This window comes from Sciurus vulgaris (genome assembly GCF_902686455.1).
Source record: "Sciurus vulgaris genome assembly, chromosome: 13".
Lineage (NCBI taxonomy): Eukaryota > Metazoa > Chordata > Mammalia > Rodentia > Sciuridae > Sciurus > Sciurus vulgaris.
Genome location: NC_136474.1, coordinates 79,012,106 through 79,084,194, shown reverse-complemented (window position 1 = coordinate 79,084,194; position 72,089 = coordinate 79,012,106). Strand labels below are relative to the sequence as shown.

The 72,089-nt window shown below is 40.0% G+C and overlaps 1 long non-coding RNA gene across 1 annotated transcript; it reads left to right on the top strand.

The window, feature by feature from the left end:
• The first annotated feature begins 54,010 nt into the window (after positions 1-54,010).
• On the top strand, positions 54,011-65,422 carry LOC306642954. Its single transcript, XR_013758735.1, has 3 exons — positions 54,011-54,176; positions 62,964-63,115; positions 64,122-65,422. It is a non-coding gene; the product is annotated as an uncharacterized lncRNA (long non-coding RNA).
• The last annotated feature ends 6,667 nt before the right edge of the window (positions 65,423-72,089 follow it).

Below are 72,089 nucleotides of genomic sequence, written 5' to 3'. Positions count from 1 at the left end.
TCCTGACCCTGGTCAAATTAAAAAAATAATTTGGGATTCCCAGAGTTTCCCAGTGAAAATGCCAAACCTAACCAGATTAACTACCTTTCAATAAGGTCACAGAGGAGTTAAGAAGATTTCCCGTGCAAGTGAGTCACTTAAATTAAATTAACAAAATTAAGAGGTGGGACAGCGAGGAGCTGTGTTTACCCTGCTCACTCTGCAGACTTGAAATGTGCTCGGTGTTCACTGGAGGCCCTGCTTACACCTGCCCCGAGCTGGGCTTGTGGATTTCATTACCTTTCCAAATATGAAAAACTACAGACTTGGTTTTCAGACTCTTGACTTCCTCTGGGAGAGGGTTCAACATCAAAGCAACTATTTCTCCAAACATTTAAAACATCTTTACTCTTCCTTCCCCCTACTGCTTTGCTTTTGGTAACACTCAACACACCCAGTTTTCCAGGCTCCGATGACCCAACAATACTCCATTCCCTAGCAGGGACCACATTACTGCCTGATTTATGGTTCGTGAATAATTAGGAGCCTGTGTGCTGGTCTGGGGTTGAGATCAAAAGAACCATGTGTCAACATGAAGGGAGGGTGGCTGGAGCCGCAGAAGGGCGGTGGTGTTTGTTTGTAATCCTAACCAGAGAGAGGCCGGGCCTTGGCTTAATTGGGAAAAGACTCGGAGTCTGAAGAAAAGCTATGAAAGCAGGGCCTGTTCTAGGAAAAGAATCCGTGTGTTTTGCAAATCGACAATGTTTAGTGATAGGTGAACCCTTAGGGGGTCTGGAGGCTGGCCGGTTTGAATTAGTACTCAAAGGTTTGGAGAAAAATATGAACTATATGAATACTGAGTATAAAAAATTTGCTCCAATGGGTTCACTTATGAGATTTCTGGTATTTCCTTCTCTGGTCCAGAGGAAATGCCAAGGGTAGGACTGCAATATTTCAGTACTTCTGTATCTGTCATCCAACTTCCCAATGAATATCGATTCTCCCGTCTCTCCTTGTTCCTCCCCATTCCTGCCCATGGAGAAACAGGACGTTGGCACAGAGATGCGGAGTAGTGGGGGTGTCTGTGCAGAACTGAGGCGTCAGCTGCTGGGGGGCAGGTGGACAGCACTGTGGAGGGAGGGCAGCCCATTCAACTCAGGGTGCCTGGGCTTTCGTCTGCTGTGCATTTATGACTTTCTATAAATCACACATGGGGCAATGGAAAAGACCCTGACAGCATATAAGGAAACCAGTTTCCAGTCCTGGCTTGGTTACCAACACTCTGTGTGGCCTTAGGCAAGTCAAGATTTCTGTCTCAGTTTCCTTATCAGTCAAACCAGACAGACGGACTTTGATGAGCTCCAAGCTCCTACTTGGCACTAGAAAGCTTGCAGACCTATTCCTCCTCCTCAGTCCTTGAATTGTAGTTTTCACCCCCAACCCGAGTTCAGGTCCTATGTGCATTTGACTTTTCCTCTTGAGATAGGACTGTGGAACCCAGTGCGACAGGGAGACATTTTTAAGGAAACCCTCAGTTGTGCAAGAAAACTTGGATTCAAACACACACAGTGTGCAGATTGTGCCGACTGAGCCCCAAGGACCTTTTTGGTGCTCACAGAGTAAACATAAAGCAACTGCAGTCCTCATCCACCTTGTAAAACCACCGCTCTCCAGACGGTGAGATGAGGAACAGAGCCACATGGAGTAAAAGTCCTTTCCCAGTGTTTGAAGAAACCCAGAGTCAGTGCAGAGGACGGCGGCAATACTGGGTGGGGGCAATTTTCCACTGAGACCCAAGTTGCCAGATAAAGTCAAGTTGCACATGACACTTGAGAAGCTGGGACCCTTTGGAAGGTGTGTGTGTGTGTGTGTGTGTGCGCGCGCGTGTGTGTGTGTGTGTGTGTGTGGGCTCTGGCGGCTGGGTCTGGGCTCTTCCCACATGACCAGTATACCATGCTGCCATCTAGTGTGCGCTCAGGATCTTCCTGGTGTGCTGAAGAGATGCGGAGGAGCAGAGACCAGGAGGCTGGAGGAAGAAGCCCATCAGGGTTGAGTGATGGGGCGCTGTGTCCTCCTCTCTCCTCCTGATAACCCCACTTCTAGTGAAGCACATTTACCTCTCTAAGTAGCCTTCCCTCTATGTACGAAGGAACCCTGGATTCTGCACCAGAGCTCTTGCCACTGCTACTTAGGTATTCTCCCTTTGAAAAGTGAAAAGTTGAAATAGAAGATTAAAAAAACCCACAAAAACCTGTTTGTTGGAAAGCCAGGGACAAGTGTACAGATTATCACTTACCGTGTTCATCAACAGGGAAAGCGTCAACCTTGAGAAGTTCACTTTGTAAATTACACAGGAGATTTCATTTCAAAGTCAGTGCAAGGTGGTATCTCAGGATTGACAAGGTACCATGAAAACGTAGTTCTGAATGTTTCTTCAGAACACGTGCCCAACAATGAAAACCTACTCTTGATAAGACATGTAATGGGTGGAATTATGCTAATCAAGAAAAACCTTACAGGGTGAGTAATTTAGTAACCTCTTTCTGAGCATAAGAGCCTATTTTAAAGTTCTAAATGGCACCATAAATGTAGTCAGGCATATATTTCCATACTGATACTGGATAATAAACACAGTCGGAGTCAAAAGTACCTTGAGGGACACCCTGCTGTGCTTATTATCCTGTACTTCCCTACTAATCACTAGAGCCTAAAGTTTAATACTCATGGCTTTGTTTACCTAACACTTTGTCAAGTCCAATACATTTTGGTTCTTTTACCTTTCCTGGAAAGGCAGCTGTGAGCACGAAACTGTTGTCATTTTTCTCCTCGGCATGGACTTGAGATCTTTTTGTTATAGTCTAAGTCCATATTTTAAAAACAGAGGCCTTGCCTCAAACTTAAAAAAAAAAATACATTATTGGAATCATATGGAGGCTGAGACCGAAATAAGTCTTAAGTTGCCATTCATGAACTTCATTATATCACTGAAAATATTTATGGTTCTAGAAATCCTCCCTGCCCCTCTGACTGACTTCATAAGGAAGAAATGTTATAGCTGTAAAGCTTTGAAGTAGTACATTTATATTACTAAAATATTGTCTTATTGTTTTATGCATTTCGGTTTTGCCAAGGATTCATTTCCTCAAAAGCATTCAGTGATAGGAAAGTTTAAAATCCATGTGTCCATCTTTATTCCTTTATATCTGTCGTGATTTGTTTTCAAAAAGATTCTGATAGACTCCTTGTTAGCAGACTGCATTTCACAAAGCTTTTTGCTGATCTCTCTTGCCTTAGCCCTTTGAGGAAACAGAAGAATTGGGGAAGAGAAGCCACCAGAGCCCTCTGTGAATAGCAAGTGAACATTCCACCTGATATGCAGCAAATGGACTACATCTACACTTCAACCTTTCTGGAAGAGAACTAAAAGTTTGGGGACACTTACCATGTGAGTAGAGGAGAGGGAGAAGAGACAGATATACGGATTATGAGATGGGGATCTTGCCTGTTTCCCACACCAGCACGATGCTCTCAGTGTTTCCTATGGGAGGTGAACCTGCTCACTGATCCATGACATTTAAATGGGTTATGGATCCTAAACCCACACACGGTACGCCATTGAGGCTTCACGTGGAGAAGGATGTCTTCTGTTTTAACATTGCAGCAGCTTTCTGCAGAGCAAGTTTCAAGTGGTAGACAGTGAGAGATAGATGTGGACAAAGGGTACGACAATCTCCAAGACCGGAGAATGGAGAAGACTGAATAGTTTGGTTACATGCACAGCCTCTGGTATCAGGTGTCTGAGTACGAACCTGGGCTTCACCTCTCAGGGATCTGTAGCCTTGTGTAAGTTGTTTAAGTTACTTTGCTTCCATTGGCTCATCCTTGAATGAGAGGTGTTATTATACAAGGATAATATCACTATTTTCATGCCTGATGATCATGCCTACCAGGGGATTAACCATGAATGGAATTGGTCAGGCTAAAGTATACAGAATAATATCTTGCACAGAGTAATTAGTTCAAGATATGTTATTCATTATTATGTCATTATTAAAACTAATGAAAAATGGGTTTAGATACTCTTACAACAACAACAAAAAAGAAGGCAATAAACTCAATTTTTAATGCATTTATATCCATGAGTTAGCAGATCTGTTATATACAAGGTAGTTTTACCGTGGTCCGGCTGGGAGATACAAAGGCCCAGGTTGGCTACGTGTATTGTGGGGTCCAGTGCCAAATAAAAATATGGATGCTTTGTTAAGAATATTGACATTTTCAAGATAGCAGTTGACAGAAGAACAATAACCAAGCATGAGACCCTGCCTGACTGCACTGGTCACACACCCATGAGGGTGGTCTGGTAACAGTCACATGATATCGGGCCTCTGGGCCCACAGGACTTGCTCTCCAGCCCTTAGACGCAGTGTGATCTTTTCCTTTTCACTTGATGCCTATTGCTTAGCCTTTGGTGCTGGTGTTCTTGGTTCAATACACATGCTCCCTGGAGGTCGTGGAAGGACGCTCGGACCCGGTCTCTATTTCCCACTTTTCCCACACTCTTCCACTCATTGCAATCAGGCTTCACTCTGCCTTCCCCAGTCTCCCACTCCACTCCTCTGCCGTTACCATCTGCTCTGAATTTGGGGAGGTAGGGAACCAGTGGCTTCCCAGTTTGTCGTAACTGTCCCACTTAAACTGTAGGTATCATTTATAGTGAGACAATGAGAACATCTTCCTAAAACTCTCCCCACTCACTTTGTACCTGCCACTTCGGAATGTCCCAGCGTTCTCTTCGTCTTTGTGTTTTTCTAGTTCCTGGGTGCCTTCAGCCTGTTCCTCAAAGTTGGGTAATCCTTGGGGATTTGTGTGTGATTTTTTTGCTTCTTGTTCTCAACCTTTTTCCAGGCGTATTCCTGGAGGATCTCAATAACTCTGATGGTGTCAATCACCACCAAAGTCAACTGTCAACCACACTCCCTCTCTCCTCTGCGGGCTGATTATAGACTTGTATTTCCAATGCACTCTAACCGGGCATTCCTAAGTGGCCACTCACTCAAAACACCTCAAGACCAACCCTCTTCCCCCTCATCATCTTCCTTTCACTGTTCACTTTTACAACGACTGGGTGAATCCAGCTAAGACCAAGTCATCCTCCACTTCCCTGCCTGCCTCACCCCTTAGCCTCCACTGCCTGCCCAGCTCCCGCTGATCCTATGATCTAAATACCTCTTGACTCCCCACCCCCCCCACCTCCTGCTTTCATCACTGGTTTGGTGCCCATCAATCTGCATCTGTCCTAGGCTGTTTTCTCATTGGATTGGGTTTCCAGGTTGTTCACCTTCCAGTTATATTCCATGCTTGTTCTAAAAATGTTTTCTAAAATGTCACTTTGTTCAAGATACATCCCTGATTAGAGTCCTCTATGGTCTTGTTGATTAAGTTGAAACTTCTTTGAAAAGCCAAGAGATTTTCAATTTTTGAACTGATCTCAACTTACCTGAGGTTGGCCTTAGCTTCTGGTCTTCCTAATCACATACATCAGCTCAGGCAACCTTGACCTGCTGGCCTTTCCTTGATTGTGTGGCTATCTCTTATGCTCCTGGGCTCTGGTACATACTGTTCCTTACAGCCAGAAACACTTTTCCCTGCATTGCCTACCCAGTAAATTTTAATTGTCTTCCAATATGCAGCTTCTGAGACACCTTCTGGGACATTGTTTCTACTCTCTGTGCCCCCATAGCACTTTACGACACTTCTATTGATTATGATTATTGAATCACCTTCTCTACAATTAGCTGTAAACCCCAGAAAGTTGGTGTTATGCTGTATTATTCTTCAGAGCCTCAGTACCTAATATGATCCCTGGCTCAGATTAGAAATTGAAAAAAGTACATCATGAACGACTATTTTCTTCATAAATTTAAGGGTTTATCAGAACCTTTTTTTTTTTTTTGAGTCATGAAGAGGGATTTCATAAACAGAGAGAGAAAGAGAGAGAGAGAGAGAGAGAGAGAGAGAGAGAGAGAGAGAGAGAGAGAGAGAGAGAGAGAGAGAGAGAGAGAGAGAGAGAGAGAGAGAGAGAGAATGTGTTGGGGGGTGAAAAATGTGGAACTTGGACCAAAGAGAAAAAAAAAAAAAAAAAAAAAAAAAAGAACTTTCTAAAATTTAAATATCCTCTGCTGTCTCAGGATGCTCAGAGATTATTTACTCCCACCCTCCAGAGGAGAGAACTGCATTGGGACTGAATGCTCTCTAATATTTTACAACATAAACCCTACAGTAATTCCTCTGTTGGACAGGCTACAGCAAGAACATCTCATAAATACTAGGGCCTGAAGACACACAGGAAGTGGAAAAACACAAGAAGAAGAGAACACTGAGATACTGGGTGGCACTTACAACTCAGCAACCCCCATTTCTTTTTAACTCCGCTTCCTCTTTGAGTCCCACTCATTCAGAGCTCTGGAGCGGATATTACCCTTCTTCTTTGGTGAAAGAAAGAAACCAGGTTATGTCTTAGCTTTGAGCATTAAACCTCTGGTCACAGCTTCTGTTTAGCTTTTCTGGTCACAGTGGCCAATGTTATAGAATCATTTTTCAGAGAGATAAATTATAGTCCCAAGGAGAATTATCACCTCCTATAGGCAAAGATAGCATGACTTTCTATTGCTAGGTGAGAACAAGCAGGTACCTTTGAAGAACATCTCCATGATTGACACACACTCCAGCTGTAATAGTGAAACGGTAGTATTTGTGTGTCTGTCTATTGCCTAATATTTGTGAAATTTTAAGTGTGTCGCCAGCTCCAAATCTAGTTTTTAAGGATCAAATTCAACAACAAGGGAGGAAAAAGGAGTTGTCTCATACACATATTATAGGCATTGACAGTCAGACCAGGTTAATAATGATGAATGATACAATGGAAGCAGACTTTTCCAACTACATTTGTATTCTTCTGCAATGTTTTAAACAAATATTGGTTGTCTTCTTTTATCAAGTTTAAAGCTGTTATGAGTCATGTCTTATTACCAAATTGCATATCATAGCAGAGGTTACCAATTTTCCTAATAAAGACCACAGACCAACTTCTAACCTCTTTCTTCTTCTCTCAACTGGAATCAAGATTCATAATCTTGTGTTCAACCCTTGTTTTGTAAAGTTCTGTAAAAGAAGCATAGCAAATTTTGGAGGCCACAAATTCAAACATGTGTGAAGGCTCTGTTTGCTTAGAAATGGAAATGCTTTGGGATAGACCAAGTTTGAGGGATAGTAAGAGAAGTCATGGAGAATCATTCACAACAGAAAGCAAAACCATTTGCATAAGCATGGTAAACACTGGCGGCTCCAGGCTCTTCTGTACATATAATGTAACAAAGGACCTAGTCTCTGACCCTGAACAATTTTCAATGCCCTAAGAATTCAGAACAATGCAGTACAGACTAAGGGTGTATTAACTACCAGTCCTTGTCATTGAAATCATTTATCAGGGCTAAGTTCCTCAGAGGGTTTTAAAGGTTTTATAAAGGGAAGAATGTTGGCTGATATTAAATTGGCAAATGAGTTCAGGTTGAACAAAGGATCGTATGAACAAATAAAGCCTGACCCTAGAATGCACAGGAAGATAAGAGAACTAGGATAAACATGCCAGGAGGAGTTTGGGACATTGGTGAGGTCAAAGATTTGTGGTTAGATAAGAAGCTTTAAGTCCAAGGAAAATTAAGAGAAGCTAGCATGGATTGCAATAGAAAGATTGTGAGCATAGATTTAAAAGTGTAGAACAGGGCCAGCAAACTTTTCTGCAAAGGACCAGATGGTAAATATTTTTGGCTTTGCAGGCCATACAGTCTCTGTCGCCACCACTCCACTCTGCTGTTGTTGTGGGACTGTAGCCATAGACAATCCATAAAGAATGAGCATGGCTGTGTTCCAATAAAACTTTATTGACTAAAACAGGAAGTGGACTGGTTTGGCCAATGGACTAAAGTATAGGAGAACAGAAAAAAAAAAAAAAAAAAAATCAAACCAAATTGATTCACTGCACCAGCAGCCAGGGCATCATAGGCTAGGACATGTTTGATTCTGCATTTTTGACTCCCATAGAAATTAATTTGAATAAAATTGGGAATGGCTCTCTAAATATGTTAGTAATAGAAATCTAGTAGTGACATTGGACACAAAAAAGTTACTTTAAACCCTACAACTTTCATTATGAGGACTTTAGGAAATTTTTATTTCATAACTGGGGACTGAGGTATAAGAGGGCTTAATCATAGAAATTATGTATAATTAGGGACACAGTTGTACAAGAAGTCAGGTCAATAGATTTTTAGATTTGTGCTTTTTTTTCCCAGGTAATGCTATTTTATTTATCATGCTACTTTTCAAAGTCATGACAGTATCTTTAAATAAGAGCACATAATAATTATCCCATAAGATCTGAGATACAGTCTCCAATTTTCCTGCATTGTGAATGAGAAATAGGATAGAGTCAGGCTTTCTTAAGGTTGGGGACATGGACCAAGCAATCTCCGCTTCTGTTCAATATTATGCTATCTTTATGAAAAGTGGACTGCACACTGTCCCAGGAGTTTAATACTTGTGAAGATAGACATGCACCGATTCATCTTCATCCTCCGTCCCTGGTCCCTTTATCATCAGTGATACATTTATGAGGTGACTGGTCAGGCAGAGGATGCAGAACATCACAGAGAAAGACAACCCTCCCAGGTGGCTTGAACCTCTTTATCACCAACTGTGCTCACTAGCCAGAAACATGAAAAGGTAGAACAACATGTGTATTTTTAAGATGAAAATCACTCTGTTCACAAGTGGCCGACACTACAGGGATTGTTTTCACTAGACTATCATTTTGTCAAACCCAAATGCTGCTGGTTGAGTTGATGAAATTCAAAGCATTTGATTCAAATACATTGGATTACCACCCTTGGATTAAGATAAATAATTTCCCAAATTTTTGGTCTGTTTGCTTTGGCTGAACTTGAATCCTGTGAACTCTGCTTTTGATAACCACACAACAGCTACAGGGAGTGAGTTAGAAGCAGGAGATATGAGAGAGACCGAACTAGAAAATACATAATCCACAAATGACTCTTCGGATTTTTTTTTTTTTTTTCCTCCTCGATGCTTCAGAACTTGGAATCCTTCCTCTGTTGATTCATTACCCTTGACCTAGAAACTCCATCCCAGAGAAAACAGAATTGGAGACTGATGATGGATTTGTGAGGGAAGGAAGTTATCACCAGTAATTCCTCTATCTGTCTTTCCAAATTCAGTAAAATTTTTCCATGAGGTGGATGGGATCAAAAGGTCAAGCATGGGTGGGCTTTGTTCCCATTCAGCCTCCCTGCTTAGGGGAGAAAGTCCAGCCCAGCACTGCATGGGACATTGATTTGATTTGGGGGCCTTTGAGATTTACTTTTAGAATGTGTGCAGTGCATTTGTGTACTGATCACTTTCAAACTCTGCAGTTATCAGCATTAAAATTGTAATCTTATGCAGATTTCCTGGGAGTTAAGGAGATAATACCAATGGTTTTGATCAAGAGTGACCTAAATTTGGGCAGCAGGTAAACTGCCTACTTTTTCTTTATTGGTACTTCTCTGTTGTGGGTACCTCTCACCATCCCGCCCTCAACAGTACTTCCAACCGTACTTCCTCAACACGTACTTTCCAATAGACCTACAACCTTCTTCCCGCCATTGCTGGACAATGCTTTATGGATGTCTCTAGCCCCCCCCCCCCCTTTTTTTCCCTTTCTATTCCCAGTTTTCTCCATTGCCCCCAATGAATTCACATTGTTATTAATGACTAAAAATTATTTAATCCCTCCTGGGATTAAATTCTTTTTCTATAAAGAAATAAACCTTCATTCATACAGTTTGGCACTGGCTTGTAAAAGAAATAATCTGGGATAAGGAGGAAATTTCCATTATCCCTCCGATCATGTCACTTTATACTCTACTCAGTATTTAATTGCCTCCTGGAACACATAGCCAGCCAATCCGAAGGTCACTGAGGTCAGTAAACCATTTGGAGAGCATATTGCCATATTGGCTTTTATGGGGTTCTTGTTTAAATAGGGTAAAATAAGATGCTCTTTAACTCTGGGAATGTGGGCAAGCCTATCCTTGGGAAGTTTAATGGAGCTGGTTCCAAAAGGAAATCAAAACCAATAAGGTACTCGATGCCATCATAGGTAGCAGACTGATCTGGGCCCTTTCAACTCCCCTTCATGGTCTAACCTAGAAAACACGGGCAGAGAACCAGTGCAGGACCATTATCAGGAGTGACAATTCTTTTTTTCTAAAGTAAAACTCTTGAAAATCCACCTCCCAGAAAAAAAAAAAAAATTAAAAAAATGGCCAAAGGCGAAGGAATTTAATAAGATGGAGCCTTTATTTAGAAACAACACACCCCTCCTGCGAACACAGAACTCACTTGGAAAGAAGCTAAGAATGGACCCGCACGATTATTTTCTGGCAAAGAACCAATCACATTTGGAGACCTCAGCAGCTGAACACAGAGTGACAGCTGAAAACTAAAACATGTTACAAAGATCAGAGACATTGCTGAATGCTCCATTTTGAAGTTTGATCCAAAGACCCAATTTATGTCATGCCGATTTTATTGCAGTGTGGAGGTTTATTCCAAAGACTCTTTTAAGTCCTACCCTCGTCTTTTGCTCTCTTGGCCCTTCAGCCCCACAGGATTTTCAATATCCCTGGAAGGCATTTGCTGCTCAGAAAAGAGTCCAACAGTGCTTAGGAAAAGCATTAGGTGCTCTTCAGCAGCCTGCTTCCTCTCCCAGCGCTGTGCTTACGAGCGGGCATTCCCCCACATTCTAATAAGAGAATGTATTTCTCTCCACCTGAGGCCTACTTGTCCACACTGGGTCCTTTTGAAATATCCATGACTTGTCCAACATGAAAGAAGACAAGGAAAAAGTAGATTAAAATTTTTACTATGGATCTGAATTTTTAAAAAAGACCTTAAAGACATGACATAAGAAAATAAAATAAGGAGAAATTTGGGGTGAATGTCCTTTGCTCTGGAAGGTGACTGTTGGGGATCTGTTTTGTGACCATGGACAATCCTTGTCTTGAAGCCCCTGTTCCTCACTCACTGGAGAATAAGTATCCTTACCTCATCGTTCTATTATAAGGTTAAGTAAGTTTTCAATGAAACTTTAAATTTTAAGTGTTTTATAATAAAAGCACTTAATATGATATAATAGTCTTGAATGTAAAGGGGCATGGCTCAAAGTATAAATAATAAGACAGGAGGTCAGAGACCTTCAAAGAACCCAGAACTAGAGAGATGTGGCTAAAGAAGCATTAAGCTGAGGTTTAGAATTGCATCTCTTTCATAGTCTGTCCAGAAAAAAAATGTAAAAATGTGTCAATTTGCTGCCATCTCTAAAACACTAATGGCCTTCTGTTCCCGGTCTGCATTCTAGGGTTGCTTATTTTACCTATGTCTACCCTCAGACCCTTATGAAACCACTAATGGATATTTTGGTGTAAACAGACCTTGCCTTTCTTCTTCTGCTTCCCCAACTCCTCCCAGTTAATCGGCTGCATTCCCTGATACGTGGGCTACCGCCGGCCAACTTTCTGCTTCTGCGGCTGGCCTACATCCCACCCAATTCAATCCAATTCTTCAAATCACATTTTAGGAAAAACACTTCATTTTTGAGCATTTTATTAAATTCAGATGCGCTGTTTACTGGATTTACTATTCTAACTCTACGATGCGGTTTAGAAGATCAAACTGATATGTCATGACACATTTCTCACGTTTTCAAAAGAGCCCAGAAAATTGAGTGGAAAACCCTGATTAACGTGCCTGCACCATACTCGACACTTTTCTTCCCTGGTCTTAACAATTCCTCCTTAGTTTTGGGCCCCACAATTTATAGCCTCTGGAATTTCTATCTAATTTAAAGATGTGTCTGATGAGTATTTCTTTCCTTTGCTTTGACCCTGAACCTGAAGATTATAACATTTTTCATTCCCTGTAGAGAATACAGGTTCCGTTTCCACCCAGTGTCCCACTGGACTTCAAATTTCCATCCTAACTAATTGACCTCCTAGATGGGGATTTTATTTGATAACTTGGCTCCAGAAAGTCTGAAATATTTTATTATAAATTGCTTCATTATACATAAGCGATGAAACATCTGAAAGGGAAATGAGGAAAAAAACTCTGTTTGCAATAGCCTCAAAAAAAATAAAATACTTGGGAATCAATCTAACCAAAGAGGTGAAAGATCTTTACAATGAAAACTACAGAACATTAAAGAAAGAAATTGCAGAAGACCTTAGAAGATGGAAAGATCTCCCATGTTCTTGGATAGGCAGAATTAATATTATCAAAATGGCCATACTTCCAAAGGCCCTTTACAGATTTAGCACAATTCCAATTAAAATCCCTATGACATTTCTCATAGAAACAGAAAAAGCAATCATGAAATTCATCTGGAAGAACAAAAGACCCTTAGAATAGCCAAAGCAATCCTGGGCAGGAAGAGTGATGCAGGAGGTATCACAATACCAGACCTTAAACTCTACTAGAGAGCAATAGTAACAAAAATGGCATGGTATTGGCACCAAAATAGACAGGTAGCTCAATGGTAACAGATAGAAGACACGGAGACATACCCACATAAGTACAGTAACCTCATATAGACAAAGGTGCTTACAATGGAGGAAAGACAGCCTCTTCAACAAATGGTACTGGCAAAACTGGAAATCCATATTCAGTAAAATGAAATTAAACCCCTATCTCTTACCCTGTACAACATTCAACTCAAAATGGATCAAGGATCTAGGAACTAGACCTGAGACCATTCACCAAATAGAAGAAAAAGTAGGCCTGAATCTCCATTACGTTGGCTTAGGACAAGACTTCCTTAACAAGACCCCCATAGTGCAAGAAATAAAAGCAAGAATCAATAAATGGGATAGGTTCAAACTAAAAAGTTTTTTCTCAGCACAGGAAACAATCAATAATGTGAAAAGAGAGCCTACAGAGTGGGAGAAAATCTTTTCCACACACACTTCAGACAGAGCACTCATCTCTAGAGTTTATAAAGAATTTAAAAAACTTTACACCCAAAATACAAAGAACCCAGTCAATAAATGGGGTAAGGAACTGGGCAGACACTTCACAGAAGAAGATATACAGGCGATCAAGAAATAAATGAAAAAGTGCTCATCAGCCCTACTAATTAGAGAAATGCAAATTAAAACCACCCTAAGATTTCATCTAACTCCAATTAGAATGGCTATTACCAAGAACACAAGCAATAATAAGTGTTGGCATGGATGCAGGGAAAAAGGCACACTCATACAATGCTGGTGGAGTTGCAAATTGGTGCAGCCACTCTGGAAAGCAGTATGGAGATTCCTCAGAAAGCTTGGAATGGACCCACCATTTGACCCAGCTATCCCACTCCTCAGTTTACACCCAAAGGATTTAAAATCAGCATACTACAGCGATGCAGCCACATCAATGTTCATAGCAACTCAATTCACAATAGCTAGACTGTGGAACCAACCTAGATGCCCTTCAATTGATGAATGGATAAAGAAACTGTGGTATATATATGCAATGGAATATTACTCGGCCATAAAGAAGAATAAAATTATGGCATTTGCTGGTAAATGGATGAAGTTGGAAAATATCATGCTAAGTGAAATAAGCCAAGCCCAAAAAATCAAAGGCCAAATGTTTTCCCTGATAAGTGCATGACAATATATACGAGGGAGGGTGGTGGGGGGAAGAGAAGAATGAAGGAAATTTGGATGGTGAAAATGAGGTGGGAGGGGGTGGGGGATGGAAAGATAGAATGGAAACAGAATGAAACAGTATTACACTATGTACATGTATGATCACATGAATGGTGTGAATCTACATAGTGCACAACCATAGAAATGGAAAGTTGTACCCCATTTGTGTACAATGAATCAAAAATGCAGTCTGTAAAAATAAAAAAAGATTTTAATGAAAATAAATAAATGAGATTAAATAAAAAATAAATTGCTTCATTTTAATTGGTATGGATTTGTCCCCCAAACTCCCATTCACTCATTGATGTTCCCAAATCTCTAATTTTTTGGTATGTGCAAACTCTCCCTTTCTGCTCTATTTTCACTCAATCTCCCAATGATTTGTTAGAAAAGATCGTCTGCTTATGGAGAAATCACTGACTCTTTGGGACTCCTGTCCCACAGCTGAAATCCACATCTCTTCATTTTTCTGGCAAGTTTTCAAGTTGTTATGTGTTTGTTTGAATAAACAGATTTGTTCCCAATCTCACGGGAAGAGCTGCTGAGAGTCAGAATGTATTTACCCCAAGTGAGATCCCAGTTTGCAGATACTATAGTAAACCCAATTTGCAAAATAGTCGTGGCCATATACATGTTTTTTTTTCACATGCTTGCTTTTGTTAATATTAAGCAGTTATTTGCAAAACAAGTGGGTACGATTTCTTTACATGATAGTTTTACAGGATTCTATCAGCTGTTGCAAGAAAAGAACCAAGCAGCAAAAAGGGATTTAAGTTGTATCTTATTACCCTTTGTTTGGGAGGGTATTGAATTTGGTTGAAAATCAGTCAACTCCTTTAGAAATTATGTTGCAGACAGACAAATGCAAAATGCCAGATGGTGGAGTTAAAACAGAGAACTCATTTGAGTCAATGAAGTCTACTTTTAGTATTCTTGTCCCATTAAACATCATTTATTTTTTCTCCCACTTAACTGAATCTTTCTTATGAAATATAAAAATTCATAATGCACTTTACCCCTAATCTTATTTAAACAGTTATTTTATATAGATCTGCTCTAGATTCTCACAGTCTCAGTAATAACAAAATGTTCTTGGTTGACTGATTTCCATGGTACCACTAGTCTTTGGACATAATGAAGATACACAACCGGGGTCACTTGTCATTTAAATTAATTCCACTTTTCATTTATATAATGTCATGTATAAGAAACTGATTATACCTTTAAAAGGTTTCTAGCTTGTGTTTCTTCTTTCTGAGACCACAAAGACACTCCAGTGATTATGTTAAGCTAAATAACACTTCATTATTCTGCCATTACAGAGATAGCAACATATCATCTATCAGTCTTTCTCGGTAACTGGCCTATTCCTTATGAGTGGGTTTGTCAAGAAATGAAGTGTATCCTCTTATGAATAAAAAATATTAATATTATTCATTTAGCATAGACATTGGTAAAAAAGAAAAAAATCACTGTGCACTTGCTGGGTGGTCTGGCAGGAGATGGTTGGTTAAGAATCCCAATCTCAGGCTGGCCAGGGAAAGTGAGGAGGTGCTCCAGGGCTGGTCCTGGCTGGGGCAGATAGTCGTAATTGTCCCCAGGTGCTCCAGCCTGGGGAATCCCCGTTCCTTGCAGTCACCTTGGCACTTTGGGTTGCCTGGGTCTCTTGCCACTCTTCTAGAGCTTTCTCTGTTCTGTGACCTCCCTCCTCTCTCCTTCTTCCTCTCTCTCTCTCTCTATGAGATTAGTGATATTGATCACACTGAATTGGTTCATTGACATCTGATTGACATCTCAGTCTAAGACTCTTTTGGGAATTCTGGTTCTAGAGCCTCAAAACTGAATCAATGCCATCCCGAAACACACACACACACACACACACCACACAGGCAGGCAGGCACACATTTTTTTTTCTAGAAATTTCTGTGCTGAAAACAGTGTAGCTTCCATTACTATTGAGCTAGCATGCTCATGAGCAATGTGTCTTTGCCTTCCCTGCTAGACCAAGGGTGACCGAGGCTGTTTACTGCTTCATTTGGTTGCAGATTGCCAGTCTCCCTTTCTTATTCAGCCTATCAGCTATCAACAACTGCTAGAAAAGTCATATCTGTAGCCCCTCAGTGCCTTTTTCTAAAGTTTGTTTATTAAAATAGCACACATTAAATGGACTATTTTGGTGCACAATGCATTTTAGCATGTGTGTAGAGTTGGCTATCTAATCATTTCCATTACTGCAAAAAAAGTGTCCTCTGTGGTCCCTTTGTAAGCACACCCTCCCTCTACCCCGGGCCCTGGTGCCCTCGGATTTTTTTTTTTTTTCTCTATAATTATGGTTTTGTATTTTTAAGAATGTCATGTCAGGGGCTGGGATTGTGGCTCAGTGGTAGAGCACCTGCCTACCACATGAGAGGCACTGGGTTTGATCCTCAGCACCACATGAAAAACATAAACAAATGAAGTAATTAAAAAAAGAAAAGAAAGACATGTTTAAAAATATGTGATGCCAGTGTGCTCACACATTGTACAGCCTTTTGAAACCGACTCCTCTCCCATAGCCTGATGCCTTCAAGATCCAAACACATACAGATCAGAATCAAGACATTGTCTTTGTTTATTGCTGAATACTATTCCATTCCAGGGATACACAAAAGTTACTGAAGAACATCTCAGTAATTTCCAGTTTAGGGTGATTATTATTGGGTTACTATAAACATGGAGGTATACGTGTTATGTGAAGTTTGTATTTCTCCAAGATAAAATTAAGCTTGGGGCTGTTTTGTAATATGGTAGGTATAAACATATTTTAAATTTTTGAGCAACTGTTTGTTTCCCAGAGAGCTCACCCATTTTACATTCCCACCAGCAATATAAGTGAGATTTACTTCCTTTGCATGTTTATCATCCCTTGGTGTTTTGGGTACGGTTTTATTTGAGCCATTCTATCGGGTGTGAAGGAGTATCTCACTGTAGTTTTGATTTGTATTTCCCCAATGATGAATGATGTTGAGCATCTTCTCAAGTGTGTATTTGCCACCTATGTTTCTTCTTTGGTGAAGTACCTGCTCAAGTTATTTACCCACTTTTTAAATAGAATTATTGTTGCTGAGTTGTAAGTTTCTCCCTGTATTCTGATTTGAGTCCTCTGTTGGGTATGTGATTTGCAAGGAACTTCTCTTGGTCTGAAGCTTGTCTTCTCATTCTTTTCCCTTTGCTGAGGAAAGGGTTATAATTATGTAGAAGTTGGATTTCATCCATTTCAACTTTATAGACTAGGGTTTTGGTTTTGTATCTAACAAATCTTTGCCCAATGTCATGAAATCTTTCCTTTATGTTATAAAATGTTGTTTTATCCTGAGATCTATTATGCATTTTGAGTTAATTTCTGCATAAGATATGAAGTTGGAGTTTGGGGTTCATTTTATTTTTTTGGCTTATGGATGTCCATTTGTTCCAACATTGCTGTGACCTTTTAAATTTGATTTTAAACTTTATTAAGAGGTAGAAAATCAAACGGCCAAGTTTTTTAGAAGAGTCCTTAAGGACTATTGTGATACCAATTATGGTAATTTAATGGTCTGTCTTGCTTTCTGCTTCCATTAGTGATTTTGTTAAGATATAAAGTATAGCTTATTATGAGTTAATCTATTAAAACTTATCCTTCAGCATAGAAATTGGTCATGCCAAGTTAGTTTTATGTTACTTTTGATACACTCTAGATGTTGAGAGTGATATCTGGATAAGAGGTGTCCCCATAAATCAAATCACTTAAGCAAAAATACAATTTGAAGACAACTTGAAATATCTGATTGCTAGAATTAGGTGGGTGATTTCCACAGACTGGTACCAAGCCACTGAGCCTTTCCAACTCTCTTCCTTTCTTAAGGTAGTCCATGCATTTTGCATGTTATTGAGTCACCCATTAACTCATATTGCAAATGGTGTGGAACCCCTACTGTGAACCTGGGTCCTACTCTAGATACGAGGGATTCATCAATGAGTAAAGGCAGGCACCCCCTCCCATGGAGCTTATGTCATGTGGATAGTGGATATGTACTCACACATGGGGCACAGGTGAGCACAGGTCATCAGTTGATATTAATATGATAAAGATACATAAGATGATGTTTACATAAACACAAGTTTACACAATAAGATAAAAAATAGTAAAGGTGAATTCATACATTTAAAAATAAGATAATTTTGTTTTCAAAGGTTTAAAAATATAAGACATGAGTTCTAAGCAGTACCTACTTATTAATCTCTTATATATTTATTTAATAAAGGTTTATTCTCAGGGTAACAGATGCAAATTACCCTTTGGTAAAAGGGGACTTTGTATGATAAATAAATCACTTCCTCTTTCTACATTTGTCTGTGTATGTGTGTGGATGTCTGTTGCGGAGTTGATGTTGCCTGGAAATCCAGTGTACGTATATATGTGATCTCTACATGAGTGATCCGAATGAGATGAATGAGAATCCAGAGGCTCAAAAAACAACTCTTGACCACATATTAAGTCCTACTTGTTTGGTCCTTGCCTACCAGGAAGTGGTTAACAACAAAGATGCCATTATTCATTTTTAATCTTTTTAGTAGGGAAAAATTCAAGCATCTAAAGTATTAGATGAATATTTTTTAAAAACCTCCAAGTAATCATCATTTGGCTTAAATAATTTTCAACAACAACTGCAAGAATTTTGAGGTCAGGAACATATGAGAGCTGTTTCCTAGCACTTCCCTTGCTAGTTACATGATCTAGATCAAATTACTGTCTCTGAGCTTTGGTTTCTCACCTGCAAAATGGGCTAATGGTACCACACAAACTGTTTTTGTGAGGAAGAGGCAAAATGTTGAATAAGATGTGCCTGTCACAATGTCTCCTATGTAGTACAGGGACTCAGTATACAGAGTAGACTCTTTTTCTTCATGGGCTAGCAGCTTGTTTTCAGCTCTGGGATTGGTGTGTCTGCTCTCCATTAACCAGGGGACCTGGAAGGAAGAGTTTGCCCTTTTCACCGTTTCCATCCTGCCTGACACATAGCATATATTCCCTAAATATTTGTAAGCTAATAAAGAAAGTGAGCAAACAGAAGTTTCACAGGAGAGGTATTATTTAAATAAAATATTGAAAGATGTTGGGGTGTGGGAAAATTATTCGGAGAAGTGATCTCAGAGGTAGAAAAGTCTAATACATATTCATAAAAATAATCAGGTCTCACACTGGTTGGGGTCTAGCGGATGAGTGTGGGAAGGTGGGTTGGTCCCATACCATAGATCCTGGTATGTCAACATTATGTAGGTGACAGGGAGCCTCTGAGGTCTTCTGAGCCAAGTTGTTTTTAGTGTACTGTTATCAGTATCTAAATGTGCGTTCCAGAAGTTCTCGAAGAGAAACTTACTTCTAAATAGTGTTGAGGTTGAAGGGTGTCCCTTCCAAAGATACAGGTATTAACCTTCTGTACTTGTGAATGTGAACTAATTTGGTAAAAGCCTCTTTGAAGTTGAATCAAGTTAAAATGATGTCACTAGGGTGGCACCTAATTCAATATGCCTGATTGTTCCCATGAGAAGAAGGAAATTCAGATGCCCAGAAACACACACAGAGACGAAAGCGCCATGTGACAACATAGGACAGGCTGCTGGCCACGGAACACCAAGGGTTGCCGGCCACACCCAGAAGCCGGGAAGAGGCGCAAAAGGATCGTTCTCTGCAAGTTTCAGAGGGAACATGGCCCTGCCGTCCAACGCCTTGATTTTCAGGCTCCAGGCCTGTGAGGGAACACATGTCTATGTTTTAAGCCATCCTGTCTGCGGTTCTTTGTTCTGAGAATCTTAGGGAATTAATTCAAACAATTTAACATGTTCTCCTTAGAAATCTCGGTGACATTATCTGTTTGCGTTACCAGTGTTTTAGATACAGTAAAGAGAAACATTGACCCTATTCCCTACTGAATGTTCTTAGGATTGAAGTGATGATGGGCTGGTTTAGAAATGTCAACGGGAAACCATGACCTAGATCTGAGGTTTAAATACTCCCTGCCCTGGGTAGAGCCATAGACCCAGAGAAGAACTGCACGTAGCAAGAGAAATATCAGCAGATGCACATTGCGACCCACTGGCATAAATGAAGTGCAGGGACTTCCTTTGGTTTCTTCTGGCTACCACAGGTCCTCCAGGCTTCATGAGGCAGGTCTGGCGCTATAGTTTTGACTAAGCTGTGAGTTGCACTTATGTTGTGAAGGGCCGGGGATAGTTTTGGATGTGTATTGTGGTAGCTGAGGAAGCCCCAGACGGCTTGGAACCCCTCAGGTCCACTTGTCTTATAGCACAGGCACCTGCCTTGGCTCTGCCCAGATGCAGCCAAAAGTAGCACTCTGGAAGGAATTCCTGAATGGGCTGGGGCGTGGTAGGGGGAGACAGTTTCTGATTAACTTGGGGGCATCTGATGAAGAATAGAGTTCACATCGAAATGTTTTAAAGTATGCAATGACTCAAGGCAAGACTTTTGTGGCCAAGGTGGAAGAGCCTATGCATTCCCCTCAGACAAACAGCTAGAGATTAGAGACCGAGCTGCCTAAAAAGAAACACAAACCCCTGGGCTCTGCCTCCTCCCGGCTGGTTCCCAAGGGCAAGGGAGTGATCTCCTTATCAGCTCTCAGACAGGGCTTGCCCTCTTCCCTAGCGTGTTGTAGGGGCTGGAGCTACCCACCTGGTACCCTGGTAGGTGGAGGTAAGAGACTTTTCTGGTATTGTGTGGTCAGGTTGTACTCAGTCCTGGGACATTTCCAATGCTCCTATTCCTAGACTGTGCAGGAACTCTGGGGAGATTCCATGTCATTTCTCTGATTCACAGATTCAGCATTTTTTCTCATAAAATGATACAAAATAGGATTGGTCCCCAAACCTGCTCACTCTTCTAGGGCTACAACTTCTATTTGTTTCTGACAGCTTGAAAAGACATCCATGTTCTGAACCAAATGCCCCCACCACCCATTCACATGCTGTAGTTCTAGTGCCTCTGCCTCAGAATAGGACCTTATTTGAAAAACAGGGTCATTGTAGATATAATCAGTTAAGACATGGTCATTAAAGTGGGTCCTACTCCAATGTACTGACGTCCTTATGAAAGGGAAATTTGATGTAGAGTGATTCAAAGAGGGAGAAGATCATATGAAAATGAAGGTAGAAATTGGGGAGGCCATTCTACAAGCCCAAGGATGCCACAGATGGCCAGCAAAACACCAACAGTGAGGGGGGAGACAGGGAACAGGTTCTCTCAGAGCTCTCAGGAGGAGCCAACCCTGCCAATGCTTTAGCCCAGGCCTCCAGCCTCCAGAACTCTGAGACAATAGTCAACTTCTATTGTTGAAACCACTCAGTTTGTTATAGCAGCCCTGGGAACAAATTTGATCCTCATAAATAAGAATGAAACCGGACGGGGAGCTGTGGGTGGGGAGCGGGCTAGAGCAGCGGACCTTGGGAGCAGCTTCTAAACCCTGGGAGGCTGGGAGGATGGTGCCACCCCACCGCCTGCATGGACGTGACACATCAACCGCCCTGGACCCCTTTGACCAAGCTCCCCCTCCCACTGCCTGCTGGAAGAGCCCTGCAGGGCAGCAGTGACGGGGAGAGAGACCAAGGGGCACGGACTCTGGGTCACATACAAGCAGACGAGACATGACAACCAGCTCCTTTTAAATTTAATCAGAGACTCGAAGACAGGAAGCGGCAGCCTTTAATTCCCTAAGGGAAGATATATTAGGATTCCAAGTACATCAGTTATTCTAAAAATAAAAGTAAACATGTGAAGGAAATAAATTAATAAGCAAACCAGCCAAGTTCTCATTAGAAGGCTGCTGCTTTTCCTGCCCTAGAAATCGCGCTTCCTCAGCTAAGTCTGCCGTTCCCTCCTTGGCGGCCCCTTGGAGTGATGACTGTGATGTTCCAGAATTCTTGATCAGGTCCATTTTCTTTCTTTTTCGCCTTTCCTCCCTCTTCTATTTGCTTTGCATTCCTATTTTTTTTTGTTGGTGCATAATAATTGTAAAAACTAGTGGATTTCGGTGGTAGAATGATAGTAGAATAAATCAGACATTATTACCCTATGTGCATATATGATTACATGACCTGTGTAACTCTACATCATGAACAACCAGACGAATGGGAAGTCATACTCCACTTATGTATGATGTGTCAAAATGCATTCTTTAGTATATAACTAATTAGAACAAATAAAAAATATCTTAAAAATAATGGGTTTCATTGTGGTATATTTGTTTGTGCATATGACAACTTCATTAATTTAACTCTCAATACCCACTTGCCCTTCCCTCATCCCTCCCCCATCCTCTTTTTCTACCTAAGTGTCTCCCTTTTGCTTTCATGGTGTCTCCTCCCTCCCTCCCTCCCTCCTTCCTTTCCTTCCTTCCTTCCTTCCTTCCTTCCTTCCTTCCTTCCTTCCTTCCTTCCTTCCTTCCTTCCTTCCTTCCTTCCTTCCTTCCTTCCTGTCTCTTTCTCTGTCTCATTCATTCTTCCTTTCTGTCCCTGTAGCTTCCACAAACAAATAAAGACATTCTGAATCTGGTTGATTTAACTCAAGAGGATGCGCTCCATTTCCATCCATTTCCTTGAAAATGATGTTATTTTTATTTTTCCTTTATGGCTGAATAAAACTCCACTGTGTATATGTACATGATTTTCTTTATCACGTTGCCTGTTGATGGACGCTGAGGTAGACTCCCTCCCAATTCTTCGCAGCCCTTTCCTTTGAATGACTGCAATGCTTAGCAAATCTATGCTTAACAAAGGGTAATTCCTTTCATCTACTGTCTCCTGTCTCCTAATGATGCTTTCATTATACCTTCCTTAAATAGGTGTGTCTCAAACATTAAGATATTTATAAAATCTCAGGTTATGGATATATGTTGGGGATACATCCAATTTCATTTGTTTTACTAAGGTTTAGTTCATTGCCAACATTTTTTTAAAAAGCAACATGTGTGCACATGCCTATATGGATATAAATAAGTAAAATAGTCTTAACACGGATTTTCTTCCACTCTGGAAAAATGGGGTGATTTGACCACATCGGACCCAAGTTTCTTCTTGTCCACCTCTGGCTGGAGGTGGGTGAGGCCACCCCTGAGCGAGAAGAAGTGTCCTCTCCCATTCCGCTGTGACCCATTCTGTTTCCCTCTGGACCTTACAGCTCTGTCATGGCCTAGGACAGCAGCTTTGGGCGAGTCCCCAGTGTGACTCCCTACTTGTGAATTTGGTTTTCCTCCAACTTGGTTTCCTCTTTGCTGTCTTCACATTGTTTTCCACAGTTCTGTAACTCTCAGATTCAATCAAAACCTGTTCCTGTTGAAAAGAAAACCTGGTGAATGTTTACATTGACTGGCTATTAGTAGTTTTAGCCAGAAATGGCTGCTTATGTCAAATTTGGCAGAGTAAACAGAAATTTGCAACATTAAGTATTGCTTAATTAGAATCGCTGGAGACCCACATTTATTAATACTTTGAGCTTGTGGTGGATGCTTTCCTAACACTAATTAATAAGTAAATATTTTCTTTTAAATTACACTTTATGGGCCAGCTCTCCAGTGACAGAATTAAACAGTGGTTGCTGCAATAAAAGAAAATTAATTTTTACTTGCCCTAGCATTTCATGGTTTGCAAAGTTCCTTTGTGCGATGTTGCACTTGCTGTCACCTGCCTATCATCCTCAGCTTGGCTTGGGCAGCAACGTGGTCTGGAACCTCAGCAGTAGAAAAGGGACCTGGGAAAACTGAAATGATCTGCTTCCAGGATTGTCCTGTGGGAACAGAAAAATGTCTACATCCAGGTGAGGAAGATGTAGCTCAATCCAAGTTGGATGTCTTTGGCCATGTGACGCTCCCAAGCAAGAAAGGGCATTGCCTGCCACGCACGAAGGAGACACAGGGAACCTGTGAGAATCACGAAGACAAAGCAACTGCTTTTGCCATGAATAACAAGTCCTTTGTTTCTAACCTTGGAGTCCATTTCTTCTGCAGAGAGTGAACTTAAGTTTTTCACTTGTAAGTAGGGTCATTTCCAGGCCCTGCATATTCCTTGGTGAGAAAGAGGGAAATTTCAGTTGAGAAGACAGGTTGCATTTCTCTCAAGAAGAGTACAGAATCCCTTTCTTTCTCACATACAATCTGCTGTACAATGAGAATTGTGGAGGGTAGTTCTGGTGGCTCCTCTTCCCCCTCCCCCAATTTTTCCCCTTTTCTTCATGGCTCAAGTATGATGGCACCATTAATCATTGATAAGTTTTTTATGAGATGCCTATTTATTTGAGAACTTTATTGCTCTTTGTCCTGTTTGTAGTTTTAGCATAGTAACTAGCAAAAGAGTACAGCCTTAATCTTCTTTTTAATAACTCCAAATTGAATTGAACTAAATCTGAAAGCATGAGTGTCAACCAATTGGAGGCAGCCAGAGGAATCATAAACAACTTTACCGATGCAAGAACTTGGCAAACTAGCACTTTGAGAGAGCGGTGAGTCACCAAGAGGTTAGCGAGCCAGATGAGGCACCTGTGAAGTAGGACACATGAAGCAAGGGAAAGGTCTGAGGCTAGGTGTTCAGATGAGAGCCAGGTCACAGAGGCCAGGTTAAAAGACTAGGGGCAAAACTCGGGGCTTTGTAAACAGTCAGCAATGGGGATGTGTGGAAGGGCAAGACAGGTTCAGGGCAAGGTGAGCACAGAATCACAGGGAGACCAGCAGCGAGGAAGGATCGTGGTCAACGAGGTGAGTCCCCACCAGCGGGAGGGTTGATGCTGTCTTTCCCAGGTGGAGCCAGTCCCAGTGTGTGACTCAATCAGGGCTGCACGTGGCCCTAAGGTGCACGAGAGAACAAATCTGCACTCTCTGAGAGTTTCCCTGGCTGAATTCCTGCCTGCGAAGCCAAGAGGAAAAAGACATTTTGAGGATGAGATCTTACTTTTGAAACACTGTAATAGATTTTCTTGGAGGAGAATAAAAACGTAGCACATCTTACTTAGCCAGTCTTCATTCGACCCCGGGCCCTACTGACATTTTTATTCTGTTAGCATCAGCATTTTGTCAACAAATAACCACTCAAATATCTTTTTTAAAGAACGCTACAGGTGAGAACAATGTCTAACCTTGCAGTTCTTCATCCTGATAGACTGTCTCCAGATATACAGGAAAGTCTCTCTGAAATGTGTACCACGCTGGGGAATTATAAATATGTTTTTAATTCAAAATGTAAGATAATGGTTTCAGGAAAACTGACAGAGCAGGAATAAGCTTCTATAAAAAGTTTCAGCCTGAAAATAGACACGTGCTCTCTTTGTCCCCTCTGTCCTGGCACACATAACCCAAAATTTGGACCCCCACATTTGTAACTCATTTGCATGTGGAAGTGCCAGTTGGCAGTATTGTGAGTACGGCAGTATTCTCCCTGCATCCGCTTAAGTTGGGGCTGCTGCTGAAGCCCCCATTCGATGTGTTTTGTTGTTCCTGCCATTTCAAAATGAAGTCATGAGCTTGGGACCTCTTCCAAAAAATGTCCAGAAAGTAACTTTATTTTCACCCTTTTGCTGCCTTATACCCCACATCATTTGAAATCCCTGTAAAATGATAACGAAAGGTCTAGTTATCACTCACTTCGGTGAATTGCAGAATGTCTAACAGTGGCTTGGGGCATCATTTGGGAAGCTATCCAAGCAGAGTAAGTTTCAGCTGACTCTAGACATTTTTATCTTCTCTTAGCTTCACACAGTGATTTTTTTTTTTCTTTTCCTGGAGGAAAGTGAACCTAGGATAGAGGCAAGTAGGAGATCCTACGGATTCCATTTTCCAGAAGCCTCTAGTTTTTCTAGGTGAAATCTTGGGGCTGAGATAAGTGCTATTTCTATTTTTCTCCTTTTCTCCTTGACCATCTTTAAAGGCTTTTTCTTTCCACTTTCAAGAGTACATCTGTGAGTCAATGTACACATGCTTGGCTCTCCACAGGGACTGAATGATACACTACAAGACTGGTTAGCTTAACAAGTAAAACACAACCATGGAACAGGATTGAGAGTTGGTAAACACCTTTGAGGAGAATAATGAAGAGCTGGGATAATTATTCAATCCAATTTTTACTTAAGGTTAGTTTTTCTTTGTAAAGGTTCAGATTGTCAAGTTGACAAATGGAAATACCAGAGACTTCTCACCCACCTGTTTCCAGGGGTGGCCTCATAGATATGGCATTTCATAGATATTTAATACGTGCACAAGCTCTTCACTAGAGGGTTGATCTGAGGCACCAAGAAACAATATCGGCCACCTTTGAAAGGAAGTACTAGACAACATATGTACAGATGAAGTTGGGCCTCTTGTTCAACACATTCTATTTTTGTTTAATAAATAGTGATTTGTGCTTTGAAAAATCTAGAAATATGAAGTTTAAAGGCAATTTCAGGATGTGGGAAGGAGAAATATGATGCTGATGATTCAGGATTTAGAAAACCTTTCTGAAACCTCCTTGATATTTTTAACTTGATGAAATAAGATGGAAATTAAGGGTAGCTGACCCCAAGCATCTCTTGGTTACTGTCTCACCTCTGAGACCCAAGGACTCCAGGTCTGAAGGGTCACATCAATGAATAGACATGTGAGCATATATGTGCCATAAATTCCTCTGTGATTCACTGAGGACTTGTGCTAAAATGCAGTTGCTGATTTGTTGGGTCCAGGAAAGTGGCCTCAGGGTTTGCTTCCAGGTGTGGTGGGCTGCAAGGCCTCAGACCACACATGGAGTGTCAAAGACCTGACCTGAACAGATCCCACCACTAGAAATTCTGTCTCCATGGGCTTAAGACAGAGGTGGGAAACCTGACAGTGGATATCTTTCCTACCTCGAAGAGCCATTCTGATGCAGACTGACAGGAGAACACACTTTGAGAAAGTCACCTCCTGTAGCTGGAATCTTGTCTCTTCTCATGGTGTTGAGAACATAATCACAGAGAACAATAGGAAAGGCATGGGGAGGGCGGGTGAGAGAGAGGCAGGCTGAGGAGCGGGAGGATGCCTGGGTACACAGCTGGAGGGATGAGGCAAGTGCACGTTCAAGGGGGGATTTTCTTCTCACCAGTGAGCAGACTTCCTCCATTCCTCACTGTGACATCCAGAGGATGCCAGCTGCCATGCTCTTCTTTGAAATGTCTGCTTCACCATGAGTTTTGGTTCTAGTCATCTCACCTTCAATTGATCTCAGTAAATCCAGTGGGAGCTTCCATGGAAGCTCCCAGGGCCCAGAATCTGAAGGTGCTGTAAAATCTCATCCCAGGACACGCAGATGCCTTTACTAGGTTGATTTTGTCCCTGGACTCATCGTTGTCTTCCAGACACACAGTGTGCAGATGCTGAAAGAAAAATGTGTGTAGATTTTTTGATTTTTGACCTCTATTTAGACTACTAGTGGCACTGGTTCAGATCCACATGGTCCTGGTAAATAAGTATGAAGAATGTGTCTCCTTTTCCTGGGACACTGGACTCTTTTTGTCAATCTCTGAAAGGATTTCCCAAAGCACCTCCTCCTGGCAGTCGTAGATACATTGCTGCTCTGAGCAACTGCAGCAGAGGCTCTGGGGACAATAGTTCTAGTGAGCACCAGTCATGAGAGGGGGAAGAACGGAAGTGGCTGGGGGCGATGACTTTCAGCACCTACCTTTAGCTGCCTAGCACCTCCTAAAGTGGATGATGGCCTCTTCCTAATTGTTCAGCTCCAGCTGAACGGAGTGAGGGAGAAAAAGGAACTGAATTCTTTGCCACTTTGTGCCCCCTTGTGTTCAGTGCGCTGCTTTCCTCTGGTGCAACTTGACCACACACAAATACCCAAAGCACAGAAGGAAGGATGAAGTTCTCCATAATTGTGCACCTGCCATTGCTCATGTAGGAAGTGAAAATAACATCAATGCGCTCCATCCCACGCAGCACAGAAACACCAGCCAAAAAAATCCCCTCACAAAATGCCACTGAGACTCCCATTCAGCCCACACCCTTATGCAGACCCAACATCTGAGCACCTGGCATGTGGGACATCACATCTCACACCTCGCATGTCATGAGGCTCAGGATGGGAGCAGGGAGGGAGATTTAGGCATGGACACCGAATGCCCAGCCCATTCCCGTTACCCATGTTACTTAACTCTGAAAGCATCTCCTTGTCTGGATAGTGGAGGTATTATTGTTTCATAATAGTAAAGATGGCACAGATCATGTTATGCGTTGAATTGTATCTCTCCACAAAGTTGAAATTCTAATCCTTAATACCTCAGAATATGACCTTATTTGGAAACAAGGTTATTACAGGTGTAATTTGCTAAGTTATGCTGAAGTCATTAAGGAGGGCTCTAATTCAATATGACTAGTGTCCTTATGAAAAGAAGAAATTTGGACACAGATGTGCACAAAGGGAGATCCACATGAGGGTGAAGTCAGGGGTTGGATTGATGCTTGTGCAAGCCAGGAGTACCAAAGAGGCCCAGCGAGCCACCGGAAGCTAGGAGAGTGGTAGGGAACAAACTCTCCTCCACCATCCTGAGAAAGAACCAACAGAGCTGACACTTTGGTTTCCAAGTTCTAGGCTCCAGAATTGTAAGACAATACTTTTCTGTTGCTTTAGCCTCTCAGTTTGCTTAACTTTGTTATGGCAGTCATAGCAAACTAATGTGGCCCTAAGTAATAGAGGGGGATGCAATACAGGTTTTCTGCATCCTTTTCTATTCTGACTATAGGTTTAAAAAACCAACAGGGAGCTAAGCATGTGAGGGCTACACTCCCAATAGTCTAAAAGTCAATGGAGGAGCATTTTCTTCCTCATGTGCCTGTTCAGACCCACTCAGCAACATTAGCTTGTGAACAACTGTTCCTCTCCACTCCAGTTTGCCCCCAACAAAGCTTTTGACATTTATTCACAAGCTAGTAAGCCTTTATGTTGTAGCTCTTCTTGTGGTGTAGCTAACTATCATGAAACTTAGTAGCTTAGTATAATATTCCCTTTATAGTATTTTATGGATTCTACAGGAAACCAGGCAGGGCTCATTTGGGTGTGTTTTTGATCCCTCCTGATATTTCCCAAGGTTAATAAGTGGATTTCAGCTGGCAGAAGGGCTGGTTTGGAGGAACCAGAAAAACCTTGTTCACATGTCTGTTGTGGGTGTGGATGGCAAGTGGGGGTTAGCTGGGACTATTAACTGAAGCACTTTCACCTAGTAGTTGCAGCCCAGGGGTTGCACTGCTGCCTGCATTTCTTACATGGGTGCTGGCTTTCTACATAATGAGTATCCTAAGACAGCTATGTAGGAGTTGGTCGGCTTTGTAAGACCTAATAAAACTCCCAAGTATTATTTCCATCATTATCTATTGTTTAAAGTGGTCCCAAGGGCCATCCAGATTCAAGGGGAAGTTCAAAGACCTCAGATCTTGATGGGAGGAGAAAAAAAATGTAGAGATATTTAAAAATGGCAACACCATTACACTTTCCATATCTTGGGTAGTAAAGAAAATACAGCAAATCTTTATTTTTCTCCAAATGCTGACTTTTGTGTTCCCAGAGTACAGATATGGTGGGTGTAAAGCAGCCCCTGAGGCATATTTGTAGCTCTTCTTTGACTATTTTATGGTTGAAACTGCTCAAGGAGCTCAGAGTCTTGGTCCATGCAGTGTCCAGTTGAGGTCCTGAAGCCTCTCAGGAAGCCCAAATGAAAATGAGAAGTTGAACAACATACTTTCAAGTCAGCACGCTTCCAATATACATGGTCTTAGCCTGCCCTTTCATGCCTCTAGAATTATTTAGGAGCCTTCCATGGACTCTCTCACTCAGTATCTCTTAAAAGTAGCAGGAAAGAAGCCCTTACCTTTCTGTTTTCTGTCTTCAGGAGGCTGCATGACAGACTAAGTAGTCTGGAAGAGCAAAACTCCTTGGAGAAGTGGAAGACACTACACTAATGTGTCCTTTGCTGCATCCCCTTCCTAAAGCATGGACTCTATAAACCAAACATCTGGCAAAAGGAAATTGGGATCTGTGTTTGCCTCTTCTGGCAATTCCATTTGTTCTAGTTTCTGTCCACTTCTATATTGCTCTACCTCGTTTGGGTCTCCAAGATGTCTGGATTCCCTGGGAATCCATTATTTCCCAGTAGTTCTTCTTGTTTTGATGGAATCCTTAGTGAAATGGATAACATTAAGATGTAACCCTTTCAGAAAGCTTAATGTCAAGGGGGAAGCTAAACTGGATGATGGTGGGCAGAATGGCAGAAGCCTTGGCAAAAATAGGTAGGTAATAAAAAACAATGCCAAGTCAGGCGTGGTGGTGCATGCCTGTAATCCCAGCAATTTGGGAAATGGAAGCAGGAGGATTGAAGTTTGAGACTGGCTTCAGGAACATAGAAAGATCTGTCTCAAAATACAAAATAAAAAAAAAGGGAGGTTATATAGCTCAGTGTTAGAGTGTTCCTGGGTTAATCCCAGGGTCACAAAAGAGAGAGAAAGAGGAGAGAGAGAGAGAGAGAGAGAGAGAGAGAGAGAAAGAAAGAAAGGAAGGAAGGACAATAGCAAGTGGACAAGTGAACAGAAAAGGAATTTTAAAGATGAACAGACTATCTTGAAGAAGAATGAAAAGTGTTTGTCAGCCAAATAGATAAAGGAAAAGACCAAAATGGTTTCGAAGGTTTTCAGCAGCATAATTGAGATATTACAGCTGACCGAAACTAAGAAGTCTGAAAGAGGATTTGGTTTGGGGAAAAGATACAAGCTTGGTTTTAGACATGCTGAATTTGAGGTGTTCTGGATAAGTGTCCACACATTGTGAGCTATGAGTTAGTGGTGCGTGTGAAACCTGGGCTTCTATCCCCTCCCTCTGCCCGAGAAGGGGCCCTGATTCAGTCAAAGTCATGAGTAGATCATGGTGTTCAAAAAAAAGGCACAAGGGAGGAGTGGAGTGGTTGGTGTTCTCTCTTCTGCATGTGGGGACTGTTTCCTCTTTGAATGGTCTCCATCTTAGAATGGTTTCTCAAGCAGCTGGTGTGGTCAAGTAGGTGCTGGGACTTTTCCCACAATGAAAGCATTCCATTCTATCTTTAAACCTTTCCCATCCTCCACACACACACACACACACACACCTTAGAAACCCAGGAGGGACCTAGGGTGGGGCTTTCAAGGAGTGGAGTCTCACTCTTGGATGCTCTCCCCTTCTGGGCCAGAAGTATTCTTTATATTTGACATGTGGTCCAGATGAGAGACCAGGTAGGTGTGGAAACCTCTAGCTGGGAGTACTGTTTCTTTGCCTGGGGAGGTGGCAGGTGGCAATTCACAACAAGACAGGGGATGGTAGTCAAGGGCTTAGAGTCCTGGACAACTGTTTTAATGACTAATGTATAATTTTGTTGGTGTCAAGAGAGCAGAGAGATGGCATATACAATTTATAATTACTCATAGTTGGAGGATGATTCAATACATGATTGTTGATGAAACTATGAAGGAAAAGTCATTGAAAGAAGAGGTGAAGAGCAGAAATGTCTTACAGCACAAGAATTTCATTCCTAGACAATTACCCAACAAAATGGGTACACACATTCAAAAGAGACAACTATAAAAGAATGTTCACATCAGCACTATTTATTATGATAAAAAAAATTGAACCAACCTGTGTGCATTAGTGGTAACTGGATAAATGAATTGTGGTTTATTTGTTCAGAGGAACACTATACAGCAATATGAATAGACAACAACTGTAAGCAGGAAGTAGAAGAGACCAGACTCAGAAGAGCACATATTTTATGATCTCATTTACATGAAATTCAAAACCAGCCAGTTTTCCATGCTGTTAGAAGTCAAGAGAATGGTCACTCTTGAGAGAGGGCCCAAGGGAATTCTGGTTTTGTTTTAGTTCTTGATCTGGGTGCATGTACTCAGTTGTATTCACTTAAAAATTTCTTTTGAGGTAGACTTTAATAACTCTTACCTGTGTACATGTTATACACTGATAAAATTTACAAAGGGTAAATAGTGAGAGGGAGGTTTTCTCTCTCTTAGAAGATAAGCACAGGACAAAGTCTAGAAAACTCATTCAGAAAGTGCTAGAATCATTTTATTCAGTTCCACAGATGCTAAGAAGTCTTAAGAGATGTAGGTAACTACATAAAAATATTTAACTTATAAAGTAAAAACAAAAAAATCATGAGATCAAGAGTCAGACAACCATCTGGAAAATATATTTACAGCAATAATGACAAAGAGCTTAGGCAAAAGGTGGTAAAACCTGCACTATTGTATTAATAGGTCTTCTCCAAGAAACAGAAACAATAGGATATCACACACACATACACACTCATGCACATGCACACACACACATTTATTATAAAGATTGGTTCACATGATTATGGAGGCTGAGTTCAGACGTAGGAGAACTGATGGTCTGTTGCTACTCTGAGTCTGACCTGAGAACCAGGAGGGACAAATTATGCAACTTCCCATTGGATTTTGAATCTGAAAGCAGAAGGAGACCAATATCCTAGCTTGAAGACAGTGGGACAGAGAGAAAGATTCTTTCTTGTTTAACCTTCAACAGATGGATGAGGCCCACATACTTTGGGGGTGGTAATCTGCTTTACTTGGTCAACTGATTCAATCCAATCCAGAAACACCCTCACAGACAAACCCAAAATAACATATACCAAAAATCTGGGCACCTCATAGCCCAGTCAAAATTAACCATACAACTACACCTAATTACAAATGAGCCAAAGACGCAAATGGGTGATATTAATGGTTGGCAATGGCAGACGTCATTCAAATGCCATTTGACAGACAATGCCATTTGACCTCCTATCAATGGAGTCAGAAATATAATTTTTATCAATTTCAGAGATGAGACATTCTGAGTTGCGGATACTAACTAACTTGTTCAAAGTACAGATACTCAAAAGAGGCAGAAAAATCTTCCTTATAAAATAAAATAAGAGCAAATGCATAGAGCTTGAGCCTGGAAACTTTAGGCTCAGAAGTGAGATGATCCAGAAGTATTCAGCCATGGATGAGGGCAGACTGTTGACTGTGTTTTGAAACTTGAGAACTAGGAATGCAGAAAAGGGCTAGAGATCCCGAAGGCCTCAGACACTGGTTATATGGAGACAGACATCTTGAAACCTGGGGTGAAGTAAGTAGATAACTGGAATATGGCTCTGCCATAGGGAGCCACCTTGGAGTTCCCTTGCTAAAGAGAGAACAGGAGCTTAAAAGAGCTTCCTGAATGGCTGAGCTAACGCCTCAGAGAACTGTTCACGTTTCAAAGTGGAGGTACTAGAGGAAGCAATGAGGCTGCTTCACAAATATATTTGGCTAAGGGTCAGCCAGATTAGTGAGATGGTGGCTCAGATGCCACAGAGGTCTCCTCTCTCTCTGATTTAACTGCTTTCACCCACTTCAGTTGTGAAAGACAGCTCTGAGATCAAAAGTAATAACGGCATAAATGGAGCAGATATGACTTCCCGGGGTTGCACTTAACCCTCACGTATGTGTAAGGTCAAGTTCAATGCCCTTGTTGATAGAAAGGATCCACTGAACGGTGCAGCTGGTGGCCGTTCAGATTTTATGCTAGCTATTAAAAGTGATAAAGCATAAAGAGAGGGACTGTCGACCAAGTCTTTCCTGTTCCACTGTCTCTTTCTTAATGTGTTATCAGACTCACACAAGTTTTCAGGCCACTGATCCACCCTACTGTCACGTTCAGAGGTAGTATGGTGGGTGGGGCCACATCTACATAAGATAAGATTTTCATTGGTCACATGGCTCACAAAATGCATGTATGTACACCATAACTTCTTCTAATTTATAAGTTTTCATGAATTAAGCACATGTAGTATTAAGAAGAACATGTAAAAACACGGAAATTAAAATGACCTTTAAGAAATTGAAATCAGTTGGTCAAAATTTTCCCCTTCCATCCCGTAATTCCACTGGACTGCATGGTGTTTAAGACAAGGGTCATGTATGCTGCACTTTTGCATCTCAGCACCTCTTGAAGTGCCTGAACTTGTGAATCAGCCATTCATGAATCAGGGTATGAGTCTGGTTGGCTCAGTGGGTTATGGTCCACCTGTCTCACTGTCACGCCAGGCTGCCTGTAGAGTTGGACAACTGCTCAACTGTCATCAGATGGCTGCATTGATCCATGGGAAAAGCCAGAGATCATTTTGATACATAGATAAATATCACTGCCATTGGTGCCTTCAGACGATCTAAGTCTCATTAAATCTAGATAGTGTTATACTTTTAATTGAAAACCCTTAGTTTATGTTAGAGCTCAGTATTGTCACTGATAAGACAGAATGTATCATTTGAATTAAATAACATTGATATGTACACTCTTAAAATATAGCTTGGATGAATTTTAAGAGAAGTCACTATAGTTTATACAACATTGATATATATATGTGTGTATATGCATATATTTGTATGTATATAAATGTACATATTTTACATATATCCCTGCATACCATTTGTGTCAAAATTACTTTTTCCATTGCATGTGAGTGCCACAGGTATTGTAGTTTGTGCTACTTTTACACTTTTTACTCTTGGGAGAGTTAATTACAAACAATTTAATTAAGATCTCTTACTCATTAATGTTCTAGTAGCTTAGCAAGTTTGGGTAGCTCAGCAGGTTGCAAAGGTTTAATTTTATCAGTTATCCTCCCATTAACTCATACACCATCAGTACTGTGCTTGTTTTTATCCTTCCCTGCCTGGGGTACCAACGGAATTTAAAATATCATTAAAACTAAGAATTCAGGGAAGACTCTGTTAGTTGCCACCTGTCCTGATGAGGTTCAGATTTCCATTTTGAATCTTTAGAATACAAGATCAAGGAGATCTCAATAACATTCTCTCCAATAACACCGAACAAACAAAAACCATATTTTATTTTTTGTTAGAATTAGAGCAATCACTTATGGTTTCTATTAGCTTTGTGAGAAATATAGGTTTCAAAGAAAAAGACCTGTCCTAAAATTCATTAGTTGCTCAAACATTAAGGTATAAATATTTTTGGGTAAGGTATAACTTTTAACTAAAACAGAATCACAAAGAATATACCTAACAGGTATATTCATAAATCAAATGTTTGGGAAATATTTTTTATTCATTTTTTTAATTCTCAGAACATCAGATATAAGCATAATTTATCCTTGGCTACAAGTGTCACTAATGCAGACTACCCAGAATGGAATATAATGACTGTGATATTCAAACTTGTTAAAAGTCAACACTTTGTATTTTTCAAGGTTAACTGAACTTTTTCCAGGTATAACTGGTTTAATAAATAAGGAGCAATTGGCTCTATCAAGGAGCAATTAGCTCTATGGATTAAGAGGCAAATAAAGAACAGTTATTATATATTAAACTGTTTTTTTTTTTTTCTAGACTCTGGAAATGAATCGAAGTTCTCTTATTAACCATGATCTTTACTAGTAATCACTGGACTTGAATTTCCTTTCTGCTCTTGGGAACAAGGGAGATGGATACCAACTCTTGAGAGGATATGATTATTTAAGGGAAAATAATTATAAAAGGAAAAGCATTTAGGGCTTAGTTTTTGTTGTAACTTTACAGTTTTGAAATAAGCTGGAAACATTAGTTTGGAAATACATAAATTCCAATTTTTGTGATTTTAAAAAAATGATATGTTAAAATTATTGACATTATTATATATCCACAGAAAATGATACACTCAGAACACACTTGTAAAAATAATGAGAAATCACATTTTTAACATCTTGAAAATTAACAATTTAAAGATTAGTTAAATTCAGATTAGCAAAAACATTTATAGTAAGTTGATAAAGGAATATCAAAAGGAAAAATTAAGAATGGGACTGTGGGCCTCTGAAGATAATAAGACTCAGGTAGGTTTGGAAAATTTAGTAAACGAAAATACACAACTTTCAGTTTTAATTTCGGGTAAACGACGAAGAGTATTTTTAGGATAGACTCACCCCATCCAATATTTGGAAAGTAGTCATTGTTTATCTAATTCAAATTGAGCTGGGCATCTTATATTTTATCTGGTGACCCTAGGTAACTTGTGTGTCAGACCCAAGGTCATGGGGCTACTTTGTGGCACAATGACCACTAGGACCTGGGCCTGGCAAATTGCATTGCTTCCATTTTCTGACATGGTGCTCTATATAATTGTCTTATGCACAGCCCTCTTTAATCTGTGAAAATTAAAAATAAAAAATATTTCTCTTTCATTTTTCAGGCATCTCATGTCTGAAGACAACCCTTTCTAATCCATGAAATGACACTATTAAAAATCTGAAGATAAAAGCCACAGTGAGCTCTCCTGATTATTCTACAAAATGGTTATTTTAACATGGAGTATCAAAATTGTTCTACACAGTGTGATTTTATAGCCAAGTCATTTGACATGTATTAAAACTTAAGGAGAGTTACAATCAGGAAAATCACAACCAAGGATCAGACTTGCAATGGAAAACTTTGAATACTCATAAAAGCCATTTTTTCTCCTCTCTATTATTTTACCATCAAAAATGAAAGCAGAGGGTGGCTATATACCGATGAAATGTATAAACACTGTCTAAAAACGACAATGATTTTTGCAGCTGAGAAATGTAGATGGGAATGGGCAGCGGTTTGCTTCAGTGGCTGTGATTTTATAACCCAAAGCTGTGCTTTCTGGCAGGAAAATTCCGTGCCTGGATCAGAAGTGTGAATACATGAGGTGCTCTGCAGGATGCTGGGAAAGAAATGAAGCCGGCCAGCCCCACAGCCTTCAAGGCCAGGCACTAACACAGTGGCCAGTTTAAAACTCTAAAAATTTTTAAGAGCTCAAAAATCTGTAAACCCCACAGTAATTTTTTTCCTTCACGCTCTCCTGATGGCTTTTCTTCAAGGGGAAACACAGAGGGGTTAATTCACTTTCCCCTGTGCTGTGGAGCACCCTGTGATGCCTGCAGGTGTGCTGATCTCTGCCACCCACTGCAGTCTGGTGGCCTTCAAACTGTTAGGCTGGGTGCTCAGACTTGGGTGGTTTGTACCACCTGGCGAGGGAGACAATCTGGAAACAGTCAGACTACCAACTTGTTCTAGTAGGGAACTAGAAGAGTATTGTGAAAGCACAAAGCAGAGAGAGCCCGAACCATACCCGGAAGCTCAGAGATTTCTTAGAGATGATACTTAGTTTCCTCCTTGAGATATATACTGAAATATTTGCCAATGATATGATATGAGATCTGGAAATTACTTTACAATGCTAATCACTGTAAAAAAGGGAACGTGAGTGAAATAAGTTAACCATGACTTGATATCAGTGGAAGTGGGGTTTGAGTACGTGGATGGTTATTATTGAGTCTAGTGATGTATTTGAAATTGTCCATAATAAAGAGGTAATGCGGTCATGTGTGTGCACTTGTGTGTGTGTGTGTGTGTGTGTGTGTGTGTGTGTGTGTGTGTGTGTAGATAAAGATATAAAAAGAAAGAGGAAGACTGAATTTCTGAGGCAAAAATATCTGGGGAAGATGGAGTGGCCCCCAGGGAGTAGTGTAATTCAGTGTGTCAATGTGCAAAATGGAAGAGGCTCAGCTTTTGCTCTGTGACTGCAGGAGGCACGTGCATGAACAGGGTAAGTCCCCAGCACTGCTCCTGGCACTTAGTAGGAAGGTCTTCGAAGGGTAGAATGGGGGGAGTTCAGCCAGCCTACTTACCAAAAATGCCAGAACTGCCCACCTGGGACTTTCCTTCAGGCGTGTTATATCTGGATTCTTTGTCAAATTCTTAGAGAGCTGCTTCCTAGGACCTTGCAAAGACAGCTTAGACAACCATTGCCAAACAGGATGAATTTGCACAATGTCCAGACACTCTCCAGGATGTTAGAAAGAGCAGGACGTAATGGTCCTATCCTTCTAGTGAAGCACTGGTCTGTGAGCTCCTGGACCAATATGTCTCTGTTCTCTGTACTTGTAGAACCCCTTGGTCAGTATGGTTAGTATTTGTCGGCTCTAGACTGTTAGCCAAGTACTGTGCTCAGTGTCTGGAGGAGAAGGGGCTCACTGTTCGTGTTGTTGGAAGAATTAAAGTTTAGATGATAACATTATGATCTTGCAGGGGGTGAACAAAGGAGCTGATGGTGCTTGACCTCTTAGGAAGTGAATCAAGTGTGCTTTTTAAATGTAGCCATTTCGTCACAAAAGAAAGCTTAGTTTGAAATCAGTCCCTCTCTGTCCTTTCTCTGCTGGGTAATCTAATTTGAATGCAAGGAAGTCTGGCAGTCGCAAATGCTAGCTGGCAATAGAAGCGCATTTTCATTGACTTCCTGGGATTCTTTGCCTCCCTCAAATATTTTGGATACAGAGAACATGGCACGGATTCTTCAGTCGGTGCTAATGATGAGAAGAACTGCATAATGGAGAGTGTGCCTCATCCAGACAGAGAGAAGTCGTGCAGATGAACGCAGCCTGCCCAAAATGGAGGCCGCTTCCAAGGCTGCCAGCCTGGCGACCACAAGCGGCAAAGACTGTGACATCCAAGTGTCGCAGCTCCAGTCAAAGTCGGCGGAGTCTGCCAATTGAAGACAATTAGCAAGCGCGACTTCTCAATTGTGTTGACAGATGAGGGAGAAAAATCAAATAGATGTGAGAGCTGTGTTTATCCTGCTGCAGTGTTTTGCAATATTATGTCTATTGATTTGCTTTTTGTTCCTGAGTTATTGGGTGGATGGTGTGCTGCTCTGCCTGTCAACCCGGCAAACTTGCTTTCACAGCTGCTTGTCAAGTGAGAATTTCTGCACAAATCACCCCAACCTGTCTCACAGGGGACATTAGGCCAAAGATACTCTGTTATGATTTAATGGAAGTGTGTGTGGGGGGGGATACTAGCATGTGGCTCAATTTTCTTTTTATAACAATTGGTTATAGCTTTTGAATTCTGTAATGTGGTGCAGCCTGCTGTAATTGGTTTTGCAAGTATTGCACAATCCGGGAAGGTAGGCTGGGTTGTGTGTGGCTTTATGTGCTGTCAACGTCTGACCCTTCCACTCACACGTTCTATGGACTTGCATTGTCTTGCTTTGCAAAACTCTCAGATCAAGATACAACAGTCACTTGTTGGAAGGTTATATTGCTGTTTTAAAAGAATATGAAACCTCTGAGCCTGCCACAAGTCCTCAAGAAAAAGAATTTTCTGTGTCGTTCCATTTTCTCCCCGTTACTATACCCCATGAATTTCTGGGAGCCTCTCATGCTTTCCTGGGTGGGATGCTTCCACAGCTGGATCAATCCTTTTTAGCAGGTCTCCTTACCCCACTCCACTTTTAAATTTTAATGTTAAAAATGTATCTCAATTAGGGACCAGACTTAAAGAGCCTTGGGTCTAAAAGTGACAAAATAGATTCTGGAAAATTCAGGCAGGACGATATGATCTAACTTTACCTTGTATCAGTTTTACTTGGGAAGGAAACTTATTTGAAGGAATGATATTCGTGGTAGGCAATTTGGAATCTAAGGGCAAGTGACTAGGGAAAGGGTCTGGGACTCCAGGACGTGGGAGCATCCCGCCAATTATATCAGGCTCTACTTCCTTCTTTTTCATGTGGCTCCGCTCTTGCAATAAATCAGAATTATGAAACAAATATCCCTCCCCCCCCTCTGTATTCACTAATTTATCTTTCAACACTCTGCAATTGGGAACAGTTGTGGAGTCTCTGTTCCGTATTCCTCCACAGGAGCTTCACAGAGCACTTCCTATGGTATGGGTGTTAAGCTGGGCTGAGAAGCTCCAGAAGGCAAAGCCACATACATCTTGGCTAGAAAAGACACTCCGCACTGTAGGCATGTATTTGTGTATACAAATTTTTTCATGGTACTACATATTAAGGCTCCTGTGTCCTACTCATTCTCTGGTAGTGAGTTAGGTGCATTTAGGGAGATGTGTTACTTTCCTACAAAGAACACAGGGACTGTTAAACAAACAGCAGGAAGATGGCTTAATTTTAAGTAAAATTTACGGGCCCAGAATGAATGCCCTTCCCTAAATAACTAACTTACTACCGGGGAATTTCTTAGGCACTGGGGATTAGAAATGCTGATTCTAGAGTTAATTACAATACATAAACATGTATTTAAAAAGATAATTATTTGACATTATTTTGAAACTTGACTGAAAATTGCTTCCTAAGGACAAGAACTCCTTCTACAGGTCTCAGATGACTTGGTACATAACAAAGAAGCATGTATCACTTAGCACATGGATTCTCTCCTGACTGAGCCTTCTTTACAAAAAACCAGTGTTTCCAATTCTTTGTTTCTTCTCCTGTTCTATTATTTCCTCTCTCAAGAGTCTTTTTTGTCCTGCTACCTTAAAATGTCATAAATATCATCATGAGAGAGGATGTGATCCAGTGCAGTGTTATTAGAAAGTCTCCTGCTTCCTGAGTCCAAATTGTTACCAACCTGCTGTTCCTGGACCACCCTCCATTCCAACAGGTTCCCAGGGAACAACATCAGCAGCACTGGATTCTTCACAGCTCCTCCATGGCTATTTTATTCATCTAGACCAATATCCATTCAATGTCATCGGTGTGTACAGGATGCTATAAAAAATACAAAATGGTTCCAACAACGAATTCCTGCCCTCAAAATACTGAGCTTCTAGTTGTTGGATGTCCGCAAACACAGGTCTGATGGAGCCCTCACAAAAGGCAGGCGTTTCAAGAGCTCTCCTGCGGCAGATGCTGATTCACAGCAAGGATGGTCTCCCATAGTTATGGGTTTTCAAAGGTTGGGAAGCCTGGCCGTGTTTAATCCTGCTGGCAACTCTGTGTCATAGGCAGTCTCTTCTTCTCTTTACAGAGGCAAAAACTGGAACCCAGGCAAGTGGAATGATGTCCGAACTGGTAAATGGCAGACCCCAGGCCCTATCCAGGCCACATGGGGTAACAGAACAGGCAAGAGTGTGGGTCTGACGTGATCGAGGCCCCATCTCAACTCAACTCCAGTTCTTTCCAGTTGGGCATCTTCTGCTGCTTCTGTAATCTGAGGACAATGAAGCCGACTTCCTAGGGTTGTCCTGAGAATTAAATGAGGTTTTCTGTATTTTCCTCTAATTTGGGGGGCTTGCATGCATTCCCCCTCAAGTTCACATGTTGAATTCCTAATTCCCAAGGTCATATAATACTATCACACTGGGAATGGGAAGGGAGGCGGGGCCTCTGGGATGTGATTACCTCACATGGGTGGAACTCTAATGATGGATTAATTCCTTGTGAGAAGGACTCAGCATTTGTCCTCCCTCTGCTCTCTGTCCTGTGAGTACACAGCAAGAAGATGGCCATCTGAAAAGCAGGAAAGAGCCATCAACAGATTCCAGACCTGCTGGCACTTTGATCTTTGACTTCTGAACTCCACACCTAAGAGAGATTAATACTTGTCGTTTAAGCTACCCAGTCAATGGTGATCAGTTACAGCAACTTGAACTAAGAGATGCCCCTCATCAAAGATATCACTAATTATAAGTAGGATGGTTATTTTATACCTTTTTAAAAATGCTGTCAATGAATCCACAAATACAGCCTCACCTTTGGACGATATTACTTATTCAAAGAGATTTTTTGAGACTTATTTAGATATAGGTTTTCATTTTTAAATTGAAAAACCATGAGGCATACAGAAAAGGCAGGATACAAAAAAACAATGGGCTAAGTACTATTAGACATCGTGTTCGACCACTCAGAAGCCCTTCTTGATCGGAGGTACTCAATGTCTGTGCTTTGCCTATAAGCATCACCCTCCAGGCCTGCAAGACAATGGGGATGTGGCATTTCCTGAAAGAAAAGGTGTAATCTTAGGTGTAAGATTTTTTTTCTGATATATTCACAGTGCAAGTTTTGATACTGCAAAACAGCAATCATAGGGAGTTTTAATCACCAACCACAATTTTAACTCTTTTTTCAAAATGCTCCAATGCTTCAATGTTTTGTTGACTGTGTAGAATGTCAAGGGATTGGAGTTGTCCTGACTCAAGAATAATAAATGAACAATGAAGGTCATGTCATGACTGCAGGCTTGCCAACAGTGACCGTTGGACAGAATTGACTGTGGGAAGCATCCTGATGTCAGAGACATTAGCTTGAAAACACAAATGGATGTTCCAGAATCCATGAGATTCAGACCTATACAACGGAGTATTCCAATCTGTACTCCGTAGATGTTTTCCAAGATATTTTTCATTTTTCCTTTTTAATATGCACCATAGCTTTTCAACTGCATTTACCAATAAAGGTTGTGGGTGCACAGGAATAAGTGTCCTGAAATAGAGAGGTCAAAATCACTCATGGAAGAAGTGGGAAGCTGCTCTCAGCTAGAAGGAAAGGATAAGGAGACAGATGAAGAAGGCATTCTGAAAACGTTTTGGACGCAGCGCCAAGAGCTCACTTCAGTGGTGATTTTCACTCCTCTCCCATCATTACCATCAGCCCCACCAAACACAATGGGCTTGTTATGCAAATACAACTTCAAGAAAATTCTTTAGCAGCCCTCCTCCAACTACGCTGCCACTTCTAAATCTGGAAATTCCACTAAAATTTGCAGAAATAAGAATGCATATAGCAAAAACACATCTGATGCTTTGGAATGAATGAGTAGTAGTTGGGAGACTTGAGAAATCTACTTGAGTTGTAGGGTTGAGAATCAGGCCAACATAACTCCTACTTCTGACTTCAGTCCTTAATCACTGAACTTGCGTGGGAAGTTGCATTTCTTCATCTCTGCAACTCAGTTTCCTCTTTCAGAAAATAGCCGGGTCTGTTACCTATCTTAGAAGAGTGTCTAATTTGAAGAGAACATGGTAATGTATACAAAATGCTTAGCACAATTCTTGGCTCATGTAAGCACTCAGAATATTTGACAATATAATCCTAATTAGAGTCCCAGTGGCAAAGTAATAAGTCAATGTAAGATCTTAGACTAATGAAACCTGACTGCTCTCAATATCAGCTTTGACACGTATCAGCTGTATAACCTTAGAAAAATGGTGCCTCTGTATGTTAGTATTCTCATCTGGGAAATGGGGTTACTAGAAGAACTCTTCATGATTAAATGAGCATGTTATTTTTAATAACATAGACACAGGCTGAATTAGCAAGTGCCTGATAAATGTTCATTCTTATTGTCTGTCCTGGAAGTGTATTTATTACTTTGTTATGTTTTTTGCAGGGGGAGTCTGAAGATGGCAATCGTCTAACCCAGTCGATCAGTATTGCCACACAGAAGGATGTGACATGGCAGAGTGCCAGGAAATAGAGTAGCACATTAAGGCATTTGGGGAATTATTTGTGAGGAGAGAGTTATTTTTCAAACTGTACCATATAAATGACTGCTTGGCCCAGACCTTTTATTATATAGCCTGGAATCCCACCAGCCTGTATCCCCAGAACCTCACAGAAATGTTAGAGTCAACACCTACTTGAGCTAGAAAAGGATTTGCTTTGAGAGATGACTTCCAAGTCCAGCAGGGTTCTAGATGCAAGACCCTCCTGTCTACTCTCTCCACGCCCAGGGAACACATTTTCCCTGCAGCCAAGGAAAGAAGAAAATCGAAACTTCCCCAACGATGGAGATCAATCTTTGGAGACTTCCCTCATCTTCTGCCCAGGCAGCTTCTCAAGCCCTCACAACGTCACGTTAAGCCTTTATTTGTTGAAAACCAGGGAATTGTACTGCCTTCCACTGGGGTTCAAAGTTGAAATATGGCTCAGCGCAGCCGCCATGCCACATTTACCAAAATGTTACATGCTCAGTCATTTTCAATGAGTCATTTATTTAATTCATCAGTAATTTTTTCCCTTTGCTTTGGGTGAAAAGCAAGCTCATCAGCGATGTGGCTCAGATGTTCTGATCATCCAATATATTATGTTGGTTGTACTCCAGAGCCACATTTGAATTTAAAAGAGAGGAGAGAGAGAGAGAGAGAAAGAGCAAGTCACTCCTTTTTAAGCCTGTTTGTTCTCTTTTGCATTCAGTCTGATTCTTCTAAACAAGTACAAATCCAACTGTTTCATCTTATCATCTTCAACTCCCCAGGATAACAAATGAAAATAGTATATCTCACTTAAAAAAATGTTTCAGGAAATGGAGAAAGGAAAATCTTTAGAGTCAAGTCTTAGGTTTCCATCATCATGGATCTTTCCAATCTGGTGCTACCTTTCTTGGCAGGCTCCACCTCAGGGAGCTTTGGGTCCTTCAGCCAGGGAGCTGGTGACTCCTTGTCCTTATGATCTTGAGTTTTGTTTGTACTGCACCCTCAGAAAAAAGGACCGTTCAGTTCTATCTTCCTGGAAAACACCCAGTCATCTCCCAAGATGCAATTAACAGGTCACCTCTGCAGGACCTTGTCCATTCTCAGTGTTCTTCTCTCCTGTGTCAACTTAGCTTCTCCTGCATGGTTGATGGGCGTTGTGCACACTGCTGACAGAGTGCTCAGCTTCTTGTGTCTGATTGCTTACCCATCTATCTCTACCATCAAACCACACAATCTTTCATGGACCAGATTATACATTTTTATGTTTTGCTCCTAACTTATGAGAACAAACTACATTCAACAAGGCACTCAATAGATATCTATTGAATGAATGATTACTAAAAGACTGGAATATTTGTGGCATTATAAGAGGAAAGAGACAATTATGTGACACTTACCTGAGCAGCAATGGAGATCTACGGCATGTTCAAGACCAGCTTATGAAAGCCAAGTGTCTGTTGTTCACATCCTTATTTGCCTGCTGCTCTGTAATAATGGACGTGACTTTGTCAATATCTCTCTCCTATCAGTTGGCATAGAGTTAAGTACTGTCAGATGAGGAGGTATTCAGGGACACTGGAAGAAAAAGGGTTTCTCTCTTCTGTTCTTATATGCCTTAATTGCCAAGGTGCAATTTCTCCAGTCCCTGATCCTATAGAGGAAGGCTGCCAGATACCAGTTCTTGCTATTTAACATGACCCAAAGGAGCCACCGACTTTCCTGGAGCCTCCTCCGATGGCTTCAGAGTGGAGTGCTGTCAGCAAGGTATAGGCCTCCGCACAACAATCTTCCCCTTTGCTTTCCAGTACATGGCTGTTCCTGACATCTGTTATTCCTTTGTTTTTTGTTGTTTCCTTTAACTCTTACTAACCAATTATTAAGAGTCAAACTTTTTTGTTTGTTTGTTTATTTTGGGGGGGTTCTGGGGATTGGTCTCAGGGACACTCGACCACTGAGCCACATCCCCATCTCCAGCCCTGTGGTTTGTATTTTATTTAGAGACAGGGTCTCGCTGAGTTGCTTAGGACCTCACTAAGTTGCCTAGGCTGGCTTTGAACTGCCTCAGCCTCCCGAGCCATCGAGACTAACTTTGTTTTCACTCTTCCTTCTACTACTTTGTACTTATTTCAAATTATTGCATAATTTTTGTCTCCTGATTAGGTGACTTTGTAGTGAAATCTGGAGCCTGGAATCTGTTTTCCTCTAGATGCCAGGAGACAGACCTCCAGCAAGTCCTGTCTACATGCACCTCAGTTACTTCTTGTCCTCCAATGAGTCACAGTCACCCGCTCTTCACTGAGGTCTGTATCTTAGCCCTGTTTGGGCAGGGGTCTTCTTTGGCTCTGTCTCACTCCAAGAATAGTTGCTGTTCCTGATCCTGTTATTCCTTTGTTCTTGGTCATTTTATTTATCTCTTATTAGCCAATTAGTAAGAGTTAGTCTGACTTTGTTTTAATTATTCTATCTATTACTTTGTCCTTATTCAAATTATTGCAGTTTTTGTCTCCTGATTGGGCTGGACTGATAAATGAGATATAAAGAAAATTTTTTTTACTTTACAAATTCAGAACCAATGTCAGAGTACTGTGAAGTTCAAGGAGCTAGCTATCTTTACATTAAATATTTCATGTTAATTATACTACATTTTGAATATCCAAAGTAGAAATAGTTTCTGCTCAAACTTATGCTGAGACTTGAACACTAAAGAGAAAAACTTTGAATTTAGATGTTCTCAATTTTGAATTTTTCATAATTCAGATGGGATCTGAATCAAAAATTTTCATGTCAGAATTTTCTTCTGATTAGTACAAATGAACAGCATGATCACATCTGCAAAGATAAGATTTAAAACGCTATCCTGTGCTCAGATATACCCAATTCCCTACATATGGTAGGCCCCTAATAAATGCTGATAATGCTATCATTGAAGAGTAAACTCAACCGAATCTTTCATAAAGGATTTTGTCCTAGGACTCATTTTTTAAGATAAACTTTGTCTAACTGGATTTACTGCATGTTTAGTTTGGATTTGGAATGTCCCCCAAAGGCTCCTGTGTTCAAGGCTTGGTCCCTAATGCAGCAATTTTCAGAGGTAGGGATTTGGGGAAGAGATTGAATCTTGAGGGCTCTGATCTCATCAATGAATTAATCCATTCATCTGTTCATAATTGAATGTACTGTTGGAAGGTGGTAGAAACATTCAGAGGTGAGGCAAAGTTGGGGGAAGGAGGTGACTGGGGATATGCCCTGGAAGAATATACCTTGTTTCCAGCCTCTTCCTTGGGTGTGCTCTGTCCTCTCTCTCCTCCCTGGTTGCCAGGGAAAAAACAGCTTTCTTCCACCTTACCCCATGATGTTCTGTCTCACTGTTGGCCCAGAAACAATGGAGCTGAGTAACCAGGGACCAAAAACTCTCAAACCATGAGCCAAAATAAATCTTTCCTCTTTTAAATTTATTTTCTCAAGTACTTTGTCACAGCAATGAAGAGTTGACTAATGCACTGCGTATATGTGAAATCATCTTTCTAACATCTCTAAAATTAATCTCAACCTTAGCTACTCAGGTTGAATAAGTGGAGTATTAGTGTTCATTGCTTTTTGTTGTTGCCGATGTTATATTTTAACATCTTTATAAGGCAACTTAATACATTGACTGACTAAATATAAATTTTACTGAGAAAAAAAGAAGAAAAATGAGTAGAGGTCACCTACATGCACGTATTTCTCTTTTCTGAGAAATCAGAGTCACATTAGAAAACTACACACCACTTAGATTACATTACTGAGCTTGTGTTTCATATCTGAATCGATTAGTTGCATTAGTAAAGACACCCACCATTATTAAAACCTGCTTAAGGATCTCATTCACTGCCAACTGCTACTTTCAGACTTTCAGGGGAAATTCCCATGTGATTGGGAACATTTTACCCTTATATTGGTTTGAATGATAACGTGTTTCTAATGGCTCACTCTGCTTGACTGAAGCATTGCTTGTGGGCCAATTTCCTTCATATAGGATTCTCTTGACTGTCAAAAGCAGCATGGCCTCTTTGTTTATTACAGACTTCTCATTTTTGTATCAGATATGTTGATAGCATGTTTTTTTTTGTTTGTTTGTTTGTTTGTTTTTTTGCCATTTTCATTTTCTCCACCTTTCCAAATGTTCCCCAGTTAACTAGTACATTTTAGCCTGGCCACCTCATCCTAAAGTTCTCTCTCTCTCTCTTTCTCTATGTTTCAGATATGAATATTTACAACAATTTTATAATATTTAGAATAAGGGTCAACAAATTTTTCTGTGAAAGGCCAGATAGAGACTATTTTAGGTTTCGAGCACCCTACAATCTGATGCCTCTACTCAGACCTGTCATTATGGTGCAGTGCAGTCATACACAAGCAAATAAACATGGTTGAATCCCCAAAAAACTTTATTTACCAAAACAGAATGATGATCAGAGCTAGTCCATCTTTTATAGTTTGTCAAGCCTCTATCTAAACAAGAGATTTCCATTTCAAGAATCCATGAAAGCTTTTCAGACTGTGTGTGAGCATAATGGTGTTATGGTTGGATGTGAGGTGTCTCCCAAAAGCTCACATGTGAGACAATGCAGGAAGGTTCAGAGGAGAAATGATTGGGCTGTGAGAGTCTTAACCTAATCAGTGATTATTCCCAGATGGGATTAATGGAGTGGTAGCTGGAGGCAGGTGGGGTGTGGCTGGAGGAAGTGGTTCATTGGGATCACTATGGGGTATACAGTTTGTGTCTGGAAAGTGGAGTCTCTCTCTGCTTCCTGAGCACAATGTGAGCCCTTTACCTCTGCCACACTCTTCTACCATGATGTTCAGCCTCACCTCAAACCCCAAGGAATGCAGCCAGCTTTCTGTGGACTAAGACCGCTGAAACTGTGAGCCCTCAAATAAAGTTTTCCTCCTCTACAATTGTTCTGGCCAGATCTTTTGGTGACAGCATCAAAACAGGTGACTAAAACAGATGGGTTTGAGGGAACCACTTTCCTGATCACGCACTTCAATCACATTCCCTTCTGCAATTAATCTGCCTGACAACTGGTAGGTCAATTCCCTTTTCCCCTCTCTCTCTCTCTTTCTCTCTCCCTCTCTCTCTCTCTCTCCCTCTCTCTCTCTCTCCCTCTCTCTCTCCCTCTCTCTCTCCCCCCCTCCTTCCTGGCTACCAGGAGACAGGAGACAAACAGCCTTCCTCTGCCATGCCCTTATATCCATGCTCCACTTTGCCAGAGAAATGCATGCATTTCATTAGCATGTCTTCTTGTACCATGGTGCAAAGGCCTCTGAGGTCCAAAATCAATACAAAAGTTGTAAAATCCATTGGGATACAAAACCAGAGGGTTCATTATGGAACAGCTTGCTCCCGAAACAGCATGGTCTCACATGTGAGTTTTTGGGAGACACCTCATATCCAACCATAAAACCATCTATGCTCACACACAGTCTGAAAAGCTTTTATGGATTCTTGAAATGGAAATCTCTTGTTTAGATAAATGCTTGACAAACTATAGGCCTTTGCCATCCACTCTAAGAAACCTTGGACGCTGTATCTTACGTATTTCATCAAGGTGAAACACTCGTGGCAAAGCCTTGTGCCTTCTCTCCCTCTCTGTGCACATCTGTTTACATACCTACCTATCAAGTTAGCCAAAGTGCAACTCTCCTTCCTTCCTGGGTGATGCTTGCTCCCATGTTTCTTACGAGGATCTTTCTCCTGGACACTTTCACTAACAATCTTGAAGTCATCATTACTTCATCCTCTCCTTCATCCATGGTTGTCCTCAGTGTCTTTCCACCTCTACTCCCCTAGTTTAGGGCCTTCTTGTATCACAGTTTAAATCTTTCCACCACCTCTTAAATGGTCAAGAGTCATCTCTGGGTGCAGGAGTCACATGGAGAGCTTTAAAGAACCCCAATGCCTAGGCTATCATCTGGGGTGGTCAGTAGACAGAGACATTGTAATGCTCCTGAAAGAGTCCAATGTGCAGCCAGGAACCCCTGTCTAGACCCTGTCCTTTTGAATCAAATTCACATTCCAGAGTGTGTTTATAAACCCCAAAGGAAGGATCACACTTTTCAACTCAGACGTTTTCCTGTATTTTCTTAATAACTAAAGCATAAAACAAGTTTTCCCAAGGCTTATCTTCATGATTGTTTGGGGCTGCTACTGAGTCATTTTCTAATCTTTCTTTTAATCTTATTAAAAAACTTCCAAACAAAAAGTTATAATCTAGTTCATCTGATCTAACAAAACCTGACAATTCACTGTTTTCCTTTATACTAGCCTTAGTATTTCCACTCTCTGGTCTGAGAATGGAATTCTACAACTCCTTTAAGGAACAACTTTCTCCACGGGGCCATCTAATATGGTACCCATTAGAGAGGGCTTGACTCCTCTCTTGCAAGTTACTGTTGTATTTAAAGTGTGATTCTCATGTGACACCTTATGCAATCTATTCACTTTTGTGACCATGTTTTAAGCCTCTCTTTTTTTTTTTCTTGAGCTGAAAAGTAGTTTTGGATTTGTGCATTTTCTAAATTTATGAACTATGTGGCACCAAACACTGCTTTGCCCTTATTTGCTAAACAACATGCTGAAAGAGGGAACACATTCTTCTTGGTATAACATATAAGTCGTGAGCATAGGTATTGCTCTTAGAAAATGTCTACCACATAACAAGTGTTCAATAAATGCTATCAATTATAATTGAGCCTCTGAGGATAATGACTAATTATAGGGGAATACTGAAATTCTACAACTAAAATTATCACTGTCAAATATCAAAAGGAAACCTGATTTCAATGTGTTACCTGATATAAAGTACTAATTCAAATAGTAATGCATGTAAGGGGTTAGTCTAAATAATATTGTTGAAATAACCAACTCTACAGTGTCAGTTATTTGACACAAGAGGTTATCTCTTGCTTGCACTGTAAGTGCCACATGGATTGTTAGGCAGCTCTGCTCCAATAGACTCTCAAGGGACCCAGGAAGATTAGGCTTGTCCATGAGATAGCACCATTTGGAATATACAGTCTCACCAGCTGTTAGATTAGAGAGAAGTTGTGCCTTGACTAGGAGTTATTTTAGCCCATTGGCTCAAATTAATCACATGACCCTTCCTAAATGAGGGTTTGGAAATGCTAGCCTCCAACTATCCTCACCGAGGAGGAGATTTGGACATCGGTAAGCACCAGTAACATCTGCGAGAATGTATTTCCCTAATGGCAAATGTGTACTAACACTTACCTGAAGTATTAAGATATTGCTTTAAATACTCAGGAATAATGAATAATAAAAATACCCGACTCTGAGAATTGATTAAATTATGTTGCATCCACCTGAGAAAACAATATGCAGTCAATAAAAATCTTCCAGAATAATATTTAAAAACACAGAATTAAGCATTGATATGTCTGTATCACTGTAGCATACTGAGTTTAAGTTCTTTGGGTACAAACCTAGGAGTGGGATAGCTGAGTCAAGTAGTGGGTCCATTTCAAGTTTTCTGAGGAATCTCCATACGGCTTTCCATAGTGTTTGCACCAATTTGCAGTCCCAACATCAGTGTATGAGTGTATCCTTCCCCCCATATCCTCACCAACCAACATTTATCGTAGCTTGTATTCTTGATAATTGCCATTCTGACTAGAACCAATCTAGATGTTCTTCAACAGATGAATGGATAAAGAAAATGTGGTACTACACAATGGAATATTACTCAGTCTTAAAGAAGAATGAAATTATGGCATTTGCTGGTAAATGGGTGGAACTGGAGAATATAATGATAAGCAAAATAAGCCAATCCCAAAGAACCAAAGGCAGCATGTTTTCTCTGATATGCAGATACTAATTCACAATGGGGGTGTGGTAGGGAAGAACAGAGGTACTTTGGATTAAACAGAGGGGAGTGAAGGGATGGGAGGGGGTGTGGGGTAGGAAAGGTTATAGAATGAATCAGACATTATGAACCTATATGCTTATAGGATTACATAACCAGTGTAATCCTATATCATGTACAACGAGAAGAATGAGAAGTTTTACTCCATTTATGTATGATGTGTCAAAATGCATTCTATTGTCATGTATAACTAATTAGAACAAATAAAAAATTGAAAAAAATGGACTTATATTCATGATATAACATTAAGTGGAAAAAGAATAGCATCAAATAGTAAGCTTAGCATACCCCAAATATGGAAAAATGTATTCAGATAAGTCTACAGAACTCAACATCAAAATATTAAGAATGGTTATTTTTGAATGATGACATTATAGGGAATTTATTTTTTCTCCATACTTTTCTATATTTTCTACAGTTAACATGCATTTAACTATCAGCAAAATTGTTTTTAAAAGTATTTTCTTTACATACATTTGTACAAATAACACAATATTTCATTTTTTTTTCTTAACTCACCTCTTGTCTGTCTCATCTTTCTAACATGACTGTAACTGAATCTTGTTTCCTTCCAAACCATTGGATGCAGGATCCCAACAGAGTCAGTTATATACTCTGCTCTCATAACTGATTGGTGACAGAAGATTATCTACAGTGATTAGAAACAAGCAAACAAACAAAAAACCAGTAACAATACCTAAAAAACCCTTATCTCGAGAGAACTCAGACTATCATCTATTTTCAATTCATGACAAAATATTTAAATGAACACAGATCAAATTCTAAGCTTCTCATTCTTAGGAAAATGATCATAGCAGTTTTTAAAGTTTATTTTCTCCACTTAAGAAATCTACTGTTTTTCTCTGGAGTTTCAGTCCTTTTCAGAAAAATCATGAAGCAAAGATGGGAAAGCAAAATAAAATCTCAGGACTCACGGAGTGCTTATAATTTGGGACAGATGATTTATTTAGTTCTAAGATCAAGATAGATATTATAATATGGTGCAAATTAGAATGAAGATACTAAATAATTTACGCTAATGCTCTCAGTTATAAAGATAACTGCCTCACTTTGCAACTGATATAAATTAAGGGAATATATTTAAATGTATATTTTAATCAATCAAGAAGGTTCGTCTGCCAGCCGGTGTTAGATGCTAATGTATGCTCTCAATGAAACGGTCTGTTTATTAACTAATTAAGTGCCAGCTGACTGAGTTGCTGGATTTGGATATGAAAAGAGTGGCAGGGTAGAGTTCTGGTCATTGGGCATAATTCACCATGCAGAGCTCAGCCATTATACCCAAGAAATGTTGTCTATTGCTAAGTGTCCTAAGCTGCTGTTTGTCCAAAATGTGCAGTGCGTGGTGGCATTAAGAAAAACCAGGTGTCAGAAGTGAGGAAGTCCTGCAGCAAGCAGCATTGAGAAGAGCATGTGCCCACACCAAGGTCCCAAGTTCCCTGCTGTTGCTGCCCCACCATCCAGCACATAGTAGGTGGCTCTGTGAATGTTTGAGGAATGGAAACAAATGAAGCTGAATGTGCTATTAGGTATCCTGATGAGCTGGAAGAAAGACGTCTTTTCAGGGACTTGTGGGGACAGGATAAAAAAGCATAACTGAATAACTCCAGCATCAAAAGATTGTGCAGTAATAAAAGAGGGAGAAGCACAGGTAGAGGCAGTGAATACTTGAGTTGAAAGCAGAACCAACAAATTAGGGTACATTAACTGCTCAGGCAAACTTCAAACATGAAAGAAAAGGCATTTGAAAGAAGAGCCAGAAGAATGAGAGGAACTGGAAATTCACAATCAGTCCCATTTCCTTACTAATCAAAATCCATTTTCTTCAGCTTTTATTTTTTCCACGCTGGCATTTTTCTCACACATCATGGGCATAGAAAATAAAATCAGCCAGGAAAAGTGGCGTCTCCTCAACATCGCTAACGGATCGCTATCAAACTGATGTTCAGGATCCTTCTTTTTTAATTTGCTTGCTTAAGCATTGAGATTAAACAGGAAAACCTGAAGATAATTTGAATCGCATCTAGCCTGATCAAATAATATTTTTATTAAAGAAAAGTCCCCCATCCAAATGAATTGCCCTTTACACGATTCATTGATTTTTTTTTCACATTTTAAGAACTCATAAAACACTTTAAAAAATGAAGATTAGTGCACTGACTAGAATAACAATTATTTGATTGGGAATTACTGAACTTAGAGTCAATGTAAACATAATTTTAAATTGAAAGTAGTTCATATCTTTCTCAAGTATCATTTTGAAAGCGAACTTCAAGAAACAGAAAACCTGATATGGCAGATGCTCCATGGAATTCTCAATATCTATAATTTCTGAATTGTTATTATTGTCTTTCATCTGGCTTTGTTTAGAGGATGTTATTTTTCATGCCATCTAAAAAACCTTCCACAAAAAGATCACATCAAATGGGAATCCTTTATTTAGCTGAACCCCTTTCCACAGACCCTGGTTGAGGGGGATGAGGTTCTGGTCTCCTTATCTCTCCATCCTTCACCTGCTTGATTAAGGGGCTGGCTTGAGCCTTGCCTGTCTTCAGTCTTGTGATGATGGTCGCTGAATTCCTTTCACAAATTACAGTTTTGTCAGAGCCATTGAGACAAGCCGACAATGCCTGAGGTGAGTTCCCAAATTCTTCTGAACTTAGATAAATGTTCAACAAAAATTTGAACTCATGCTGTTTGTAGTTTAACCTGGAGTTATTTCCTGCTTGACTGACCAGTTCCTGGATTTCTGAAAGACGAAGTGAATTGTGTACATACCTCAACTCAGTCCGGATGACCTGACTTCTCAGGATCAATGGTGATAGCGCCTCTCTCCCCAAAACTGCTTTTCAGTTTAGGAAAACCATACACTTTGCAGGAGATATAAATATTTCCATGGTGTCATGTTGGCATCAACAGCGCTCAGTGTTTATACTGATCAGAAGAGGAATTCTAGCAATGTGTAATCACACAGGGTTAGGTCAAGGTCAGCAAAGTTTTCCCTTCAGTTCAAGAGAGGCTGACCAGAGGGACGGGACTCCAGAACTTCCTCGCTGAGATCTAGTCCCAGGGGGCTGTCTTTACAGGTACTTGGCTTCTCCCTGACCTACTCTAGGAGCAAGAAATCACTCACACTTCTGTGCAGGTTAAAGATTGCACCAAGAATGACAATGACTCCTTACTGGTGAGAAATCTGCAAGTGAGAAGCTGGGTTCCCATTACTTTGAAAGATTTTTTTTTTTAATCTTTTCTTTCTAGTCCAGCCACTTCTCCCTAAGGATAACATTGCGTAAGGGCGAGAAGGAGAGTTTGATAGGAGTCAGGAAAGTATAACCACTTAAATTTTATTCCTGTGATATCAAACCTTTATGTGATATCTATCTTATTTGGTTTCCCATTTTAATTTTATTGTCTCTTTCTATTGCCTGTTTAAAAAGTTAACATCACACTGTATCATTGGCGTGTTGAATAAAAGCTTCAGTAGATATTTTTGTACCTAAGGCTGTATTAGACGCTTTGCCTTCAAATGTTTCCTTTTGAAAATAATAAAAATTGCTTTTTATTTTTCATTTTGGAAAAAGGGGTATACTGAATCGATTGTATCATATAACTAGTGGCATTAAAAAATGCAGTTGAAAGCTGGAAACATCCTAAGAAGCTTCATCTCTAATCTCATTTTACAGATTCAGAAACTGAGGCCCAGGGAGAGCCTATGATTTGCTTCAAGTCACACCACCTACTCCCTGAGTCCTCGACCAGTATGTGTCCCCTTGGTCTCATTGTGTCACAGAATACTTATTTAAGTAAGCAGGCTATCTTTTGCTGGGTTAGCCACATGGTTTGAAACAAAAATATTCACATGAATGAGGTCTGCTTTGTGCTGTAGTTTGTCTTTCAACAGTTGTATTTAAGATCAGCATTTTATTTTGCCCTGAAATTAAAAGAACAAATGCACAATATTACATGATAACATTTCTAAAGCTCCATGAATCACTGGAAATGATATAGACGCGACAACATCGATATAGTCTATGCCAATTATCGCGCCTCTCTTATGGGATAATTAGGAGATGTTCGCCGAAATATGCTTTTCATTTTCATTCACTGGTAATGACCATGCACTCCTTCAGAGAAGATTTATTTTCCCTCCACCTCTGCTTCAACTAAGCGAGGCACTTATTCCCAACTCATGCAAATGAAAGGTGTATATTCCATGCAAGAGATTGTGTGTGTTTGTGTAATTAAGACGTACATATTAACTTTTTAGCTGACACAAGAAGATACAGCTTCAAAATATTGGAAATTTGTTCCAGATAGAACACATCTTCATGTCCTCCATTCTATATAAAACAAGCGATATTTACAGGAATAATTCTCTATGTAATTACACAATTATTAAAAACATAGTAGTGAAGTAGGAGCTTTTATCAAGTCATTCAAATTAGTGCTATTTCATACTAATCACTATCTACTTGAATGTGTATTGCTTGGATGTGACTGTAGAAAGCTCATTAAATAAATTTTCTTTAAAATTTAATTACTGGGAACTTCTTCAGATAATAATGATTATGGGTATAATTAGGATCTTTGTTCCTCTTTGTTGTTAGACTAAAAGGTACAAAGACTCAGAGAAAAAGAGATCGAAATTGCATATCCAACACTTGGAGAAGTGGCTGTCACAGGCGCTGTAGAATATTAAAGAGCTCAATCCAGCAGTGGCGCATCGAGATCGAAGTATGGAAATTGTAATTTGGCATTTAGTTCTTTAGTTTCTCATTTTCTTCCTAAATTGCCTGGGTTGTATCCATGAACTATAAGTGAGAAACAATGAAAGACCATTTCCTTTAATGTCTGACTGAAGAAGATGTTAGAAATTTATATTATCTTCACTTTTAAGGACTACAGGACTCAGATCATGTACTTTGGTAATTGAATAAGCTCACAGGAAAATGCTGTGTGTTTCCTCTTACCATGCTGAACAAAATAGCATACTTGCTCACTGGATGTAATGCTGTCTGACCCTGCTGTAATTCTCAAAAACACATGCACACTGACTGGAGAAATTTTTCAGACCCTCTTTCCCATGTGGCGATGGAACCTATCTATAAACTGAAAGTCTAGCAAAGTCTTTCCTAAGATCACTTCATTTATAAGCAACATACATGGAATAGAACTGCTATGTATGATTTCTGGATTCAATTAGTATAACAACCCCCTCTTCCTTAGTCAAAACAGTTCCAAGTTGGTATTTTAGCATACAAAAGCATTCTCTTCTGTGAAATCCAGAGCTCAGAAATGAATTGTGCATATTTCCTTAAAGACTTCAGAGGAATGTAAAAAGTGACATGCTTTAGCTCATTTAAACTTGACACACTGTGTTTGTAAAATATTCAAGATAAGAAGTTAGAAAATATTATTATAGCTAAAAATAGACTCCACTTATGGGAAATGAAGAGGAAGATGAAATTCTTATTCATACATTAGTGCTGGAGTACTGGATGAAGGGGTTCCGTAAATATTAGCCAAAGCGGTGACTCACAGGCAGCCACTCTCCGACGGAGCCTTGCCATTACCAGTCAGCCTGGACTCTTGTGCGTCAGTGTGTTGGGTTCCCGTAAAGTGTGCCAACCTCCCTGTACAGAACTAGGAGTCTCAACAAGCATGTGGACCCACATTCAGAGACATGTGCTTACCTGAGAAGGAAGCTAATTGACATTTGCATGGTGCTTGGGTTGGTCTTGGGAGCTATACAACTTACTCAGGGTACCTGGAATCAAGCAGGTTAGCTAACAACCCCACCATGTTTTGACTGAAGAGAGAAACATCAGAGGTGATGAAGGAAGAGGAAGAGGAGCCACCACCCTCACCATGAAAACAACCCAGAGGGTTTCTTTTCCCCCAGTTAACTGAAACAGTCATTTTCCTATCAAAAATCTTAGGTGTTACTTGACAGGAAATAGAAGTGGGTATAATTGTCTTTTCTTGGATTCCTGTTAATTTCCATATCATCTCTATGACATAGAAGTCCTTTGTCTCATTCAACCCTCAGTATTAAATGTATGACTGCAGCTTTGATTGATTGATTTCTAAGTTTCAGTCAGTGCAGATTCGGTTTTGGGGCTCATTCACCAGAGGAGAGAAATCAGAGGCTAAAATACAGATAAGTTCTAAAATGCCTGTTGTCCAAGGGTAGGATTTGTAATCATTTCTTTTCTCAGAGAGGTTTCTCTGTCTATTTTAGCAGTCAGGCTACCTGGGCTGGCTTATCAATATATCAAGGACTGCTTCAGCAGTGGGGACACGGGCTCCACATGTGTCCCGATAGGTAGCTTAGGTCTAAGGTTGATAGCGGGTATAGGTGATGTCTTACACCTCTGGGCATTTTTAAGAACTTTGAGACAATTGACACCATCATTAGTCTAAATGTTTGGGGTTTCAATTTTGCACCATGAAATGCATTATGCTCCTGAGTACCCAGAGAGATTCATGCACAAATAAGCGACATTATTTTCAAATGTTTGTGGATTTTTGTTTCTCTAGATAGTCGAGGGTTGTTTGGTGAGGCTACTAAATCTACAGTGAGATTTTCATAACTTTAGTCTAGGATTCAAGATGATTTTGAATAGCTTCTGTGTTGATATATATATTTTCGAAGCAATGGTGGTGTAAATTGAGGAGAAGGGGTAAAACATCTGAATTCACTATTGCATGATTTGACAATGTTAGCTCTGCTGCCTCACATCGGCACCTGCTTGGGACTCTGCCTTAAGCTGGGCATGATCATGCAGGAATGGCCAATGAGAATGCCCTGTCCTCATAGCCAGGACAAGGGGTGCCTGAGGCAAAAATCAGGCAAGTGCCCCATGGTTAACAGACACAAAAGAGGGACTTTGTCTCTTCAGCGTTCCCTTCTTGTCTTGATTCAGGTCCTCAGAGCACGCCCATCTCCAGCTCCCAGCTTCCTGGTGAGAGGCAGACTAACTAAGGTCGCTAGCCACTGCTTCTTGGCTGCTTGCAGCCAACATGCCTGTCGCTGCATTCATCACATCTCTGTTCTCAGATGAGTGATTCTTCTGTTTTCAGTCCTGGTTCTTGGAACAGTGAGCTAATAAGTCTTCTCTTCTCTAGTTTTGTACCTAACAGATAGATCCATCTGTCCCTCTTAAACACGTGAAGCTGAATGGGCCGTTCTGTTTGGAACTCTCTGTGGCTCCCATTTGCCTCAGGAATCAAGTCCATGCACCTAAGAACACGTTGGAAGTTTTTCAGAATCTGGTCCTCACTGGGGATCTGACGAAGGCCTCTCAAGGGGGCTCCCTGAAAGGATTCCCTCTGCACCGTGGAAGTGTCACGTAGTTAGAAGCTGAAATCTGATGCAGCCTGATCCACAGAAATCATTTAATAAATATTTTTTGATTGGCAAACTGAGTGAATGAGCGCTTGAGCATGACTCCCCATGTCGCTTTTATGACCTGTCAGTACTGACGGATGTGTCTTCTCAGGGCACACCATGCTGCGGACACCTTCCCACCCTTTCCAAGAAATCCCCTCCTGGGACACTGTCCCTGCCTCGCTTCCCCTGGCTAACTCATTCTCATCCTCTGAGACTTTGCTCTGATGGTGTCTTTTGTAAAGCCCTCCAGGTAAGGCTGACCCACCTTTCTCTGTACTTCTAGAACTTTCTGTGTAAACCTCTTCTCAGCTTTAATTCCAAATTATCTTAAAGTGCAGCATTTGTGTCTCTGTCTGGTCCATCATCCTCCCAGCAGGTTCCTTGGGACAATGCCAGCATGGAGCTTCGCCCGTAGTAGGTATACAAAAACTGCTTGAAGAACTGCTCTGTGCTAAGCTGTCTTCTCATTCGTTCAGGTTTGTGCCAGACTCACATCTCTGGGAAACTGTTCCTGTGCCATACTGTCCATTAATCCTGTTGGAATTCCCATAATGCACAGTCCCCAAATAAGCAACTTCCAACTGCATCACATACTGCTTTCTGTTTTAGCTTTAGCAACTTCAATGAGGTATGACTGACACACAGTAGTCTTAAAGTGCATGATTTGATTTTTGGACATATGCATGTACCCTGGAAACTGTCACCATATTCAAGATAATCAGCATATCATCGGTAACTCTCTGCACTCCTTTTCCCTTTCCTTGCTCAATCCCTCCCTGAGCCACCATGGATTTGCTTTGTTGAAAATCACTGTAGAATAGTTTGCATTTACTAGAACTATATGTAACTGGAACCAAAATTATGCATTTTTTTTGTCTGCTTTCTTACACTAAGCATAATTATTTGATATCCATGGTGTTGCTGGGCTCATTCCTTTTTATTGCTGAGTAGTATTCCATGACAGGGCTATGTTTTGTATCTTTGTTTATTCATTCATCTGTTGATGAACCCTGAGTTGTTTCCAGGTTTTTAGCTATTACAAATAATGTTGCTGTGAAGAGTTATGTACAAGTCTTTGTGTGGACATAAGCTTTCATATCTCTCACATAAATGCCTGGGAATGGAATAAATGGATCATATGGTATGTGTGTGTTTAGCTTTTTAAGAAATAGTCAAACTGTTTTCATGATTGTTGTGCAATTTTACCCTATCACCAGCAGTGTTTGAGAGTTCTAGTTATTTCCATTCTCATCAACACTGAAGATGGGCAGTTTTAAAACCCTCGATCATGAAAATATGTGTAGAGGTATCTCGTGATTTCAATTTGCAATTCTTAATGTCAGATGATGCCAAGTATCCTTTTGTGTGCATATTTGCCATCCTTATGTCTTTGAATGGAGTCAGCATACATTTGTCTCATTAAAAAAATGTTGGTTTTCTTGAGTTTTGAGTAGATATTTTGGATTTAAATTCTTTAGCAGGTATATGGTTTGCAAATATTTTCTCCCACCCCACCCCATGATATGTCTTTTCCTATCTTTAATGTTGATTTGTAAGGAAGTTTTTAATTTTGATGAAATCTGTTGTTTCAATTTGATCATGATTTTAGCAAAGATGTCTCTGCTTACCCAAGGCCACAAAGAAGAATCTAAAATTTTATGATATTTAGGTATATGATCTCCTTTGAATTACTTTTTATATTAGTACTAGGCATTGATCAAAAATTTTTTTTAAAAAAATTTTTGGCTCTTTTGTTTCTGGAAATCCATTTGTTCTGGCACCATGTGTTGGAAAGACAATCCTTCTCCAGGATTACTGGTGCTTGCTTTTGCACCTTTGTTGAATATCAGTTGTCTACATATCATATATTACACAGGTCTATTTTTGGATTCTTTATCCTGTTCCCGTAAAGTATTTGTCTGTCTTTACACCAGTTGCTACTCTGTCTTGATTACTATGACTTTATAATCTCTTAAAATCAGATAATAGTATTTCTCCAGTTTTATTTTCCTTTTTCAAAGTTGTTTTGGCTTACTAGTTTTTAAAATGTATTATTTTGTTCTCTTTTTAGAAAAGAATTGCAAACTGAAAGGCTATCTTGCCCATCTGAAAATATTTTACAATAAATACTTATTCTTTTTCCTCTAGTGCTTTTATCTGATTTACATTTTTCTGATAAACTCAGAAGTATGGCAGCTTTTTCCAGTCTCTTTGAAACTTGTTCCTACATTTTTTCAAAGTTCTTTGAGAATTTTGAAGCGTGACAGTTTCCTTCAACTTTAGTTAATCATACACAAAGTGCTCACATACTGAAAAACAAGTCATTCTATATGTTGGGAGGCGTGCTTTCCTCGGAGAAGGAGAAGAAAGAAAGAAAAAGCCACAGGCATTAGTGCACAATGCTGCAGAAGGTGTTTTCCTGAACTCTAGACAATGGCTGCTAATGGATCATTTGTGCTATGTACTGAAGCCTTTTCAATTTGCAACAAGACAAATCATCTCTGATGATGCTTTACTCAGCCAAGTTCTCCAATCAGCCAAATTACAAACACTGAAACTTCAAGGAATGAGACCATCTTTGGAAGGACCGAAAGTCTGTTTGGCAGCTTGACTACTGAATAGCATGTGGAGCAAGCTGAGAAATTGTTAGAAAGGTGCAAATGTATACAGGGTCCATTATACTCTCTGTTTGCATCGTCCAGGCCTTTCTTCATCCTTGAATAAGCAGACTTAATGCTTCCTTTGTACTGCGCGGATATTGGGCTTCTTATGACACATCCATCCCAACTTACCAGTTCAGATTCCAGAGAAAGGATTTGACACGTGAAGTTTCCCGGAGCCTTGCAGGTGTTAAAGCATCTTCTCATTGTCCTACTCCTTCCTGTCACCAAGTTGAAGTCACTATCACCAATTCAAGGAAGCGGTTTCGGAGCAGAAATGCTTCTTCCCGTTAAGACTCAAATGGAAATAAGACAGCTGGGAAAATAGCTTTGTTCAGAACCAAGGCACAGATGGGTGAACCAGGATCTCACATCAATCACGCTACCCACAGGTGTACGTTGAAAACCTTTGGAAATGTCTCTGAAGGTTATATCTTGCAGGTGGCTGGAGGTCCTGTCCTGATCTTTCACTCTTCTGTGAAATAAGTGCCATGACCATAATGAATTCCAAAGCCTTTTTGTAGTCCTGAAAAATCAAAGTAGCTCTGTTATGAATCTGTTTTCCTTATCTCTACTTTATTAGGATCTATTCAATGGTAGGATCGAGGGCTCCCTGTACGCTTCAGTAATACCTGGAGACACTTGGAGAATCCTTATGCCTTAAAGGAGATGAAGGCTCTTTCAGAAGGATGACATTCAAGAAAAATAATGGATTATTGAATAATCTTGATTAATTGTCCCAGTATGGGCACAATAGAGTTAAAGGAAACCAACCTGTAGCTCTCCCCCAAAGGAAGGTGCAAAGAAATAATTTCACAACAAATATAACAAATGTGCATGGGCACCAGCTAGGGCCAGGCCTAGACTTTGACTGCACCGTCAGGGAAGCTAGGTCTGCTGGAGAGACAGAAAACTAAATTTGGAATTACAAACTGTTGATAAGAACTTTGAGGACAAAATACAGGTTGCTGTGCACAGGGAAAAAAACAGGGCTCTGACACAGTTTGGAGGGGTGATAGGTGGAGAAGAGAAAAACTATTAACCTGGGAGTCAAGGATTAGCTGTCAGACTTTCACGTCCTGGTTCCTCTGCTGAGGTGTCTTTCTCCCCTGCTTCATCTCTTAACCTCTACTTATCCTTTGAACCTTGTGTATACTTTGCTTCTCAAATGAAGTTTTCTCTGAACTCCCTGGATTAGTCAAGTATCATTATACACACTCATAATAACAGATTTTAAGTGTCTTGGCATGCTTATCACTGTGAATGTTTGGTTTCTCTCCAACTCCCTTACTTTATAAGCTGCACGAGAGGCAGGATCATATCTGGGTTACTTGGCTCCCATTGTAGCTCTTGGACCAAGCCCTAAGCCCTTGACCATATGTTGAATCCATGAATGAATGAGAGATGACTGCGTAAAGGAGATGTGTTTTCCTAGCAAAGAGAAAATATACGTGTGAATGATGAAGACTTCAACCATTAGAAAGGAGAGATACCAACAGTAAGTGGGAAGACTATAAAAATACAGCTTAAATCATTATCAGATCAGAGAACTAAAATAGTCCTATTAGTAGCAGCTACTACTGCTCACCTATGCCAGGGTTTGTCCGATGGCCATTACACATATTTACTCATTTAATGATTGCAGCCTTCAATTCCTGCCTTTAGGATGAGTGAAGTAGGCAGAGAAGTTAAGTAACTTATATCCAAGGTCAGAGTTCAAGGACAAGTCAACAGACACAAACTTGGAGATAGGTAGTTCTGACCCCAGAGTTTGTGTTCTCAGTTTGGGGGCTATTTTCCTCCTGCTTATTTCTTCCCAGGGTTGTTGAATTATTCACTTATGTTTAGGATCCTGAAAATCAAAGATGAAATCTGAGTTTATGAAGAAAAGGCTCAAACTTCAAGACAAAACAAAAAATGCTTTCTGGAAGAACACCTACAGGGACGTGGTGAATTTGCACTAATCGAAAAGGTAGGTCAATATAAGGGTGCATTTAACAGGTTTGTTCTATATCAAACAGTTAATCAATAAATAAAGGGTTATTGGATCACAATATGCAAAGGTCTAAGAGTAGTCCAAGAAAGGAATGTGGATTGTGTCAGATGTCAAGTACCTTGAATCTTAGATTACATTTTTATTTATTTATTGTTTGAGCTGGAGAGCTTTACACATGACAAGTATGTGCTCTACAATTGATAGACACTCCAGCCCCAAAATATATTAACAGTGAGCACTACTGATGTTAACCCAGAACTCTTGTGAATATCACCAGGAATCTGGGTTTTTTGTTTATTTGTTTTGTCTTGTTGTTTTTCATACCCAGCAAATGAATTCAACAGAAACTCATAAACCCAACTCTATCATACGAACATTCAGGGAATAGACAGGAAGGAGATACAGATCAGGATCAGGATGCTTGCAGGTTAGCTGGGGGTAATGTATAGCTAAATAAAGATGAACAGAGAAAAATGCATCACCCACACTTCTCAGATTGAACCAAGTCAGTGAATAAAATTTTTGTCTTATTTAAAGTAATTCATCAGATCTTAATGCTCTAAATCTTCCTGGCTATAGCCATTAACCTCCCAAAAGTACTAATTTGGCTTGGATTGTTCTCTACAATATTTGTAAGACTCCACAGGAATGCTTCACTACCGGTGCCCCTTGCTCCTACCATTTGTGAACACAAACTAAAGACTCCTTTTCTCAAAAAGTCTCAGGACAGGGGTTTGAGGAGGGGTTGTCCAATGTCATATTGAACCCTCTCCACAACTGTAAAGGCCTTCTGTTGATGCATAAGAGTTAAGTCTTTTTCTCACATTCTTCTTCAACGCAAGATTTGGCGTTGACACATCAACCTATTATTAAAACAAGTGATTTTTGTTCATAATAAACTTCCTCAATATTAAATTGTTAATGTTTGACATCAATGGAACAAAATCTATCTTGGGAAGTTTGATTTTCTTTTCTTTTTCAGTAATGATTAATGAGTACATTAAACAAATCTAAAGAGAGCATGCATCATGAGCCAGTGCCCAGGCACTAGGAATACAGAAATGGATAAAGCATCATGAACAAGCATTCCTGATCTTACTATAGATGAGGAATCTGAGGAATCTAGGGTAAGTCTGTTGGTATTCTGGTCAGAAAGCTATGGTGTGTCTTTGGGTTTGATGGCCTCAGTGACAGTAACTGGTACATGGGTGCCTTATGGTTTTAAACTCTAAGCTCCACCCCATATGGGGGAAACCGAATAAGTTAGAGTTGCTTGTGGTACTCAGGCCTCAAAGCTATAGAATGGTGTTAAAGTCTTGATAGTCTCAATTTCCATAAAGGGTAATGCTGGTGCCTTTTGATGTTAAACTCTAAGATCCACAGGGGGAGACTCCTGCTCATATTTTCTACAACTGGATATATCCAGTGTTTAACACAGTCTCTCTCATTTGTTATGGTGGTCAATAAATATTGAACAATGTGAGTAAAACTGGGAAAATATAAATATTTTTGAGGTCATGGAATAGAAGAGAAGAAGTTGAGGAGCCATAGAAGTTCAATGTTTTGATATTTAAAGACTAGACAAATGTCAAATAGTCTGTGCTTATCATATTTGCTTTGGATATTTTGGTACAGGTCTTTGATATAAAAACATTTGGGAGCCAGGGGCAATCTTAGAGTCTAGAGTAGTAAAGTGTCAGCTCTTTATTCTTGAGTGCCTCCCATAATAATATATTTTTATTACAGTGTCTTTTATTGTGGATGAACTTGACCATGATTGCTGTTGTTGCCCAAGCTAATGGTACTTATAAAATTCAGTTGCATGAAACCGAGACCTTATTTTAGATGGTATGTTGGGAGAGAAAAAAACCAAAGCTCTTTCTTGAGCATTTTTCATCTGGAGATGAATCATAGGCAATTAACAGGAACAATTCTAATTAACTGACATAATTAAAAAACTAATAATGTTTAACATTATTGTTTTATACAATGACATTAGCTTTAACAGCCTAGCAACACATCAAGGCCTCATTTCCATAGTCACAGAGTATATTATTTATCCTAAGTTTCTCTAGTAACCAGTTTGACAATGGTAACAGCAATGTGAGTTCCTAAATTGTTTTGCCATACAGCTTCATAATTTATGCCATTGGCAGTAATTGTAATGTCTATATAATTTCCTTTTAATTATCAACTAATGAAATTTACATTCATTTGGGTAAAACAAATATTCACTTTCAACTTCCAATCACCTGTCCACACTTCCATTTAATTTACTCAAGTTTGGTGCCTTTTATTTATATTTTTAATATCAAACTGTGAGAGGAATATTAACATTTATTTTCTGATTAGTGTTTAGGGAAATATTGATTATATGGTTCTTCTCCCTTCTTTGCCTTTAAATTTTCAGTGTATGATTTTTTTAATCCAAGAAGATACATACTTCCTAGTTTTTCCACATTAAACTCCAAGGAGTTTAAGTGGAATTAATTTAGTAAACTTTAATTGCAGAATAATCTCTGCCTGTTCCCTTATCTCTTGATTTATTACAGGCATTTATTTCTACTTTGAAAAATTCTCATCAGTTTCCCAGGGAATTAATTTAGATTTCTAAAAAGAAAAAAAAAAAAACCAAATTGCATCTAAATTCAAATTAAGATGCTAATTACAATAATTATTTCATCACATTATATAGAAACTTTGTACATATGAGTATAGCAATTTTGAGGTAAAAAAGTGTTAGTTTTTCACAATCTGAATTCTTGCAACTTTTGAACAGATGAATTTCTCAGTTTAATTAGTTGTATACAAAGACCCTGTCCCCAAAAGAAGTTATGCTGAATGCCAGTTGAGTGCTAATTTGAAAAATTGATAATAAATAGCTGTTATAAGTGAGCAAAGTGCCAATATTAATCCACCAAAGCAAGATGAGCATGTGATTAGTAAACTATGGGGGTTGATCATTAAGAGGCTGGAACAGTGTTCTTTAGACCAGAGAGATCCACATTCATGAACTGTGCTTATCCAAATGGGGAAAAACTTATTTAAAAAGTGATTATAACTTTTTTATTATTATTAAAAGGGGGAAACGCATTAGGAAGAGTATGAGTTTATTCCGCACCTGAGCCCAGATCACCTGGGATGGTAACTTCTCTATGTACCCAGGTCATTGGAAAGGCACAGGTTCCACACTCAAGATTTAATTCCAGGGAAGAAGCTGCTGGAAGAGAGAAGGGAAGGGAATGTGCATCTCAGTGTTTGGGGAAGAAGGATTTTGGGGTTGTTCTGGTTTGGTTCTTTGGGGAAGCAAATGAAGATTTTTTTTTTTTTTTTACTTTGTTTTTTGTGTTGTTCTTGTTTCTTTCCAGATAAATTCAGATTATTTCCCCTTGTAGCTTGTGAATGGAGAGTCAATGCCTACCCATAGTTAATGCACATGCACTGAAGTCAGAATTGGTGGGTATATTACCATGCATTGTTTTGAATTTTTTTGTAAGCTGAAAACAAACAAATATGTTTCTGTTTAATGTGAATATACAATGTACTGATTTCAGGGGGCATTCCTTTTTTGATTTTTCCTGGAAAGACTGCTAAACATTGGATTGGGGGGGCTGGGGTTGGGGCTCAGCGGTAGAGTGTTTGCCTAGCACATGTGAGGCAATGGGTTCACCCCCAGCACCACATAAAACTAAATAAACTAAATAAATGAAAAACATTGGATCTGGGGGAACCTGAATTTTGCTTAGATGTTGGAGATTCTGCATCATGATGTTAAGAATAACCATTGGCATAAATGGGTCAGATGCTTACTGCTTAAGAGACCCTGTGAAATCCACTTTACTTCTCTGATCTTTGAGTTCTTATTTTGAAAAATGGAGATGGATAATAATCTCTGCTTCTTCAGGGTTTTTACAGCATTATACGCGATAACAGAGGCAAAGTGATTTATAAATTGTGAAGCCTGTGCAACTATAAGATACTACTAGAACTATACTGTTCAAGTCTTCAGATGAAAACAGAACAGATTTTACAGCAAATTTCAATTTGTAGAAAGTTAGCATCTTTAAATGAACATTTAAAATAGGTATTTTCTTAAAGTAAATATAAATCATTGACTACTGAAGATTTTCACCAATATAAATTATGACCTTCCAACTTTCTCTAATTTTGGATTTTAATATATTAACTGTTTTACTTTATACTTTTAGTATTGTTTCTGGTAGATCTTAGCATGCATGTGGTTAACATATTAAATTTTTCTCCATTCATTTGATTTTACCAGAGGCTGAGACCATATTCTAGACATTTTGACAGTGATTAATAAGTAGGCAGATATTATTACTCCCTAAGGTCACTAAAATACAACATCTGAAGAATCTCCAAATATTCTTTGGTAAATCTCTAGTCACTCATGTTGAAAATCCACTTCTTGATCCTTCAATTTAAGAAATTTCCTTCCAATTTAGACAAGCAAAATCAACACATTCATTTAATATGCAAAATGAATTGTTACTTGTTAAAATGGAAATATATACAATGAATGGAAAGTCTTATATTACGTAAACAGCTGTTTTAATCTTTAAAATAGCCATGGAAGATTGCATTGGGCAATGTAGATTTTTAGTTTCCATTTGGCCCTTGAATTACTTAAGCTGTATTCCTCTTACTATAAGAAGGGCTGCACTATTTATAAAAAATAAAAAGCACTATTAAAACTGTTGCTTCTTTTTGTCATCATGGTTTGCAATATATGCTTACACAAAACTCTTATCAGTATCAATACTGTCTGGTGACTCTTTGCAAGGTCCTTGGGTGACTAAGGTATATTATACAGAGTTCTTCTTCTTTGATGTTTGTATTAGATTCAGGAAAGCATCCTAAAAAAGTTAAAAAAAAATACAAAGTATTTTATTGTCAGTATAAAATGAATGGTAGAGATGTAGTCTTAAAGGAAAATTCCAGAGAATTTGGCTTGAAACAGAAACATCGGTGTTGCTGCTGCTGAATCTTCAGGAAGGCAGTACTTGCCAAGAGTGCAGGAAGCCTGGATGTGAAGCTTACTACCTCCCTTATTAACACTATGACCTTGGGGAATTCACTTCCTCTGGATCTCAGTTTTCTCATCTATAAATGGGACTATTTATGTACCTATTTCCTAAAATAGCATTTTTTACATTATTAGATTTCATTTGTATTATTTTCATCTACTATTATTTAAATTTTCCAGGAGAGGAAACTTAGACATAGTTCAGTTTCATGTTGCAGATAGAAACTAACCTCTTAAACCCCATGATAACATGCTTTTCAATCACTCTCTAGAGACGACTGTTTAGACTATCTCTGAAAAAAAATCTGCATTTCAAATTTTAGCACGAGGTGCTAAATGTCTCCAAGTTATCACTGAGACTTGAACATTTGAGATTCATGAATGAAACTCAACAATGGAAGGAGCTCTAAATTAAGTGGAAAAATAAGTTTTAATGCATGAAGGTGCATGACAAGTCAAATTATAATTAATACTTTAAATAGGAATTTAAGATGACAAGAAGAAATGTCAAAAGGTAATTCTTGACAAATTGACTTAAGTGTTCAAATAGTGATGACTATACTAGCAATTAAAAGAAAAACCAGGAGAAACTCTCAGTCCCTGGATTTAAGGTGCACCCTACAACACCTAAGAAGTTATAACAGTCCCTGTTAAGTTCAACTACAAGTAATAAAATAAACCAAAGTAATAGTGACTTAAACAAACTAGAAGGTTACTTCTTTGTCACATCAAGAAATTCTGAGGTCCAGGCCTGGTACGGCAGGACATGGTATCAAGGTTTCCTCTGTCTTGTCCTGCCATCTGTGACTTTTATTTGTAAGGATTTTTATGGTTTGAAGTTGCTGCTGGAGCTTCAGCTAATAAGTTCATACTTCAACCAACAGGAAGGAAAAGACAGGGTGGGAAGAAGGATAAGTCTCCAGCCTTGGAGGATGTTCCTTGGGAAGTTGTACACAGAATTTCTGCCTTATTGTGTTGACCAGAAATTAGCCTCCTGACCCAATGGGTTGCTAAGAAACTAGGAAATCTAACCCTTTGTGTTTGGAGAAAGGGGCTATATAATTCGATAAGTGAGCCGATTCTGATGCTGAGGAAAAGTAGGGAGAATGGACCCTGAGGAAGGTGGGGAAGACAACTGGCAGACTGGGACACACGACTTCATCAGTAGCCTTTCGTGAGCACCAGCCCTCCTTCCTGTGACAGGCTAACCCAAACCCTGGGAAGATTCAAAGGTAAGAACCTGCCCACCTCACTGAGTGGTGAAATGACTTCATGGAGCTGAGCTGCCACTATCATGTCTTTACGAACGCTTCACGCTGTGGGCATCAGTCTCTGGTAGTGGGGTTCCATACGAGACGAACTGATGAAATAACCCTAAATAAACTGTTTACCAGCAACAAACTCTAGTCTCTAGTTTTATGCAAGGAGTTGTGGAACATCGTGTTTTCTACCCCATTCTTAGAAGTTAAACACATTCCCACCGTCCCACTGAGAAAGCTCTTGATTTGTAAAAGAGGGAAAAGAACAGTGTGTCTGAATTGGTCCAAGTGAGAGTAATGCAGGCCTGTGATTCCATAAGAGATGGATTTTGTGAGCAGACTGTGACTAAAAGGAATCCCAGATCCAAACTTGCAGTTTCTGTTTTGTTTTATTGACATTCTGTATGATCTTGAAAGATTAAGTTCTCAAGGTGTCATTTTCCTCTTCTGCAAATGAGAAACCAAAATTAGTACCCTATTTCTTTCCTCACCGGGGAGAAAACTAATTAGAATAAAGCTGGGGCAATTATTTGAGATCTGTAGAGAAAGGCAAAAGCAATTTCTTACAGGGAAGATCATTATTATTAATCTATGTATTTTTTCTCTATCTAGAATGCTGTTCAATCCCTCTCTACCATTTTATTTTTGAAAGCGACTTCACTGAAATTCACCTGGATAAACGAGGATATGCCTTTTCCTTCTCTGTACTCTTGTGCTACCCAGCCCTTCCAGGATGCATTTGTGTCTTTAACATGGTTTTATGACCTCATCTTGGTCAGCAGCTCTTTGAGGCATGGTTTATCCCCACTACCTCCTGGTGAGCTCAGTGGATTAGCACTCAGACTCTGCCATCAGAGAACAACTGGGTTCAACCCGCATCTCTGACATTTGCTAGTTTTGTAAACTGTAGCGATTTTACCTCTTAATCCTCAGTCTCCTGAACTATAAAGTAGATATTTTAATACCCATTTCACGAGACTTTTATGATATTTAATCAAGATGATACACGTAAACCACCTTTATATATCCAATTAGAGAGGAAGAATCTAATAAATCAATGCCCTTGTGATTTTAGGAAAATAATGAAAGGTAGAGAATTTTTAATTTTCTGTATCCTCTGAGGCCTAAGTATCAGTTGGACAAGTGGGTAATAGAAATATTTAGCATTCCTCATGCAGAGTAGGTAGTAATTACAATGTCATAAAGATTGAAAATGGCAGAGCTGAAATTTGAATTTGGACAGTCTGTCTTCTGACAGATCACAAATAGTCACAACCCTCTTCCTCCAGACTACTGAGGCTCTAAAAGTCACACCCATTGGGTGCCTCTAAGGACTCGTAGGAGCTTCATTCTCTGCTGATGCTCATGAGGTTATGTGAGGATTGACAGGTCACCTATGATAGCACATGATATCTTCTCTCTATATATATTTTTAAATATTTTTATTAGTTGTTGATGAACCTTTATTTAATTAATTTATTTATATGTGATGCTGAGGATCGAACCCAGTACCTCACACTTGCTAGGCAAGCACTCTACCACTGAGCCACAACCCCAGCCCTCTTCTCTGTATTTTGACCTAGACTTCAAACAGTGGGCTCTGCCACTCAAACTTCACCCCCAACTCTGGGACTTTGGAACCTGACATGGTGCTTGGAGCTCCCAGTGGCAGGGCTGTGATTTTTATAACACACTGGGACAATTTGGTCCTTCAGTTCATGGTACCCTGCACCACTGCCAGTAGCAATTCCACACTGGCCTGACTCCGAGAAATGTCCTCTCCATGGTGCTCATGTGGCAACACCCTCGTTCTACCAGAATTCCTCATCCACCTACTGGAATTCCTGCACACACTGGAGTATTTTATCTTCGTATGAATATTTTCTGTTCTCACAAACAGAAACTGAGAATGTTGATGTTGTTACCATTTTGCTGTTGGCCAAAACTACTTTGGAATTCTATTGGAAAAACAAAGCCAGGACACAAACTTTTATGCAGTCAAAAGATGCAAGCTGTATTTTAGAATTGGGTTGCCAGTATAGAGAAATCGTTCAAGATCACTAGGAGCTAAGTTCAGGAGATAATGTAAGATATCAGGAGGTGTAACAATATTTAAAATTTAACTGGTGAGGATAAAATCATGAGGTCTTCCTAGGATGTTCTTAAGGTCATTTTGAGGACTGTTTACAAAGATGACTTAGAAAAAACTGTTTCTGGAAACGGCAATGCCACAGAAATGGTGGTCTATGGGTCTCCTATAGTCATGAATTTGAAGGGGACGAAATGAACAAATAGGAAGTCCATAAGAAATTGAAAGCTTTTCTTTAGAGTTGTTTTAGTCAGGTTTTTCATCACTGTGATCAAACGACCTGATAAGAACAATTTTAGAGGAGGAAAGTTTATTTGGGGCTCACAGTTTCAGAGGTCTCAGTCCATAGATGGCTAACTCCATAACTTTGGGCCACAAGTGAGATACCACAGCATGGTGGAAGGGTGTGGAGGAGGAGCGAAGCAGCTCAGGACAGGTCAAGCTGGAAGCACAGGGAGTTCCACTCACAAGGGGCAGAAAATAAACCTCACAGGCATGCCCCCAGTGACCCACCTCCTCTAGCCACACCCTACCTTTCAGTTACCACCCAGTTAA